The sequence below is a fragment of the Tripterygium wilfordii genome, chromosome 8 (assembly GCF_013401445.1).
Source record: "Tripterygium wilfordii isolate XIE 37 chromosome 8, ASM1340144v1, whole genome shotgun sequence".
In the NCBI taxonomy this organism is placed as follows: Eukaryota; Viridiplantae; Streptophyta; class Magnoliopsida; order Celastrales; family Celastraceae; genus Tripterygium; species Tripterygium wilfordii.
In genome coordinates this window covers 3,741,234-3,807,465 of record NC_052239.1, presented here as the reverse complement: position 1 = coordinate 3,807,465, position 66,232 = coordinate 3,741,234, and the positions used below count along the sequence as shown (strand labels likewise).

The 66,232-nt window shown below is 36.4% G+C and overlaps 6 protein-coding genes and 1 long non-coding RNA gene across 12 annotated transcripts; 2 read left to right on the top strand and 5 right to left on the bottom strand.

Annotated features, from left to right (window-relative positions):
- Positions 1-13,682: 13,682 nt before the first annotated feature.
- On the bottom strand, positions 13,683-16,392 carry LOC120003369 (NAC domain-containing protein 62-like). Of its 2 annotated transcripts, XM_038852330.1 has the most exons (5): positions 16,216-16,390; positions 15,945-16,110; positions 15,555-15,820; positions 14,916-15,050; positions 13,683-14,815 (listed from the first exon to the last, which is right to left on the bottom strand). In XM_038852330.1, exons 2-5 carry the CDS (start codon positions 16,108-16,110, stop codon positions 14,720-14,722), a joined length of 663 nt encoding a protein of 220 aa, XP_038708258.1. In that variant the 5' UTR covers positions 16,216-16,390; the 3' UTR covers positions 13,683-14,719. The 2 variants fall into 2 exon arrangements, with proteins under 2 accessions (XP_038708258.1, XP_038708259.1); XM_038852331.1 differs by having other exon boundaries at positions 15,945-16,392.
- A 2,132-nt stretch (positions 16,393-18,524) lies between these two features.
- Positions 18,525-20,888, bottom strand: LOC120003367 (L-type lectin-domain containing receptor kinase IX.1-like). 2 transcript variants are annotated; one of them, XM_038852328.1, is made up of 2 exons: positions 19,235-20,888; positions 18,525-19,022 (listed from the first exon to the last, which is right to left on the bottom strand). In XM_038852328.1, exon 1 carries the CDS (start codon positions 20,738-20,740, stop codon positions 19,304-19,306), a length of 1,437 nt encoding a protein of 478 aa, XP_038708256.1. In that variant the 5' UTR covers positions 20,741-20,888; the 3' UTR covers positions 18,525-19,022; positions 19,235-19,303. The 2 variants fall into 2 exon arrangements, with proteins under 2 accessions (XP_038708256.1, XP_038708257.1); XM_038852329.1 differs by lacking the exon at positions 18,525-19,022 and having other exon boundaries at positions 19,078-20,627; positions 20,708-20,867.
- Positions 20,889-21,083: 195 nt separating this feature from the next.
- Positions 21,084-22,115, bottom strand: LOC120003370. Of its 2 annotated transcripts, none has more exons than XR_005469335.1 (3): positions 21,860-22,115; positions 21,357-21,782; positions 21,084-21,222 (listed from the first exon to the last, which is right to left on the bottom strand). It is a non-coding gene; the product is annotated as an uncharacterized LOC120003370 (long non-coding RNA). The 2 variants fall into 2 exon arrangements; XR_005469334.1 differs by having other exon boundaries at positions 21,357-21,737.
- A 3,921-nt stretch (positions 22,116-26,036) lies between these two features.
- On the bottom strand, positions 26,037-34,296 carry LOC120003685 (guanosine nucleotide diphosphate dissociation inhibitor At5g09550). The gene is made up of 13 exons (XM_038852706.1): positions 34,015-34,296; positions 33,133-33,195; positions 32,937-33,020; positions 31,678-31,785; positions 31,400-31,572; positions 30,364-30,475; positions 29,897-29,977; positions 29,747-29,809; positions 28,867-28,968; positions 28,565-28,689; positions 27,759-27,969; positions 27,217-27,291; positions 26,037-26,293 (listed from the first exon to the last, which is right to left on the bottom strand). Exons 1-13 carry the CDS (start codon positions 34,099-34,101, stop codon positions 26,240-26,242), a joined length of 1,338 nt encoding a protein of 445 aa, XP_038708634.1. The 5' UTR covers positions 34,102-34,296; the 3' UTR covers positions 26,037-26,239.
- Positions 34,297-36,282: 1,986 nt separating this feature from the next.
- On the bottom strand, positions 36,283-43,737 carry LOC120003805 (MADS-box protein SVP-like). Of its 3 annotated transcripts, none has more exons than XM_038852901.1 (9): positions 43,383-43,737; positions 43,042-43,251; positions 41,680-41,761; positions 38,715-38,776; positions 38,525-38,624; positions 38,345-38,386; positions 37,130-37,171; positions 36,912-37,042; positions 36,283-36,402 (listed from the first exon to the last, which is right to left on the bottom strand). In XM_038852901.1, the coding sequence occupies exons 2-9, from the start codon at positions 43,221-43,223 to the stop codon at positions 36,387-36,389; spliced, it is 657 nt and encodes a 218-aa protein (XP_038708829.1). In that variant the 5' UTR covers positions 43,224-43,251; positions 43,383-43,737; the 3' UTR covers positions 36,283-36,386. The 3 variants fall into 3 exon arrangements, with proteins under 3 accessions (XP_038708829.1, XP_038708827.1, XP_038708828.1); XM_038852899.1 differs by having other exon boundaries at positions 43,387-43,737; XM_038852900.1 differs by having other exon boundaries at positions 43,456-43,737.
- A 13,088-nt stretch (positions 43,738-56,825) lies between these two features.
- On the top strand, positions 56,826-59,154 carry LOC120004364. Its single transcript, XM_038853699.1, has one exon. The coding sequence runs from the start codon at positions 57,067-57,069 to the stop codon at positions 58,492-58,494; it is 1,428 nt and encodes a 475-aa protein (XP_038709627.1). The 5' UTR covers positions 56,826-57,066; the 3' UTR covers positions 58,495-59,154.
- A 3,668-nt stretch (positions 59,155-62,822) lies between these two features.
- On the top strand, positions 62,823-63,466 carry LOC120004475 (protein PELPK2-like). The gene has a single exon (XM_038853833.1). It carries the CDS (start codon positions 62,879-62,881, stop codon positions 63,215-63,217), a length of 339 nt encoding a protein of 112 aa, XP_038709761.1. The 5' UTR covers positions 62,823-62,878; the 3' UTR covers positions 63,218-63,466.
- The last annotated feature ends 2,766 nt before the right edge of the window (positions 63,467-66,232 follow it).

Here is a 66,232-nt window from a genome sequence, read left to right as displayed (position 1 = left end):
GCTTTTTGCGCCTAGGCGCGTTGTTTTCACGCCTAGGCGCACCACGCCTAGGCACACGCCTAGGCGCACGCCTAGGCGCACGCCTAGGCGCACGCCTAGGCGCAATCCTAGGCGTGCACAACTTCAAATTTAAGTCCAACTCTCTGTACTGGGTGTGTAGGAGTGATCCTGGGCGTGCACAAATTGTGCGCCTAGGCGTGCCACGCCTAGGCGCACGCCTAGGCGCGTTACCCCTAGGCACATGATTAAAATGACCATAACTTCTCCATATGACCTCAGATTTGCATGATTTTAGATTCTACGGAAAGCTTGAGATGTCTAGTTTCCAATGCCTTTTGTTGCGCTCTATTCCAATAACGTGACAGAAAGTTATGACTATTTGAACACACAAAGGTCGGTGGACATTTTCTTCAATTCAGCCCTTTTTCCGTCGCTTTTCTTCCAAACCGCAATCAACCTATCAAAATACAAATCAACACATAAATACACTCATTATTTATCAAAAGAAAGCTTAAGAGGGGGATATTTCTACCAAAAACAATAGGTATTATCATACCTATCAACTTACTTTCTAGGTTTACAAATTAAACAAACCCCACTTGGCACTCACATTAGTCAAACTAAGTATACAAATGAGATATTAAAAAGGTTTGGCATGGATATTTCTAAAGGTTCATCCACACCTATGGGAGTGGGAACCAAATTAGAACCCGACCTAGATGGTAATGATGTTGATCAAAAGAGATATAGGTCAATGATTGGTAGTTTACTTTACTTGACCGCATCTAGGCCCGATATTATGTTTAGTGTTTGCATGTGTGCAAGATTTCAATCTAATCCTAAGCAAACACATCTCATGGCCATAAAGAAGATTCTTAGGTACTTAAAGGACACACCTTCCCTAGGGTTGTGGTATGATAAGAAATCTTCATTTGACTTGCATTCATTTGTAGATGCCGACTTTGCGGGTTGCAAAATAAATAGGAAAAGTACTAGTGGTACTTGTCAATACCTAGGAAATATGCTCATATCTTGGTTCTCCAAGAAGCAAACATGTGTTGCTTTGAGCACTACCGAAGCCGAATATATGGCTATTGGTAGTTGTACTTGCCAATTGCTTTGGATTAAACAACAAATGCTTGATTTTAATATGGAATTTTCAAACATTCCAATTCTTTGTGATAACATAAGTGCCATACATTTGTCTAAGAATCCTAGATATCATGGTAAAGCTAAGCATATAGACATTAGACATCATTTCATTAGAGATCATGTTGCTAAAAAGAACATTGTGCTTGAACATGTAGAAGGGGAACATAATATTGCCGATTTGTTCACTAAGCCTTTAGCTAAGGATAGATTCATAAAACTAAGAAATGCATTGGGTTTGTGTGAAGCACCTTGAGTGCATATTACTTGAATGCATATCCTTGTTTGATTGATATCCCAAGTTTGAACTTGAATGCTTATTATATTTTCTTGGTGATATGTGCTTATAAGCTAAATGTATAAATTGGTATGCATGATTGAAGGGGGAGTAACCTAGTGTCATTAGAGGCCATGGGTCACTTAGTGTGATAGGCTCCAAATTGGTTCACTTAGGTTCTATTAGTTCAATTGGTGTGTTGCCATGACTATTTGTTGATGAGAACTAGTTTTGGATATTATTTGAAGCATGTTTATGGTCTTAAATCACTTTTGTGATAAAATCTCAAAAATGCTTTTAAATCTTTTACAAAACTTGCATCAACCCCTTAGTTCTCCACTTTTTGAATTATTACAAAAAGGGGGAGAGACATGATGATAAATTGCATTAAAATCATTTGCCAAAATACATATATAGGCATAACTTAAGGGGGAGTGTATATGCCATGATTGGGAGAGAATAGATGTTAAAGTAAGGGGGAGCTAAGCTTACTTAACTAAAGTTGTATATGAGTTTCAAAATTGTTTTAAATTGATATCATTAAACTTTTTAATGCACTTTGAATTGATATTAAATTCAATTACAATCAAATAGACATTTATATCATGCATGTTTTGTAATCATCAAAAAGGGGGAGATTGTTGGACCTATAGTCCTATATGTCTAATTTTGATGATATTAAATCAATTATAAATGATAATGAAACATTAAAGCAATATTTGATTTATATGAATTGAATTTAAATGACTATATATTTTTGAGATAGTGCTGGAAATTAAGTTTTGAAAACAAACATACATGAACTAAGTTAGAGCATCAATTTTCCAATTATCATATCTTAACGAACTTAGGTCCAAATGACTTGAAACTTGAACCACATGCACAAGAAGGTTTAATATATGTTCTAGGACTATATTCATGAGAAATTAAGTGCATCACATATATATTTGGTCATATGCTTAAATTCCGCCAAAAATAGGTTTTACCTAATTTTGTGCATATGTGTTCTTTGTGAACGTGGTGAACCAAATGAACTCCGATTTAAATGAAATTTCGTGTGCATCTTAGTTTCATCACTATGAACATATTTTATTTAGTAAAGTTCAAGAGAAAAGGTCATTTACACTGAGTTTGCAAAATGACTTTGAATTTACACTTAGAATTTATCGGTTTCACTATTAGTGATCTAATTGCTTGGTTGAGTGACCAAACGATTTCCGATTGTTATGAAATTTTACATGGACATTCTAATACATATAAAATGATTTATCATCCAGTAATATGAATTTTCTGGGTTGTTTTTCTAATGTAATTAACCTATGCGCTCTATATGAAGCTCTTTGAGCTTACATGCAATTGGGGAGTTCTATCTCCTATTTCCTTGTAGGTTAATCATCATTGTGGTCTCATATGGCTCAGAATTTAGTATGTTCAAGAGTGGTCGAAGTCCTGTTTCTAAGAATGAGCTTGGAGCTCTAGGAAACAATGAAAAATCCTATATTTGCCAACTTTCCACTAAGGCATTTAATCAAGTTGAATGAATCAAACATTGAGGCTATTGGTTGTGGTCTTCATGGAGATACAACTCTTTTCAAACATGTGGGACAAACCTTGTCCTCTCTATCATTAGTGATATATTCTTGTTTGACATTTTCACTCAAGACATGTGCTACCAAGAAAGTTAGGATTGGTGCAATCAAACAAGATCCTTGACATTTTCACTCAAGACATGTGCTACCAAGAAAGTTAGGTTGGTGCAATCAAACAAGATCCTTGACTAAGGGATCACTTTTGAAGTCTTTGATTCAAAATGAAGGGACAAGATGGCATAGTACAATTTACATCCATGGTTGAGAATTAAAGAGAGTTTGAATGGTCAAGATTTGAAGACGTACATTGATCAAAGGGTTGTGCTTGTGACAACACTTATGGAAGAAAGGTACAACTTGACTTCTCTCAAGCTTCCAACGTCTATATGCTCTATGGTGGAGATTTGTTTGCTCAAATCATCAATGACCAAGATTAGGAGCTGCAATGGATGGTAGAGATCAACTCTTGAAGTTTGATCCAATGGCTGCAAGCATAGGAGAGAATTGCCTTTAAAAGAGGATCTTCCCTTTCATACAACTTGGAGAAGCAAATTGAAAATTATCCTTGAGAGAAACCTCTTGCTATCAAGTTCATCAATCATCAAGCTTTCTTGCTATTTGCTACAACAATCTTCTCCAATACAAGCCTCTACAATCAAGGACTTCTCAGTACTCTTGCTTTTGCAAAAGGGAAGTTCCTATATCCTTTAGGCTTTGTTTACTTACAATCTAAACCTCTCTTGTTCTTAAAATCCTATCTTTGAGAGTGTTGCTGTAATCTTGAGAGTTCCACACCAAATACCTTTGAGGTAACCTGTGAGAACCTTGGCTGAAAATCCCATTGAGAAATTCCCTTTGTTAGGGGAAATTGTAAACATTGAAGTTTGAGGGAGTTCTTAGAAACCCTTGGTGTAAGGAGTTTTGTGGGTCTCTTAAAACCACACCTTAGTGGAGTTGGGAAAATCCTAGGTTGGTGAATCTAGGTAGTAGACGTAGGAGAAGGGTCTCCGAACTACTATAAATCGCTGTGTTGATTTCTTTGTTTACTTGTTTATATTTACTACTTGTTTCAAACTGCAGGATTTTCAAAACCCTAATCTGTCCGAGATTAGCAGACTGCCTTAAACTTTGAATTTTGATCTGAAATTTTGATATAGTGTTTATTAAGGTGTTGTGACATTGCATATAAAATTTCGTTGCATTTTGACATCATTTGATAGGTAAAATCTGAGTTGAAAAATCTGTGTGCAGTGTGTTGCTTGAAAATCTGTTTTGTGCAATTCTTGATTATTTGATATTTGGTCATTCACTATATTGTATCACATCTTGCATTGGATTGAATATTGATTAGGAAAATCATTAGAGTCCAAATTTGTGTGCTACTTGTTAATTGCCATTAATTTGTTTAAATTGAAAAACGGATTCCAATTGGAATTTGGGGACACAATTCACCCCCCCCTCTTGTGTTAAACTCGATCCGTCACACTCCTCTCATAAACCCTAAAAAAATATTTGTATCTCATATTTACCGTCCCCTCCCTCTCTTCCTCTCCCTTCTCCCCCTCTCTTATCCCCAATTATCACTCTCTGTATACCCCTCTTCCATTCTCAATCCAATCAATAGCTCGAATCTCTGGTAGTCACACGTGGCTTCACATCTTTAGAATAGGAACAAAGACCCGAACCGTCCAAGAGTGTAGCCGCGATAGATAATATTTTAAGTGACATACAACTTGGGCGCTTCTCTACGTACACCTCTCTAAAGATAAGATTGAAACTTTTTTTTGTGTCCTTACTTCTCCAACCATCCCGAACTTTTTTGCTCTTCAATGTCTACAAACACTCTGACTCTTACCAAGTATAATGTTTCGCGAAAATATTGCAAATGCACAGGTTGAACAAGTAATAAAGTGAATGAGTCAAGTATCGTCTAACAAGGATTGTTTGACAAACAATTGATTAGCAATTATGATCGATTCCTATGCTATTTGAAGAAATGAATAATTTGTGGTTTTGGAATTTAAATAACATGAAACAAATGAATTAAACTTAAGAGTATTAATTTCTAAATCGAAGATGTGAATCAAGCAATATAAGACACTAGGGTAACTAATGTCACCGCCACCTATCCAATTCAACTCCTTTGGTTTGCTAACCCTTAATTTCTATTCAATTGTTGACAATCGATTTCTCATTTCTATTCAATCAATTCCTAGTAACATCGAAAGTTTTTTAGCACTAACCTTTGTTATCTATGGTAATAAACAACTCTAGATATATCATTTCAGTCTCAATCTAGGTAACACAATATTTGAATGTTGCTCGAAAGCAGTAAACACAACCATAGATAATCAACAAAGCATAGAAATAATGAGAAAACAAAAATCAAATTTATTGAATCATAGAGGTATGGATTACATTAGGACTCTAGCTAGAGGATTAATTACTCATAGTCATTAAATACAACAAAAGAACTCCTCATAGATACAGAGAGAAACACTGAAACCCAGTAAAATCCTCCTTCTTTCTCCTTATTCAATCTCCTTGGTCTAGCCTCCATGGTCTAAAGTCAAGGATAAACCCCCTCCAAAACCCTAGTAACAATCTCTTATTCCCCCCAAAGAAGCATAGGTCGTTTTCTTTGATGTTACTATCGTTGTGGCTTGGAACTACAATATTTTGGGTAACTTTTCATGAAACGATACTAGGTCCATTAATGTTTTGGGCAAAAACTGTGGAGCCGATCGATTGCCTGAGTAGAAATTTGCATATGTTCAAACATCCTTACCAAAAAAAAACATCGAGAATTAAAAAAAACATTCAACTTTTCAATTGAAGAGGACATGGAATAGAGCTGCCAGAAAAACATCTACGTGAAAATACTAAACAAAAACATCGAGAATTAAATAACATTCAACTTTTCAATTGAAGCGGACATGGAATGAGAAGAGGGTTTCATATATGAAATAGTTATAGAGGACTTTGAAGGTATAGAGGTGTAATCTTATTTGACTTTTGGGTTTGGGCAACTACTCCCTGTCATGAGTGGCATGATGATCATGATCACCAGAAGACAAGAAACGCATTATTTCATACATTTTGATGCAGCCTCAATGGGCAGTGACGGTGACAAATTCTGCAAGGAGGAACAACTGGATTTGCATTACTTGGAGAAGAAGGAACGTGCCAAGCAAGGAAGATGTAGGAGGGAAGGAACATGGGGTTAAGGGACCTGTTAAACACGTCAAGTCTGATGGATCGTACTTAACACAAGAGGGGGGGTGAATTGTGTCCCCAAATTCCGATAGGAATCTCTTTTTATAATTTAAAAGGAAATCAATGTCAATTAACAATTAGTACACAAATTTGAACTCTAATGATTATCCTAATCAATATTCATTTCAATGCAAGATGTGATACAATATGGTGAATGATCAATTATCAAATAATCAAGGAATTGCAAAAACAGATTTTTTTTAAACAACACACTGCACACCGATTTTACAACTCAAATTTCACCTAGCAAATCAAGTCAGAATTCAATGAAATTTGGTATGCAGTATCACAATACCCTAATGAATACTATATAAAAAATTCAGATTAAAATTCAAAGTTTAGCTATGTGAACAGTGCACGGACAGACTAGTGGTTCAGAAAATTCTGCAATCAAAACACTTAATCAATCAACAAGCAAGCAATGCAATCAAGAAAGTCCACACAGCAATTTATAGTAGTTCGGAGACTCTTCTCCTACATCTACTACCTAGGTTCACCAACCTAGGATTTTCCAACCTCCACTAAGGATGTGGTTTTCTCAAGAGCTCCACAAAACTCACAAGGGTTTTTAGGTCACCCTTAAAACTGAAGATTTCAAGATAATCTTCAAACTTTACAACCAAGGGTTTCAAGCACTCCCTTAAACTCAACCTCAACAAGGTTTTTTCCCAATGAAGGGACTTTTACAAGTGTTCGGTATAAATGGTTCACTCAAGGTTTGCACTAAGCAAATGGGGTTGAGGAACACTCAAGAATCACAATATCACCTCACGGGTTGGATAGAAAATGAAGAATAATGAGGATTTTCGAATCTGAAAATAAGAAGCCAAATGAGAAGCACTTCCTCTTTGCAAAAGCAAAATAGTGAGGAAGCCTTTAGAGTGGCTTGGGTAGAAGCTTGGATTCAATGGCACAAACTAGCTTGAAAGCTTTGAGAGCAAGAATTTCTTCAATGTAATTTTGGCTTCTCCAAGTTGGAATGAGGAAGAACCCCTCTTTATAATTTACCAAGCTCTTGTGATTTCCACCGTTGGATCTTTTTCCATCTTCAAATCTCGACCTTCAATTACATGTGCAAATCTTGGCCATTGAATGAATAGATCATTAAATCTTGACCTTACAATATGTAGCCGTTGCACTTGTATTATTTTCCAAGTCTAGCTTTCCAAGATTTGAGTTGTCATGTGCACTTGCAACCATCTTTGACAATTTGATCAAACTTGCACCAAATCTTGACCTTGGTATCTCCAACAATTTTGTCATCTTACACCAAATCTTGGCCTTGGTATCTCTAATGATTTCCTACAAAATGTGTAGCAATTTGCAACCATCTTTGACTCCAAAAATCAAGTAAGATCTTCTTTTAAGTCAAAAATTGCAAGCAAGAATATGGTCTTATGCACAACCATTGGATTCACCTTTTAAATGGTCATCTTAACCCTTCAAGTCTTGTTGTAATCTGATCCATTCATAATTCAAAACAATTCAATCTCAGCCATAGATTAGTGTACCATTGGAGCTTGTAGTCTTCAAGAATATCTTCATAATCTAAGTCTTGTCTAGTTGCAAAATATACTTTCTCATCTCTTACAAATTTCAACCATTGCATTTGTCCTTTAGCTTCATCAATTGTCTTCTCACAAAAATCTGATCATTGACCTCAATAAAGGAAGCATGTGCAAGATCTTGTTTGATGAAGATAAGAGATCCTTCACGTGACCAAACATGTCCCTCCATTCTTGACTTCAAACTCTGAATTTGGCAGCACCAATATATCCATATTATACAGCCCTAAGGCTAGTTCCAATCATCAATCAAAATGCCTTAGTGGAAGGTTGATGAACATAGGTTTTTCTTGGTTTTCTAGAGATCCAAGCTCATACTTGAAAACCGGACTTCAATTCACTTGAGCAAACTGAATTCTGAGTGATATAACATCCTCATGATGATTAACCTACAAAGAAATAGGAGGTAGAACTCCCCAATTGCATGTAAGCTCAAAGAGCTTCATATAGAGTGCATAGGTTAATTACATTAGAAAAACAACCCAGAAAATTTATATTACTGCATGATAAATCATTTTATATATATTAGAATGTCCATATAAAATTTCATAACAATCGGAAATCGTTTGGTCACTCAACCAAGCAAATAAGTCACTAATAGTGAAACCGATGAATTCTAAGTGTAAATTCAATGTCATTTTACAAACTCAGTGTAAATGACCTTTTCTCTTAAACTTTACTAGGTCAAATATGTTCATAGTGATAAAACTAAGATGCACACGAAATTTCATTTAAATCGGAGTTCATTTGGTTCACCACGTTCACAAAGAACACATATGCACAAAATTAGGTAAAACCTAGTTTTGGCGGAATTTAAGCATATGACCAAATATATATGTGATGCACTTAATTTATCATGATTATAGTCCTAGAACATATATTAGACCTTCATGTGCATGTGGTTCAAGTTTCAAGTCATTTGGACCTAAGTAAGATAAATTATGATCATTAGAAGATTAATGCCCTAACTTAGTCCATGTATGTTTGTTTCCAAAACTTAATTTCCAGCACTATCTCAAAAATATATAGATACCAAATTCACATAGAGATATACATAAGCCTTCATTTGTATATGCACATTAAGATATTAAACAATTAACCAAATAACCATTTAAGCATGTTTTCTAGCATTTTAGGATATGTTCAAGTCAAGCATGCTCACACACATTTTAGTATACAATCATACACAATCATCAAAAACACAATGTTGACCTAGACACTAAGTCTTGGTCCAACACTTCCTTCATATTCCATTCGTATAAATATTCAAAAGTAAGAATCAGCATAAACCAATATCTTCCTCAAGAAATCTTCAAGAATGGAGGTTCTACTTCTAAACAAGATGAAGGTGGAAATGATCCCAGATTCAACCTCTCCCCTATAAGGGAAGACGTATACGAGGACGATCCCCAGAAAACCATCGAATCTCTACAAGAAGCTTTGAGGGAAACCAAAAGGAGACTTAAAAAAGCAACTGACAAAGTTCAAGAGTACAAAAAGCAACTTATGGTTTCAAAGTATGTCATACAAGGTGTTCGATATATGTCATGGGGCAGACAAGCAAGTACTCATGACCCAGATAAATTGCACGAAGCAATCACTGAGATCACAGTACAACTTGGATCTATTGCAGATGGAATAGACAGTGTTCTTTATACCCTAGAATAAAATTCCTGTCCAACAAAGTCTGTTAGTTTTATTAGTTTAATTAAATAAGGCAAATATGTCAAAGCATTGCATTGTATTGGAATACCAAGAGCTATTAAGTTTTACTAATTATGGTTGAATTAGGAGTTTCCTTATGTTCTAGCAAATAGCCGACTATATAAGTTGGTATTAGGGTTGTTAAAGATCAGTTTTTTTATCAATAAGAATCATACATCTTTAGTTTTGCTAACAAGAATAGCAAACGCTTCAATAAATCCTTTCGTTGCTCTGCGTTAGTTTGGTATCAGAGGTTAGGATTTGTTTCCTGCATCATGGTACGCGGTAGAGGCGTTGGCTGTGGGGGTCGTGGTGGTAGGTGGTTTCCTGTTGAGAAGGCCTATGATCATGAAGGGGACGCATGAGATGAGGTGATTGAGGATATGCAGAGGCAGATAGAGGAGTTGACTCAGCGTCTAGCACTTCTTCAAACCCATAGCGGCGGAACCGAACGTGATTCTAATTCAGAGATTGACAACCCATTCTACAGGCAACCCCCGTGGTTGGCAAGATCGAAATCAGACTTACGGATTCAAAATTGAGATTCCAGATTTTAGTGGTGGGTTACATGCTGGAGGGTTCTTTGATTGGCTGAATGAAATCGAGCGTATCTTTGAGTTTAAGGAGGTACCAGAAGAGGCTAAGGTTAAGCTTGTAGCCATGAAATTGAAGGGTCGTGCTTCTGCCTAGTGGGAACAATTGAAAATAACTTGTGAGAGACAGCGTAAATCGATAATTGTTGATTGGGAAAAGATGAAGCGTAAACTTAGAGAAAATTTTCTTCCATTTGGGTATGCAAATCGTTGTTTCAGAGACTTCAGAATCTAAAACAAGGAATAAGACTGGTAGATGACTATACAGAGGAATTCTATCAATTAGTGGCAAGGAATGATCTAAACGAATTGGACGAGCAGTTAGTTGCAAGATATATTGGGGGACTACGATTGACAATACAAGATGCCTCTTAAGTCTCCATACCATATGGACAGTTTTCGAGGCCTACCAACGTGCATTAACAGTTGAGAAACAACTAAGTCAGACCATATCTAGGCAGGCGAGCTACGGCGTTCATCAGAATTCATCCAGTTCACAGTCAGGGGCCAGCCACGATACCAAACAGGCAACACCAATTCCATGAGTCCACCCACAGAATGCCACAAGTCTACCTCATGTTGCTGGTACTGGATTTAAATGTCTGTGGTGAACAAGGACATAAGTCTAGTGACTGTCATAAAGCTACCAGTCGTGTCGGAAAGAATTTGTTAGTTGAAGGAGAGCATGAAGAGTCAGGGAATTATGGTCCTGAGGGTGAGCCAATTTTTGATGAAGAAGATCTCGAAACTGAAATCATTGACGGTGATGGTAACGTGAATTTGGTTACTAGAAAAAATCTTCTAATACCAACAGAATCCGATGGAGAGGACTGGTTACACACTAACATCTTTCAAACCACATGTATTGTGGGTGAAAAGGTGTGCAAACTAATAATCGATAGCGGAAGTTGTGAGAATGTAGTGTCGGAGGAAACAACTTCTAAACTCCAATTACAAACGGTTCAACACCCGAAGCCGTGTAAGCTTTCTTGGTTGAAGAAGGGGACAAATATTACGGTGGATCAAAAGTGTTTGGTCTCCTTTTCAATTGGAAAAAACTATTTTGATAAGGCTTGGTGTGATGTGGTGCCTATGGATGCTTGTCACCTACTATTGGGTAGGCCCTGGCAATACGATAGTGGAGCAGTACATGATGGAAAAAAAATACTTATACCTTGAAAAATAAGGGTAAAGTGTTTGTCTTGAAACCAAGAAAAGAGGAAGAACAACTCAATTTGCTGAATATCTATCATTATTTTTGAGAGCTGCCAAAGAGCAAGGCGTGATTTATGCTTTATGGCCTTGTGAGAGGGAGGCCATGAGCAGTTCCAAAATTCCAACTGAAGTACAAGAAATAATTGGTGAATTCTCAGACTTGACGCTCGAAGAGCTTCCTCCCGGATTACCTCCAATGCGTGATATTCAACATCATATTGATTTAATACCTGGGGCAGTATGTGCATACATAGCCGAGCAATTAATCGTATCACAATTAAATATCGATTCCCAATTCCAAGACTTGATGACATGCTTGATTATCTTTTGGGCACTCAGGTATTTTCTAAACTTGATCTTAAAAATGGGTATCATCAAATACGCATTAGACGGGGGATGAATGGAAAACTGGTTTCAAAACTCTAGGACGACTTGTATGAATGGTTAGTCATGCCTTTTGCATAATACTTATTTTGTATGTAAATTGAGCTAATAGTCCATTGAGCATTTTTTTAATGTAAATTTCGATTAAGGCCTCCTTTTTTAAAAAACAATTGGGCTCCACTACAAGAATTAGGAGCCCAGAAAATGAGAATTTCAATCGGAAAGGGCCTAGAGTTTTCCAATTAAGAAGAGCCCAATTTCATTTCTAACGCTCTTTGTGGAAAGCCCAAGTATTCCATAGGCCATGATTCACGACCTTCATAATTATTGATAAACATTATTTGCACCTCATTTTTTTATTAAGTACACCCCGTTAATTATTTGAAAACACATTAAAATGGGATGTACTTAGTAAAAAATGAAGCGCAAATAATGTTCATATAGTTATTTTTACCCACAATTTTTGCTGCATTACCCACCAATGCTATATAGTTATTTTTACCCACAATTTTTGCTGCATTACCCACCAATGCTTTTCTTGTTTGCCCGTCTACTCTTTGCGAACTTGTAATCGGGACGAGTAAAGCAAAGCAATATCATGTATCATTATCTGATTCTGTGGCTGCAGTTGCCAAGGCTCATATTTTTGCATATATCTATCTCGGGAATGACAGTAGAGACTTGGTCATCGTAGTCGAGCAACTTGAGCTTTAGGAAATGTTCAATGAGTTTTTCATTTGTTGGTAGAAATCTGAACCCCGGCATTCGTTTCATATCTATTCTGCTCGACTCGTCATCTTATGCTAGCTCTTGTTCAACTAACGGAAAAGAAGAGTTTGTAAAACAGAGTTGTAGTGGCTGCAAACTACTAGTTTGGTATAGGTTTCAAGGGATTGTTACCTAAGTAGAAGAAGAGTTGCAGATATACAGAGAGGGGGACCCACTCATGGGTCACTGGGGCACGGCCCCCTAATGACCCAACAAAATTTTCATTAACCCTAATATGGGTTGATGTGAAGCCCCAATCAAAAAAAGAGGCCCCAGTTGCACTAACCTAGTCCACTAAACTATTATCCTTACCCACAATTCGACCTAGATCCAACCTATTTTTAATACTCTTGTTTTTTGTCAATATGTCTGATGTCTCTATATCATGTATGTGCATACCTCCAGAGACACCAGATAGTGGTCGCAAACAAGAGAGTGAAGGATGTACTTGTAGAGGTCGTACACAACCTCCACTCTCTTGTTGTGTTTCATGATTTGTGGTCTATATTCGTGAACCGTGAACCCATAACATAAATAACTCAATATTTTTTTGTGTGTTTGCAGTCTATATTTGTGAATCAAAAATGCATCACATAAAATACCCCCCTTTTTTTTTTTATGTTATTGTTTTGAAGTATTATTATTGTGTTTTTACTTTTGCGGTCTTTCTTCATAAATCGTGAACCCGTGACATATAGAATCCTGAATTTTTTTTGTGAATGTGTTATTGTTTTGAAGTATTATTAATATGTTTTAATATTTGTGGTCTATATACATAAATCGTGATTTCATGATATAAAACCTCAAAAAAATTTGTACCCACAATGATCCCAATTTCTAGGAAGCTGGGAATGAGTGAATGATTGAGTGAGAGAGTGCAATACTAAATAATGCAAATTGGCTTCTTGATGTGTTGGTTGGTGTCTCTATTTGCTGATTCCGTCCTTAATACTTTATTAACTACTAAGGTCTATATCTAGGACTAAAATTAGTTCTTTATCAAATAGCACAACTGATTTTAGTTGGGTGCTTTGACAGTAGTTGTGGGTTGCCCCTGCCCCTTTCAATTAATGGAAGCTATGGTCCATACCTCTTTCAATATTTTTAGAAAGCAAAGGATGCCTTGACAAGAGGCAAGCATAAACAAGCAAAGAGAAACTACTGTACAATACAAGAGGAACTTCCTTTATAAATACCAAGAAACATAGCACACAATTGGAGAAGTGAAATTACATAGAACACATCCTGTTCAAGTAGAGTAGTCATTCAACAAGGCTGACCACATCTCTACACCCTAAATAAAACTAATCACACTCAAACGCATTACAACCGATAACTCTCAAACGCATCACACTTTATTGAAGGGAATGCTATGATGCCGCACGATATATGTCATCCATGAGACAAGAAGGCGGGTTCGCATGGAAACAACCATGATGATGATACACCCACATCCTTGTCTCATAAAGGACATAGTATCGTGCCACATGATAGACATTCCATATGTTGTAGGGTGGGCTTTCCATCGGTGATTCCTACGTGTTTCTGCTTATTTTTCTCTATTTTCATGTGTAGGAAAAACATGCAGAAGGACGCTCAAACCACCGAGCCCAATCAGAATCACTACTGCCTCCAGGAGCTGTTGCTAAGCAGTTTGCGATGAATTCGTCAATTGCTTCGGTGTCACTCATATCCTTAGCGGGCAGACTTCCTGAATATTCTGATGCGCTGGAGTCACTAGGGGCAATTTTCATACTTCCAGGGTAAAGGTTTATACCCTGGATGGTAGGCTCACAGCTCACCATCTCTGAGATCATGTCTTGCTGCTCACTAGTGCTAAATTGAGGCAACGGTAGATTATATTCATCAGCAACACAATTGGTTTTTTGAAGATCCCCATAAGAGAGCCCCTGCATCATGTGCGTCCCCCAAAAACATCCATCTACCATTGCTTTGACTGCTTCAGTGTCATTGATATCCCCAATATGCAGACTACCCAATGACTCTGATGGGCTGGAGTCATCAATGGCAGTGTGCATACTTCCACTGCGGTATTGTGCATCCTGGATAACCTGATGCGACTTCACCGCCTCTATGTTGTTGTATTGCTGATAACCGGAGCCAAATTGAGACAATGACATAATATAATCATCAGTAACGCCATTGGTGTGCTGATGATAAACATTAGAAGGGCCCTGGCTATAGTGCAACTCTGGCAGCTGAGCTGTGGGGGAGGTGAGAGGTGACACCCTGCTCGTTAGAGTTCCAGAAATCTTCCTCAAATTGTGGGTCTATCTGAAATAAGATTCATAGAGCACCAAGCATTAGCTTTGAAATTGCAACTCGTGCACTTTGTGATTAAGTTGATAGTAGACAAAACAAGGAGTTTCCATACCTCAGGCAATGTGAAATCTGTAACAGGATTTTCAACTTCAGAAGTCGAGTCATGACTTGGTTCACCTTCATCACCTGATGAATTGAGAGTCCTTTTGGGTGCTTTTCGATGCAAGCGGGAGATGACACAATCCATCTACACAAATTGAAAGACCAATAAGTTGAAAGGCAAGCATGCTTGAACATAAAGACCAGAAACAGAAACTTCCACGACAACTAATGTCATACATCAAAATTACTCTCCACTTGTCATATATTCAATACTATTAGCAATAAAGAATTTTGATTACTCGAAGTCTCAAACAAGTTTCCTACGGTATTAGTACACTCGTAGAGAACACAACACTCACTACAGATGCTAATGAACTGGTTGTCATATGATGCTGTGCATGAGCATTGGTCATGGTAATGAGCAAGTGCCAGGAAATATGTTTTGCTTTAGAACAAGAATCATATTGGAAAATTGCATAACATAAAATTTAGCCTCCTCTCAGTCTCCCTAGATGGACTAGACACAAAATCCAAATAAACAGAAGTAATAAAAAGGAGCCATAGAGATAAGAATCATACACCCACAGCAAATATATCACAAAACACCAAAGAAGTTTGAAAAAAAAAGGAAAGAAATAGCGTATAATACCCCATTGGAAGAAGAGGGATTCAGCTGATATTCGTGTATGGTCCAGTGAGTCCAGAGTGGGTCACGCACACGACCTTCATAGAAAACCAAAATTCTCTTGATACCAAGGACTTGGTTCTTGGCTCTGTTCTTGATCTCCCGTGGCTTGCCGGTCACTTTCCAGTAACCAGCCCTAGTTATCCTGTTATTGTTTCCACTCTTTTTATACTTGCGATCTGGACGAGAAAAGAAATACCATGTATCCTTTGATGGTATCGCCGCCTTCTCTACACAGAGCTCGAAATTAAATTACAATTAAATTTTCAGATGCAGATCCTCTAGAGGAAAAGAAAAGAAAAGAAAAAAACCCTAATAACAAATTAAGCCTGATCGGACATATATGGTACTTACTGGGTAACTCCCACGGCTCGTAATTGCAGATACCACCAATATCTGCAATTGCAGAGACTTTGTCATCATTGCCACAGATCTTATGGCGTAAGTAATAGTTGACTAGCTGTTCCTCCGTCGGATTAAATCCGAAACCTGGTGTTTCCATGTCTTCTGAGCTCGTCATCTTCAATTTAAGTTGATATGAAGCCAAAAAGTAAGAAAAAACAAACACCAAAATTAAAGAATAAAAAGGAGAATACAAAAAGAAGCAGTGAAAGAGAGAACTCACCGGAGAAGAAGTGATACTCGGCTGATCTGCGATCGTAGTAGAGAGAGTGAGAAGAAATAGTTGCAGTTGAAGAAGGATTTACTCTGAGAGTGGAGTGGGAAGAAGAAGAGTGTAGTATGAGTCTATATAGAAGGACAGGAGACATTTTTATTTTCTTTTGTATATTTCTTTTAAGGAAACCTCGTAACACGTTATCTGAGAAACTGAAAGGATAAACAAACGAGTTTCGTTTTGATTGGAAGGGTGAAGTTGACTGTGATAAATGTGAGAGGTATCAGGTTCAACTCGTGTAGCAATTTCTACGTCATTTTTTGGTGAGTTTTACTAACATCTTAGTTTTTACTAATCACACTCCAACTTTGATCAATTTACCTTTAATCATATGTTTTTCTAGGTATAGGATTAACACACCCTCTCCACTTCAAACCAAACCAGACTTGCGATCTATCTATATCTATGATATCTAATTCTTGATCTTCATAATCTTCCCGACGTCCTTCGTCTGTCCTCATCGTTTCCAAATAGCTCATGTGGATTCTCTCATAATTTTAGAGTTACTTTGGTGCAGATTTTGTGCAACAAATTTTGAAGCCATTTATGGGCAAATTTATTGTGGTTTATTTTGATGACATCTTAATTTATAGTCCCACCAGGGAGGCCCATCTCCAGCATTTGAATGAAGTTCTAACCACTTTACGTCAACAACTTCTGTTTGTGAATAAAAAAAAAGTTTCTTTATGACTAACTCAATCACGTTCTTGGGCTTTATTGTATCTAATGAAGGAGTACATGTAGACCCATTCAAGGTGCAAGCTATTCTTGATTGGCCAACCCCAAATAGTCTTCATGATATTCGGAGTTTTCATGGCTTGGCCTCCTTTTACAGGAGATTTGTGCAGAATTTTAGCACTTTGATAGCACCGATAATTGAGTGCCTAAAGGATAAGGTGTTTCAATGGACCGATGAGGCTGATCAGAGCTTGAGGCTGGTGAAGAGACAAAATTGCAACAGCTCCAGTATTAACTCTTCCTAACTTTGAGAAGATTTTTGAAGTTAATTATGATGCCTCTAGAGTAGGAATTGGGGGTGTGCTCAGTCAGGAGGGACATCGGGTTGCTTTTTACAGTGCTAAGCTCTCTAGTGCACAGCAAAATTATTCTACTTATGACCTTGAATTTTATGCAATTGTTCAAGTCTTGAAGCATTGTTGGCATTATTTAATTCAAAAGGAGTTTATATTACTCACGAACCATGAAGCTCTTACGTATGTTAATGGGCAACATAAACTAAACCGACGACATGCTAAATGGGTTGCTTACTTACAAGAATTCACCTTTGCAATTTGTCATCAATCTGGCATTCAAAATAAAGTTGTTGATGCCTTGAGTAGACATGCAACTCTATTGACTACAATGACAGCCCAAGTAGTTGGCTTGGATACTTTCAAAGAATTGTACTCCAGTGATCCTTCCTTTAGCAAAATTTTTTCAGCTGTGACAGCCGATTCTTCTTCTGAATATCAATTGCATGATGGGTTCTTGTTCCGCGGGTTACAACTATGTATACCCGACTGCTCTTTGCGCCTGCAAATCCTGTGTGAAATGCATAATGAGGGTCACTTTGGAAGGGATAAAACTTTGGCTTTGATCTCTAAAGGTTTTTATTGGCCTAAAATGTCTAGTGATGTGAAGAAGTTTGTAGCACGCTGTTTTACTTGTCAAGTTTCGAAAGGGGCCGCTACCAATGTTGGTTTATATACTCCTTTACCGGTGTCGTCCACTCCGTGGCAGGATGTGAGTATGGATTTTGTTTTAGAGCTCCCGCGAACTCAGCGAGGTATGGATTCCATTTTCGTTGTAGTTGATCGTTTTTTGAAAATATCACATTTTATTGCTTGCAGGAAGACTATGGATGCCACCCGTATTGCTCACTTTTATTTTACTGAGGTGGTACGACTTCATGGTTTGCCCAAATCAATTACTTCGGATCACAATACAAAATTTGTAAGCAATTTCTGGAGGTGTTTATGGAGTAAGATGGGCACTACACTCAATTTTAGCAGTTCTTATCATCCTCATACGGATGGTCAAACTAAAGTGGTGAATCGGATTTTGGGAAATTTGTTGCGTAGCATTGCCGGTGCAAAACCTAAGCAATGGGATGGTATGCTTGCTCAAGCGGAGTTTGTCTTTAATCGCTCGACAAATCGCACTACTGGGTTCAGTCCATTTGAAATTGTGTATGGATCTAATCCGGCTGGGGTGCTTGATTTAACTGAGATTGCTCATGGAGGTAAACTACACATTAAAGCTGTAGACATGACTCAATTTCTTCGGGATTTACATGCCTAAGTACGTACAAAAATTGAAGCTAATAATGTTGTTTACAAGGCCAGAGTTGATGAGAAGCGTCGTTGCGTTACTTTTGATGTTGGGGATGATGTGTGGGTCATTCTTACTCGTGATAGATTTCCTCCTGGAGAATATAACAAGCTTAAGGCAAAGAAAGTTGGTCCCTGTGAGGTGCTTCAACGGATTAATGACAATGTTTATTGTGTGCGTCTTCCGAGCCATCTGAAGACCTCAAATGTCTTTAATGTTAAGCATCTGGTACCGTGTTATTTTGCTGCCCCTTTGGCCAACTCGAGGTCGAGTTCTTTTCAATCCGGGGAGACTGATGCAGGCTTGGTAGGCAGTGACGGTGACAGGTTGTGCAAGGAGGAACAGGTGGCTTTGCATTACTTGGAGAAGAAGGAACGTGCCTAGCAAGGAAGATGTAGGAGGGCAGGAACATGGGGTTAAGGGACCTGTTAAACATGTCAAGTCTGTTAGTTTTATTAGTTTAATTAAATAAGACAAATATGTCAAAGCATTGCATCGTATTGGAATACCAAGTGCTATTAAGTTTTACTAATTATAGTTGAATTAGGAGTTTCCTTATGTTCTAGCAAATAGCCGACTATCTAAATTGGCCTTAGGGTTGTTAAACAGTAGTGTTTTTTATCAATAAGAATCATACATCTTTAGTTTTGCTAACAAGAATAGCGAACGCTTCAATAAATCTTTCCGTTGCTCAGCTTGCTCTGCGTCACATTTCTTGTGGAGGAGTAAGATATGCTAGCATTGGCATTTGTGATGGTAGTGTAGGCAATGGAGCCTCAAAATTAAGGACCTTAATCACTTGCCGTATCGAAGGCCGAAATGCGTGGTCTGGATGCACACACCATAGACCGACGAGGATCAATCTCTTGACTTGCTCCTCATCAAACTCTCTGCACAATTTGGGGTCTGCTACATCAAGTACATTCCCAATTCCATGCAACTCCCAAACCCATTCTACTAGTCTTATTTCCTCTGAAATCCTAGCATCCACAGCCTTTCTACCAGAAACTATTTCCAAAGCAACGACTCCAAAACTATATACATCTGTTGCTTTGCTAGCCTTGCCTGACATTAGATATTCAGGGGGCATGTAACCCATGGTCCCTGCCAAAATTGTGGTTTGACACCCTTTTGCATGGTCAACAAGCCTGGCTAACCCGAAATCTCCAAGCTTTGCATTGAAGTCGGAATCCAACATAATGTTGCTTGATTTAATGTCTCTATGAATCACACAGAAATCACCTTCTTCGTGTAGGTAAAGCAATGCCAAGGCCAAGCCTCGAACAATTTTGCATCTCAAAACCCATGTCAACGAGCTTTTGCCTTTAAAAAGATGAGCGTCTAGGCTTCCTTGAGGCATGAACTCATAAACTAGTAAGAGATCCTTTTCATGGCACCAGCCGAGGAGCTTCACCGTATTTTTGTGCCGTAATCGGCTAATGACCTTCACTTCTGATGCGTATTCTTTGACTCCTTGTTTAGATGCACTTGATATCCTCTTTACAGCCACATAAGAGTTTGAGTCTTTTAAAAAGCCTCTATAAACTGCTCCGAACCCTCCCTCTCCAAGCATCTCTTCTTCTGCAAAGTGTTTTGTTGCCTCAGCCAATTCAATACAAGAGAATTTCTTAGGTCCTAATCCATTTTGAAATTCATCACCAAAAGATACTTGGAATACAAAACCCTTGACATTTTCATCTTCTGTCATCTTCTTCTTCCTTGAACGGATACGAAGGAAAATTAGGCAAACGATCAAGGAACACAATCCAATAACAAATCCTGACACCAATCTCGTCCTGGTCTGTGCCCTTTCTTCCTGCTCCGGAATAAAATTGGAAAATGGACTTGGCGCCTTCTTTAATGGATCAGATTCATTCAATCTAGAATCAAAAAAACTTGAACTTGAAGTGAAAGTCCATGAACAAATGGTATTTATTTCAAATGCAAGTCCAGTGCTAGCAGAGAAGCCAAGAGAAACCCATTGAGGCAAGATTTTCCTCAGATCAACCTCATAAGAGATTTCTCCAACCCTGCGTTTCTTACTATTCTTATCAACATAAGCAAACTCAACACTTAGATTTTTCTTGATTGAATCATATGTGATCCATACCTCTGTCTTGGTCCCATCCGGAATACTGCTCATCCAAGGCACAGTTTTGACGGAGGCAATAGAATTAACGTCGATACCTACGTGATCATATGGTGGATCCCAAGGATTTTGATAAGTATCAAACTCAACTGCAACATATGGAAGAGGACCTCCATCGTTTTTATCGTCTCTTGAAAACAAACCAAGACCACCACCAAAAGCTAAATCAGGAGGAAATGGGAAGGAGAAAGCTGCAAGAAAAAATGTTAGACCATCGCCATAAAAAGAATCCCCTAGTGAGTTGATGACAAAGGTGAAGTGGGTAGTGAAGCTTGAGAGATTTCCGGATTTCTTGTCCCAAAGCTGAAATGATTGTTTGTAAGTTACACGACCAGAACTCCCTTCCTTTCCCTTGTCCCGCAAGTTCAAGGTGAGTTGCACCGTATCGACCACCACGCTTGCGTCTCCCTCTGTAATAATTTGCGGATAATTTGGATTAAATCCGTCAATGTTGAAGCTCAAGGAACCTGCTGCTTCTGGTGTGAGTACAAGAAACAAGAAACTACAGGAAGTGAAAAGAGTAATCAAATTATGGTTCATGAAATTGGCAGCAATCATGGTTCATCAAAAGGGGTTGGAGGAGATTACTCAATATTTCTTTCATCCATACCTTGTTCACTGTTGCATTGGTAGGTCTTCTTATGTCCAACACAAATGAGAATTCTTCTTTATCCATTTCCCATAACTACTTTTCGATAAGAGCATATTTTGGTCTGACTACCCAATAGCCGGCATTGTTGACCAAAGTTTATGAAATGAAAAGATCACTTAAGCTTTTGTATTTTTGTAAGAAGAGATTATAAAAAAAAGAATAAGAATAAGAATAAAAACAATAAGAAAGAACAAGCAGATAGAAGAAGAAACAGGGTGATAATAACAAGACCTTGTTTTCTTGTAAAATGCATGAGAATTGAGAAGTCCGTAGACAAGTCACATTGATGTGTCAATAACAATGTGTCAATTTCCATCTCTACAGCTTCTAAACTAAGAGCTAACAAGGCAACAGCAAGTTTATTGCAACCCATTAGTCTCCTACCTACTTTATTGCAACCCATTAGCAGCTTTTGATTCAAATCAACAGGAAATTGTGACAGAACGTACCATTCAACTCACCTTGTGACAGAGTTGAAGATTGAAGCCTGGTTTCTCCCTGGTTTGATCTTCTCGATCCTTCTCAAGGTGCCCTAGTTCGGGTCTTCTACTTGGAGACAAGTCATGGGCTTGGGCGAGGTTTTACTTTTCAAAGTATTTTATTTATTCTTTTTGCTGTCTACATCAACGGCCCAACGGCTAGTTGATTTGTATTTGCATATATTAGCCAAACGGCTATGTATTAAAGATACTTCTGAAAAAATGAGAATAACACTTCTTTCATCTCTGAATTCTTCTTCAATTGTTGTTTGAGACTTTGAATCTTCATAGAGAGCTTTCCTTAGTCTATACACTTTGTCTTCTCCCTTTTTCACTAAGAACCCTTCTGGTTGAGCAACGTAAACTTCCGCCTCTAGTTTTCCATTCAATAAAGTTGATTTGACTCATTCTGAACTGCTACAAACAATAACAGTCTTACAATCTCTAGTCTAGCCACAAAAGTAAAAGTTTCATGAAACTCCACTGTATGTTTCTGTGTAAACCCTCTAGCCACTAGTCAACCCTTGTACCTTTAAACATTACCGTTATGATTTAGCTTGGAGAAACGATAATCTCACCCCCAATCATTAAATTTTATTTTTTTAATATTAATTTACATATGATTTGATATTTGATTTGTGTACGATTTGACATTTGATTCATATATCAGAAATTAATTTTCTCACTCCCTAATTGGTTTTCCCACACCATCAATTAATTAAAAGTAAACTTATTACATTACATCTATGTAGATTGTCGGGTGCATTTAATGTATGCTGCAAGTTATTCTCTATATTGAGTGACCCATTCGTTTCCAAAATCATACATGTATCTAAACCATTGAATCATAATAGGAGGTATCGGATAACCATGTCAATGCCAATTGAACGAACTGATTACCATTCACATATCCTATTGTGATAGTAATACGTTCATGTCGAGGTGGAGGTATAGAATGTAGAGACAAAAATGTCAAGCACTATTAAGAACGTATATCTGGCATTGACATCCAGTTCTTAAGCGTTGCTGGTCTATCTAGGGGTCGGCATCGGGCCGGGCCGGGCTTGCCCTTCAAAATGAGGCTCAGGCCCGACTTTGACTATTTAATATTTATATATGTATTATATATTATATATCAACTGCATTGTCTATATATTATATCCAAAAATGATATGTGTCCATAATTTAATACAAAATGGTCTCCCACACTTCTCCTCATGCCACCTAGATTATTGACAATTATAGACATATAGTGCTTCCAATATTATATATATTGCACTATCTGTATATGTAATAGAGAGACGGTGCACAACTGCATATATATATATATATATACAGGGCTGCTAAAGTGCGCAGACGCGTAAACCTCTAATTTTACGGGCTTTCATTTTTATCCGTTCGATCTTGGGGACGGCTGAGATTGAAATTGAATTTTCTTTAAAAAAAAAAGAATACGGAAGTTCGTTCCTTTTCTTCGTCTGGGTCTTTCTTCAATCTCCTTCGTCATCGCACCAGCAACTTCGTCTCTTTCACGCCAGGGTCTTTCTTCAATCTCCTTCATCATCGCGTGTCTGTGTCCTTCAATCGCCTTCATCCTCGCACCTAGGTCCTTTAATCCCCTTTATCTTCACACCTGCTTCTGAATTCTAGGGTAGAAGATAATCACCTTTGGGCAGAAGAAGGAATGAAATTGAATGGTTCTATCAAAGCTTTCTGTGGTGTTGAAGAATAACTAAGAATACAGCTGCAGATTTGCAGTAATTAAAGTTCTCTAGCTTTTACGGAGTCTCTTTTTCTTCAAAATCAAGATATTAGTGTTTGCCAAATTTTTTGGTCTCATGAAAATATTGTAGTTAGTGAAGAATGTTCAAACTCTGTGAGCAACCAAGAGGAAAATAACTCTGTTTCTTCACAACTGTACAAACTCTGTGCGACGATGTGATTTCAGGACGGAAGAACCTCTGTCGCGGATGTGGGAGACGGAGGTAACATGGATTCTGTGGGTTTTGTGTACATCAGTTGCCATATTAATTTAAGCCCTTAGATTGATCCAAGGGCTTATATGTGAAGCCCGCATGTTTTCAAAATCACGGGTCTGCGCATATGAGCAGCCCTGTATATATATATATATATATATATATATATATATATATATATGCTAAACTTCCATAGATAACTTTGTCCATAAAGCTACATAATCTAGCTGGCAGTACAAATCAGATGCCAACTAGATCAGTTGTCAGAAAAAAAAAAGCTAGGTTTCCAAGTTTATTTTTCCCGCTTCTCTCTCATGTCTCACACATTTCAAGATTTTATCTAAGATTTACTTTTCTCTCTCTCCTGCTTATCTTCATCTCATATCTACTTTTTCTCTCCCATACTTACTTTTTTCTCTCTCCTCCATGTGACCCAAGACAATGCTTAAATCAATATGTAAATATGACAACAATAATGTAATTATCCACTGTTGTTTTGTAATCATCCTCTTTATGAGATATAATTAAGACAATATAATGTGTTAGTTATAAATTTGTCCAGTGTAATTGGACTTGCAAACAATGTAATTACATATATATTGTCAAGGGCATCAAAAGAGGAAACAAATTATTCATATTAATATTTGTATGTTTTGAACTCAGTCTTTTTGGTGATTCTTTAGATTGTTATATAATTTTGAGAACATAATTTTTAATTATGATATATTCCAACTGCATTGGAATAACGTAATTAAAAACTGTTGTTTTATAATGAAAAGTTATCAATGTAATTACACATTGGAATAATGTAATTACAACTATCAATGTGTAATACCCATTGGAATAATATAATTATTCACTTCGAATAGAGTTTTGAACGTCAAAAGAAAGAGGAGAGCACCACAACTAGCTCTGAGGCAAAAACAACACAAGTACCAAAGACATACATACCCACAACATGAAAGACCCTAAACACTAAATCCACAAACTCACAATATGGAAGACCCCAAACAAACAAACCTATAACATGGAAGATCGGCAACTCTTCGTTCAGTGATGAGATCCGCAACAACTGCCGTGAACGGAAGATTGATTTCTCTGAGTAAATGAGTTTCATCATCTAGGGAGGCTGCATAAATGGGTCTGAGTAAAGACTTACGAGAGTGAGAGATCGATATGTGCTAGACAGTCGGAAAAGAAGTGTTACCGCGATGACCGCAATGAATGGAAGACCGATATGTGTTGATGGTGTCTGAGACGACTGCAAAATGGGTTTCGTTGTTTGTTTGAGACAAAGAGAGAGTGAGAGAAAGAGAGAGAGAGAGAGTGAAGAAAAATGGCTGAGATTTGCCTTTTGAGAGAGAGTGTGTGAGAGAAAGAGAAAGATCTTTTATCTCATATTTTTATTTTGAAATTGACACATCACTTGACCCATGTGGCATGACAGGTGTATTATGGACAATTAGGGATGTTTGGCTATGTATAACTAATACTACCGATATTATATATATATATATATATATATAATATGGTGCCATTGGTCGGGCCTTGGGCCTGGCTGGGACCAACCCAACGTTGGCCCGAGGTGTAGGGCTTCGGGTAGGGCCAGGCCCTAGAAATGGAGCCTAGGCCCTCCAGAGGCTAAGGTAGGGCTGCCCAAGCCCGATGTAATTTCGGACCCAGGCCGAGCTTTGGCTCGCGGGACAAATGGTGACCCCTAGGTCTATCTCTTTCAAAAAATGACAGTGCACTGTGGATAGACGATGCACACTCATAACCACCAAATAGGTCAACATACTTACCCCAAAATGTTCTCAGCTCGCCAATCAAATCTTGTTGAACGTTGACTCATGCATTATTATTGAACCCTAATAACCCAGCAATAGCGCTAAAGGGTATATAAATATAACAACACATGCTGTTGAGATTTCCTTTTATTTATTGTCGATCTTGTATTAAATGTAGAAAGGTGGATAGGTTGTAGACAAGTAGTAGTGATAGACATGTATTAATGGTATAGACAGGTGATAGAGCTTGACCTTAGGATATTCGTTCTCTCTCTTTTGCAGTTGAAGCAAATCTGTTATTGTGACAAATACTACTGTGGAAATTATTGGTCCTGCAAATGCTGTTGGTGATGTTTATTAAAAAGAAAATGTACAAGATACGAGGGGCATACTGCAAGAAGTTTACTCAAGTATTTATTTGCATTCCATTAATAAAACCAGTGCACATACTATAATGCAGAGAAAACTTCAACTTCAAGATAAGATCCAAAAAGGAAATCCAACAAGAAATGCAAAGTTGGCATAAAGAAAAATCAGAAGAGAAAAATCTAAGAAGATCATGCTTCCCTTCTGGTAACACTTTGAGAGGTAAATGAGCTTCATTCTTCAGTTGCAGCACTTGCAGCACTCAGATCGACAGAAAGATCAAGACTCTGATACATGAAACAAAGGAAAGGATAAGTAAATATGTCTTATAATATCGGTGTAAGGAGAACCGGTTATTTTCATGTATCGGATCACCAGAACTTTATCATTAAATTCACTCCCTATAAGAATCAATGATTCCTAATGCATCTAACTGGACTACATTTAACCCATCAAGGATCAGATATTGAGAATAATATATTATTAATTATTGATGATAGGGCTTAACTGAAATTATTAGTTGCTGTGATAAACTGAAAAGGGTAGCCAATCTGTTGATGTTATCGTCTTATTAATTATATTAAAGCAACTCCCATCAAGAGAAACAGAGCAAAATCCTAAAAAGGAGTTGGACACAGCATGTACAATTCTCTCTTTTTCATTTTCTACACATCATTTTCACACAACTTATATTCTACTGCTTACACTCATTCAAAGATTGAGAACTTCCTTTTAAATATCATGAAGTGCCCCAAACCTCCAAAATAATTTCTTATAAAAGTCATATTATGCACTCTAACAAGTTCCATGGCATTTAAAAAAGGTTCTATGTTACACTCATTCTAACATATATGCACACTAACAAATTCTACGGTATTCAAGTATTTAGAAAATCTTTTCAAGGATGACATGTCTGGATATCTTCTGCAAATATTGCAGCACCTATATTCTAATAATGGAACAAGTTTTCAATGATTAGTTGATGAACAACTCATGCACAAATTATGCATCATCTTTCACTAAGAAAAATCAGAAAAACTTCTTTATCTTGACTGGCGGAGAAATTTTAGCTGTTTCCAGTAACCTAATCTGCTCTGATCTATCTTTATTTCTTTCTATATATTTTTAGATGTTGTAGAAACCAATTGTAGAAAAGGTCAACTAGATGGAATATGTAAGGCGATTCACAACATTGAGTAACATAGATTACCTTCCCTGTGATTTTGCTATACATTGCTATCACATCTGCTACGGTGGTCTCAAAGTGAGTAGTTGCATCATAACTCTGTCAAGAGTACAAAATCTCATCATTAGTACTGAATTCTCAAAAATAAACAAAAGAAGCCAGTGTGAACTTATTTGTTCATTCAAACAACTACTACAAGTGTAGAAGTTTTGCTTCAAATAATAACGAAATGCTTGGTTTTCTTTCATATCATTCACACAAAAACGTAAAATTTTCATAAAATTATACTAGGTAGAAACTCATGAGAGATGAGAGAACTAAAGGGAAAAGGCAACCTGGAACATTGCACACTGCAATAGTTAAATGGCGAGGGCCAGAGATTTAATCCTATAATGCAAGAATGTTTTCACAATTCCCACTTGCTTCCCAGCAGAAGGGATTCCTCCTCAAGTTGTAGATATAATAAACTACCAATAATACATTTATGGATTTTATAAAACATGAAATTAACCTTTCTTTTTATAATGCTAAATTAGTAACTAAGACACAGAACATCGTGCACTTACAGTAGATATGAAACAATTGTCAGCTTCATGGTTGTTCGTGGGCACATATCTATCATAAGTGTCGAAAAATATCTCATCTACCGGTCCAAGTAGATCAATTCCAGGCTTCAATTCTATCTCAGGTTTGTCAGTCTCTGCTTCAGTGGAAACAAAAGCAATGTATTTTCCTTTTGCAGCGACATTGTGAGCATAAGAGCAACAGAAGAGGTACCTGCAGAAAAGATAGAAGTTCAAGTACATCTTAGAAGGTAAAAAAGATCATCTACTGGTAGTTCAAATTTCTTTCCTTTCATTTCTATTTTCATGTAGTTTTTTGAAACCCCAAACTAAACAATCAAGCCGAACTAAGGCAGGATTCCTTTACTGGCCATCAGACTGACTACTTAATTCAGTTCTTACAAAAAGTGTGATAGGCTCAGCACTTTATTATCGGCTGTCAGGAACAGCTTTTCCTGTGGTTTTTACACTCAAAATACCAAATTTTGCTTAAGAACCGTTGAAGGAATTTTATAAAATAAAAAATGTGCCTTTATGCGACATCGATACGATATCAATCCACTTGCGACCAAGATTTTATTTAGATGCACTCTTAGATATTCAAAGTCGATAAGTAATAAAATGTTATTGACTTTCTTGTTTGGTAACTCTAATAATCAGCAACTATGGAGCTTGAATTATACATAAAGGAACATGCTTCCCCATGAAAATAAAAAATATGCATGTCTTTAAGCATTTCCCTCTCAGTATCAGTATGAAAAACTCAACAAAGAAGAAAAAAACACCAAAGAGCCAAAGAGAAAACATACATATCGGATTTACGACCAAGTTGCTTCTGCGGTAGAATAACCTGAACTGAGTGAGAATCATTGGTCTCTGGAATAGGATGGCTCATCATACATATAGCACGAGCAACTGTTCCAACCTTCCGAACCTGTTATATCAAAGATACATCAGATGAACGCCATGGATGGGATCTGAAGGATCTTATTTATATGTTTATTTATCTTCATTTAAATTTTAGTAGGTTCTAGGGTTGGGAAAAGGATATTAATTTCATCAGTTTACTTATCATGACAGCATTTGGAGCTTGAATTGCTCGTAAAGTTACCTTGTCAGGCAAATATGATGGATCACAAACAATTTTCTTGCATTTAGCAGTTTCTCCTTCCGAGGTCACGCCAATTGCTTTGCCATTTTCATCAAATTGGACCTATTATCCGCAAAAAGTAAAATGTAAAGATACTTGCTACAAGCCTACAAGTAATATCAGAGCAATCATTCTAGTAAAAGTAAACATAAAACAAGTTGACCATAAATTTAAGTGTCAATAAAAGAAATATTAAATAATTTCAATTACATTCCCCCATAATCTTAGTATGGCTCTAGATATCACAAAAAATTATAGGATGAGGAAACAATTGCCACTTGGTTACAAAAAAAAAAAAGGGTAAGCAAATCAATTGCCTTCGAATGTAGTACTCTTCTGGGATGCCCAAACAGGTAACCCATGTGCTACTCGCATGGAAAATGCCACTTTTTTGTTATAATATTTAGAAATGAAATTGATCAAGAGAAATAAAAGATCTATTGTAACCTCATGTAGGCAATTACAAGATAGGCAAAGGAGAGAAAAGTTTGAATAAGTAGTTTTAACATCAACAAAGATTAACTCCTAGGTATGGATCATGGATGTAACCTCAAGAAAGAGTGACAAAATCTTCATTCAACAGCATGAAATAAAGCATTACTTTTCAACTAGGAAGTAAATAAGATAATTAATCTTGCCACTTTATGGGGATGACCACCATTTTTGTATCACAGTTGAAATTAGAAGCTCTTTACTGACATAAGTCAAACATCATGAGCAACACAGACACAGAGAATGTCAGAGATTGAACAAAATGACAAGACAAAAGCCCAGAAGAACCATAAGTTTTACTTGAGAAGTAAAAAACTTTCTGAATATGTAAATATGCTGGCATATTTACCTTACATTCTGGTTTGTTGAGCATATATGTCCCGCCATATACTGCACTTAAACGTGCAAAAGCCTACATAATGTTGCATGGAAATTTAAGAAAAAACCTCTTTTATTGACCTTTAGTTCCTGTAACAAAAAAAATAGGGATGAAAACAACCTGTGGCAGCTCCCCAAGTCCATAGAGTGGATAGATATATGGCGATCCTCCTTGGAAGCGTGCTAAAGACTCTGCATAGAGCTTTATATAACAAAAGAAAATACTTCATGGAACTTTTATCATCAGATGACCACGAGCAAGGTTTACGAAATCTTTATTCATATTAAGTAGCAAGAGTAGGCAACAGACATGAAGAGTAAATCCTGCCAGAGCAAACAATAGACTATCCCAACAGTACAGCACTGCTATGAATTCATAGTATATACTTCTTCAATTCATTTTAGCTTCCAATGATATTGAATGTAACCAAAGGAAGTAAATCCATCAACATATAATAGTTGAATACACAAATCAGAGCATTAAAAATTATAGGTGTATTAAGTGCACCATTCATGTCATGATAATTCACTTGAAAAGATTACATCTATACTATACAGTGAATATGTTAAGAAGTAGTGACTTTGCACCTTCATTCTCTTAACAAAATCCATAGCTGGCTGATCCAAGTAATCGTCGTCGATATGAAGTGCTAGGGCATGACCAATAAAGTCAATTGTATTATCTTCCAGCCCATATTTACTGCAGTAGTAAAATTAGCATTCAGCTACAACGTCAGGTATAGAGAAAGAAATCAAATGTTGTACTTCTGTCCGTTCTTTTTTTACTTTCAGAAGTCCCTCATCATGTATGGGCATTTCTTCTCGATCATATTTCACCCATGTCTAAAAATATATAAGCAAATGCATTTTAATTGTCATCAATAATAGTTCTTCATAAATGAAGATAGTCAAACAGCATTACTAAGATATACACTTACATTAACTTGTCTACCTATTAAAAATAGGAAGAATAAACCAATGTTTGATATAGCGTGAGATTTCTTTTAAAACATTTAAATGAACCAGCCAAATAAATATTACTGTATCAGATTCTTTCTCTCTCTCTCTCTGTTAATCATTCCTATTTCCTAATCTATAACTGTTGAACACTTTTATAAAAAAATCAATTTTGTGCAAAAACATCTACAAAAATTGTGTTCTTGTCGTGCTAAAAGATTCTAAAATTTCCGTTCATCTTGTCATATAGATGAGGGAAGGAAAGGGAGAGGGAGAGAAGCAGTTTTTTGAATTACAACTCTAGTCACGCAAATTATGACAGAATTTTGCCAATATCAATTTGATGTATGATAATACAGGCCAGGATAACAAATGTATAGAGACACACCTTTTCTTTGGTCAATATAGTGGTTTCAAATATGAAAAATGTCGGATCGACTTGACAATTTCCAACATTTTTTTCAATTTATAATAGTCGGCAGATAATGGATCTAGGTCCTTTGATATGCTAACATAGCAGTCTGCATTTTACTGACAGAGCAAGAATAGAGAACTGAAGGCTACCGACACCTTAGAAGATAAAGCCAATGCAAATGCAATTTTAATGTGCTCTTCAGTATACTGTTCATCATAGCATGTTATAGAACAAAAGGTACAAGATACATACGAGATAAGCTCTCTTGCTGTAACTTTGTTCAAGTCCAGTCCTTCGTGAGACTTTGGATCATTATCTTCATAATCTTGGACATAAATGAAGAACTTTCGTGCACGGCGCTTCTCAAACAATCCCATAAGTGGTGATTTCAGTGCTTCGACATCAGTTGCTGGAACTTTGTAAACCTAAAAATAGAACATCGTTCGAAAATGAAACCAGAGAATGAGTATGTGATGAACAACATGAAAGGGGAAGGACAATAAAATACTTGATGTGAAACTGCATCTTACCTTTCCTTTGTTGTACACAAAACTACCATCTACGGCCTTGAAATTAAGATACTTGGTGACATCAGTGTGGATAAGAACGCGGACCAAGGCACCATTCGCCATCATGAACTAAGTACCCAAAAAAAAAAAAAGAAGTTTAGATTTGATATTCAGGAATCATGGATGTAATAGTGATGCTTTGTCAAAAATAGCAATCAAAGAAACCATGTTTTGCCTCTGTGTACTGGTCTCCCAACAATGAAAATTAATATGAGAGATTGTGGAAACAGTGACACAAATGACATATCTCCCAGTTTAACACAAAGAATCTGTAACATTTCAGGTTATTTATGTGACATTTATGTAACCAATGGAACTTGCAATACACATATTGTTCCCTGATAGATTATGAATTTCTTTGTCAGTTAAGAGTGTTATTCTCAACAGAAATGTCTTAATCCTTATAGACTGACCATTTCTCTGGCCAAGTAGCACAGAAAACTCTACCACCAATCCCCATCCCCGTGGTGATAATTACTCATTTATATGCTTGGATGCATACAGATTGTGCAAACCAGCTGGGGTCCAAATTCAAAATGACAAAAGAAAGTATTTAGTTTGAAGAACATTAGTTTTACAGGGCTGATATGCTTGGATCTAGTAGAAGGTTTTCAACAAAATCATAGCAAGCCAATCAATTCCATATGACAAGTGGGTGGGGAAGTAATGTTTTCGATTAGAAAAGGATATAAATATTCATAGACTTTACACCATAAATATACTTCCCAAATGTACGCCTTTCCGCTATGTCCATTATACATTTATACTAAACTTTTTTTTTGGTAAGTCCATTATACTAAACCTAAACCTTTGGGCATGTAGTACAATTCTTTACTACTTATTGAAATCATTCTAGATAGATATTTATCTGGCCCCCCAAAATGAACAGAGCTATTTTAGTTTCATTTGGCTTTCTCAAAACTAAGTTCTCACCATAAGTTTGTATGTACACAAAGAAGTAGAGTGTCTTCCATGATCAGACTTTTCCAGATGACAGATCTATTTGACATAGAAGAACTCGCAGCAAAAAGTAAATCGAAATTTTTCTTTAGTTGCTTTAGAGAAGTGACAAGTCCTGAGACGTGGGTTTCAACAATTTGAATAGAAGCTGGAAGGCAAGCATAATAGTATATAAATTAAGGACCATATAAAGCGTATCTGAAACATACAAGGAACATACAAAGCCAGATTAATGCAGAACAGATTGCATAAAGGAATACCTTGGGTATCATATCAACATTATACTCCCTACTTGTGCCAAGGTTTTCTGGAGGCTTGTCATCTCCTCTGAAGCGCTTCCAAAGCTGTATAGTGGAAAAGTAAGGTTTACAATAAGGGTAAAAATAAGATGAAGATATTATGCGCATGCATTCAAATGTGTTTCTGGTCTAAAGTTTAACCATGGAGAAGAGTTACCTGTGTAAGATTCAGAGAACTTGATTCGCCTCCATAATAGTCATTTCGATCCATATGCAATACCTATGCAGAAGATTAATCAGTTTTTTTTTTTCTGGTTAAAAAACGAGTGAAGTGAAGTAAAAATGAAAGAACAAAAAAGGGGTATTCAAGATAAATTCCATTTAAGATTGCAATCAACTCACACAACAAGTAAAAAGAAGATGAAAAAAAAAACCTCATTCCTCATGGAAAAAAACATATGCTCCAGAAACAAGTTTTGATTCTTCAATTACATTTCTGTACAGATTGGTTTTGTTAAAGGGACATAATGAAGCATAGGAACCCCCAGAAAGCAAGAGGAATAAGGTTCTTGATGCACCTTGAGCAAGAGGGAACCTCAGAAAAGATTTCTTACATCTAGATTTGGGACCACTCCAGCAAATCCAGAACTATTAGCTCTAAGATCATTTATCTTATGCTAATAAGGGGGGGAAGGGGGGGGGGGCCGCTTGGTGTGTGTTAAATCCCAAGATCACCCTTGATTTGATTTAAAACAGGTTCATTTCCCTCAGTTTACTTTTATACAAACAAGATGTGTCAAGTTCCCCAATTCATACATAAATCTCCAAAAATCAATCAAGATCTGCATAAAGGGATAACACATTCCAGGATTAATTACACCAAATCGCGTTACATGAAACAAATGGATTAGATTGCACTTACGGCCAGCCATTCAATAATAGAAAGAAGATTAAAGACATAGAAAACCAGAGGTAGCTGTAGAATGCAGGCACGAGTGGCCTGTGAATCATCTTGATTCCAATGAAATCGAAGTTAAAGAGACTGCAATCAATGGATTGTGAATCGAAATGTAAAACTAGGTTGAAATCGAAATTTTACTTTGAGGCCATCAACAGAGAGAAGACCACTGAGAATGCATTCCTTGAGCCCAGTCCCAAGAACGATAACATCATACTCTTCATCCATGGCCGGCGCTGTTGCTGTTGCGAAGTTGCAGATTCTAATCAAATTAGAGAGAGAGAGATAGAGAGTCAGAGAGAGAGGTTGCTTTCTTTGTATTTGTATCGTGTTTGTGTGATTGGTTTTGGTTTGGAGCAAGTCTTTAGCGGGAACGAACGAGACTGAAGGACTGAAGGTGGCTGAACTTAGCACTACATTCACGCGGCTAAAAGCACGTGGCTCACAGAAAACCAACGAATCATCCCTTGCCTTTTGTGTTATCCGTAGCCAGCGCGTGTAAAAGACTTGATGAAAAGGAGAGAGTGGAGCTTACTAGTAGGATCTTGGGGCGTCTCGAACGTCTGACACCTGGATGGCTGGATTTTCTTCCTTGCTTTTCGTTTTTTGTTCTTTTTTTCTAATTTGTCAAATTATTAGGCTTTTTGATCCATGGGCTTGGGTAGGCCGAGCTTGTAATGAAGGCATTGGGCCTGAATCTCAGTCAAAGCGTGCCAATATATATTATAGAATAGATAAATTTTATTTGCACACCATTAAAGTACTAACTTTACACTACTTTTAAATTTTTTAATTTTACATGAACCTTATTTGCACCTCCATTTTACTAAGTACACACTATTAATCTATAAAAAACCTAATCTATCAATACCTCCACTTAACCTTACCATTTCTGCCATAAATTCCCCAAATCATTTCCCTCCTCCTTCTCTCCTCCTCCTTCTTCTTCTTCCCTTACTTGACGGCGGCGGCGACAAAATCCGATTTCCTTGCTCCTTCTCCTCCCCAAATCCTTTCCCTCCTCCTTCTCCTCACTAAATCCGGTTTACTTGTTGCACGACAGGCGAGAAAGATTGGTCTGGGTTTCTCTTGCTTGAGTGTTTGTGTGTGAATGGAAGGAAAGCTTCTTTTGCCTACAAGATCTGGAAGAAAGGCTGATCTGGGCGTGAAAAAACTGGATTATTCGACAGCGATGGTGGAGGAGGTGGTAGAGCAAAATGGCTAAGGTGTAGTTGAAAAAAACATTAAAAAAAAAACAAAATGACGTGTACTCATAATTGTTATGTTTTTCACTGGAGTTTATTTAGAGTGGGATGTTCGTAGCAAATATTTGGGTGCAAATAAGGTTCATCTTTACATAAATATCATTGTTTAGAATGACATATTAACCCTTAAACTAAAAATAAAAAATAAATTTATATTTACATATAAAATTAGAAAGCACTAACTCTACACCACAATTCTCTAAAAAAAGTATAGTTTACACGCCAAAAAATTTTGCAAAGGAATATCGATTTCATTGAAAAATCGTAGAAGATGGAAGATGATGAGCTACAGAAGGATTATATGAATAAATATCATCTACAATATCTCAAAAACAACATTATCGACAATAAAAAAAATGATCATGGCGAAGAGGTAAGTGTTTTTTAGGTTTTTTTAGTTGTCTATACAATCCACGAACACTTACTGAGAAAAACAACACAAGTTGTCGTTTTCTAACAAAACACGACCCTACCAATTTTTGGAGAGAAAGTCGATCCTGATTTGTCTATTTTCGTTTCAATAGTTTTAAAAACAAAATCAACACATAGAGTACAATTTATACATAACCACTAATGTTATATAACAATTTCTTGATAAGAATTGCAAGTCAACACTGGTGTTTATAAACGGTAGGAGCTGATGTGTTGGTAATGGTGAAATCGATAAGGGAGGGGAAGGGATAATTGTGAGTTATGGTTACAATGTGTGTAAACTTAACAATATTCTTTCTAATAATTTACAAATCAATGGTATTTTGGTCTATTTATTAATATTTTGTGTGTAAACTTACAAATTTTTAGTGTAAACTTATATTGTTTTAAAAGTGGTGTAAAGTTAATATTGTAATGGTGTGTAAATAAAATTTATCTATAGAATATGATTACAACTAGGTAGAAAAAAAAATTTATTTTTCAGAACTCATTGTAGAGCTTCAATTCATATTAATTCCTGTGTCAAGAGTGCAAATATAACAACTTCAATAATACAAGCACTCACCCTTTTTAAACAGCGAGCCTAAAATCCATTTATACATACATACATACATACATACATACATACATACATACATACATACATGCATGCATACGTACATATACATACATGCATGCATACATATTATATGTAATCAAGCAAAACACAAACTTGAAGCGCCAAGGATATTATATTTTATTCTTGAATCAATTATCAGGTATAATATTATTCACTGCCTGCTCTTGAGATCTTCACTAATTAATCTTTAAATTCGGTCAGGGAAAGTTTAGCCTGCAAGACACGGGGAAAACTGTATTATAGTTGCACTAGAACAGTGTAAATTACAGTTTTTATCAAACTAACAAAGCCCTGACTTCAATGACCCTCAGATGAACTCAAAACAAGAGTTGTTAACTACACTTCTATCATATTTGGATCATTTTATGTCAATACGAAAATCTCATTGGTCTGACATAACCCAATCGAGTGATTTATAAGCTAAGAAATCGAGTGTCCGACACATGTCGGTGTCCAACATGGGTACATCACTATTTGGGAAGTATCCATGCTTCCTAGTTTATAAGTAAAGCTTCACACCCTCTCTCACAACCCATGCCTTTTATGGGCTTAAGTACTATAAGTGACGGACGACGATCCAAAAGAACAAAACCGTGCAAGTTCAAATCCAAAGCAGATAATATTGATTTATAGTGTTTTTTTAACTTCTAACAAACAATTGCATGCAAAACGAATTACCTGTAAAGACACTGTGAATTCAAGTGAGTGCAGTAGTAACTAACCCTAATGTGAGAGAGATTGCAGAGCAATCATAATCCTGAGGACGATCTGCTGAGCTGGAAGTATTGGTGATTGATTCTGATGGCTGACCTCGTTCAAGCAACCATCTTTGCTCTGTTGATGAGTTTGACATCTACGAAAAAGATTCACAATTTCATATAAAAAGTTGGCAACGGGGAAGAAATGAAAATCAACAGCCCTAGCTAGCTCATGGTCTCACTTGCTGTTTCAGTTTCTGGTTTTCTTCCATTAGTTGTTCTCCCTGCACGCATATTATTCAAGAAGAGTGATGTTTAGTGCACAAAAAAACAATTGAGAACCCAGGAAGCAAGGATTATAAAGAACTGGAATAATCTTTCGTGCACAAAATGCAACATATATATATATATATATATATGTATGTATATCTATGTGATGTTCAAATTAAAATCATATATGTTCAGGAAAGGTTTGAATAGGTATCCATTGCTGCTGGTTGTCTCTTGCAAGTCTAGAGAAGAACCGAACATGAACTCTAGAAGACAACTACTCAACTATCTAGAGACTCTCTCATTAAGTGTTTCCTTAGTTGTAAAACTTCATTCATATATTCGTTTTGTTAAAATTCACTGAATCCAAACCCTCACTTTGTGTAATGGCTTATACAAAAAAAAAAAAAAATAGCATCTCTTTTAAATGTTTCCTACTTTCCTTAGTCGTAAAACTTCATTCAAATATCCATATTCTATCCATTTGGCAAACCATCTGAGATTTAGCATATTTGATGTCTAAATGATGTGAATGTTTGACTAATTTTACATAATAGCATTTATGATGTTGAAAATGCTGTGACAAATTATACAATCATCATAAAACATGAACAATCAATTATCAAATTGTTTGGCAATTCAAGAGATTTAGGAACATGCTCAATCAAGAGATACGTTTAACACTAAAAAATTAAAAAAATTAAATTGTTACATGCTATTAAACTTGTTAAATATTTAAGAAGTTATATAAACTATACGTTGGTGCTACGTTGCAAAGAGTGAATAAGAGAGTGTATTTGGAATATGATTGAATAATATGGAGTATTCTAAGTATTTGGAGGTCAAAAATATGAAATGATACTCAAACGCTACTTTTAAAATAATTTCAGAATGCCACTTAAAATGCTATTTTTATGTTACTTAAAATGGGTGCTTGCCTTGATAACTAAAAAATAGCATATATGTTACTTGAATGGTTTGCCAAACTGATATATATACAAACACATGCACATGCAAATAAAAGTTCATGTTCTTATATAGCGAATAACAAATATATAGCATTAACATTCCCAAATCATCACAAAAGTTGCAACAATATGGAATCCCAATAAAAGTTTGAAGCAATTTTCTCTTTGAATTCCCTTGCACATATTTGCTTGCAATCATTCAAAGTTGAGCTTTGTTACCTTTCTCGTGAGAGCACAAATCTCATTCTTAAATTTCTCGTCCTGAAACACACAAACAGAAACATATAGATATCAAATTAAGGCACAAACATATTCATGTTACACTCCAAAATGACCTCTCCATATCAAAACAGCAGATGAGAGAGAGAGAGAGAGAGAGAGAAGGGAGAGAGAGTTCACCTTTGTTTCCACGACATGGTTCAAGCTTCCTTCAACTACTTTCTCCAGTTGCTTTAATTCTTCCAAGCTCAACACTTGGAGCTCTTCTCCTCTGATCTGACTATTATATGTATGATTGTGTTTAAACAGTACACAACTAATGATATATACTTAGTGAAGTAATAGATCCTTAACATTGTAGTTTCTTTACCTCAATTCACGTGTTTTCTCTGCTATTTCCTTTCTCAATGAGGCCAGCTTGCTAGTCTCAAGCTAAAATGACACCAAAGAGTTTCAATAAATGCACTTACTGTCACTACTTTCTTTTTATATAAGACAACTCCAATTCATTAAAGTATTTGCATCTTCCTCATCATGCCATCTCTTTGGCTTTAAAAAGGATTTTCACAAAATCTCTCCAGATTATACGTTTTTTCTTCAAATACTGGATACTATGAAGAATAGACAAAAGAAGATTAAAGGGGTGCCAGAGTGATTGACATATATATATAAAAACTAGAAAAGAAAACTCAAGCACATTTATATGGATATCTGTACTTCTTAAGTTCTGTTTCTAGGAACGGTTTAGAACTCTCCTAAAAGCACCTGAGACTGTTGAGATGGTGAAGCACTGCCAGCCAGCCCTTTGAATATTTAACATTTTTCTTATAAAATACAAATCATGCATCTCATCTTAGAGTAACTGTAGGATTTTTAATCCTAATAGTTATGACGGTTACATGGACATTCAGTATTTTATTTAACACTCTTGTGTAGAGAAGTAACCCTCAGGTCAGATATGATTGAACATATATTATATGTTACATAGACGAACATTTAGATGCATGGATTAGATTTTATTCATTTCTTATACGCTTTCTAAATTATCTTATATGGATAACAGATAGAGCTTATCTTAAACGATTGGATAATCATGAAACACCTGTTTGTTGAGATTGGTTGTTATTAAAATCTCTCCAAGTAATAATGGATTTATCAAAGGTTTAGTAATTCTCTTATCAGTTGGTAACAGAAATTTGATTATCATTTAAGAGATTTAACAAGTCACTTGATAAGTTGGATATAATTATGATCATAATGTTTTAATCAACTTATCTCTTAGTCACAAGTTTTATAAATTCAGCATTGCACTCTAAGAAATCGATTAAAGATTCTTCTAAGATTATTACAGCTTCACATCTTTGTCTGTTTTTTGTTTAATTCTTTCTTGTATTTGAGTGAAAATAAATCAATGTATAGGTAATCAAGAGAGGGTTTCATTGTGAGTGAAAAACACGAACAAAGCAGTTAGAGAATTGTTGGTGGATTCCAGAGTTGAAGACGTTCACCTTGAAAACCCTTGGTGGTTTTCAAGGATGGTTTGAGTTTGGTGGACTCTGGGCAGGATCATCTCAATGTAAATCCTAGGAGGATTCCAAGGTATACTACAGCCAAGGTGGACTTCTTCTATGTTAAAACATACATTAGATCAAAGTGGTTCATTGATTCAAATGATTAGAGTGAGTTTAATTTCTATCCTTAGTGGATTGTTTCAAAGGTTGATCGCTATATAAAATCGTAACTTTCTCCCATTTGGGTTTCCTCATAAAATTGTGGTGTTCTTTCGTTGTTACTTATTCCGCACTAATAATACATATTTATGCACATTTTACATCCCTTATTCCTATACTTTGCACTAGTTTCCTTTGTGAAATTGGTTGTTTTGATGTATTTTGTGTAAGTTTTGAAGGAATATGTCCCTAACGGTGATTGAGAGCTAAAGAGGCAAAAATATGATGAAATGAGAAAAGATGAATACGTTCACAATTTTGAAGTCAAATCAGGTTCCTAAACAGATTCGTCAAATTCACGAAATAAACTGGATTTCCTACGGAAGAATCAGATAACGAGGTATATACCATTGGAAAGATCTAGAAGTCTAGTTTTCATAGAATTTTACGGTTCATGATTTGGAGTTTCCTAGAGGAAGTTGCATCAATTTTAGCATCAGTGATTCAATGCAAAAATTATATGCGAATTTAGAATATTTGATACCTCGAGTTACTATTCTTGATACTCAAGAAACAAAAAAAATCTTGGGAGATTATGTGGCACTCAAACCTTGTGCTAGAAGTCAATGACAACTCTCTAAGTCAGTTTAAGTTCAATTTCCATAAGGAGAAGTGTATTGGAAGTCAAGTTCTGCATCAATTAGGAGAAACACTTCCTTGTTGAACTTAATTCCTATAATGTTTCAAAAGTCTCACTCAGTGGTGCCCTATTGCTGAACTATAAAACCGATATAGAGGTCATCAAAGAAGACACGAACGAACTAATAGAAGAGAGCACGGAGAGAAGGTGAAACTAGAAGCAAGTAAGTCGAGATCTACTATTTGGTTTTCTCTTTCTTTTATGTATTTTAGTCTTCAAAACAGATGATATGTGGCTAGTTTTCCTTCGATTAAGGGGCTAGTTGAATCTCAAACATGATTGTACTGATGTTTCGATGATCTTTTATCTTATTTCTTGAGATCGAATGAAATCTTTTCACTATATTACTTGCTTGTTGATGAAATCTTAGATATGTTTCTTTGAGTGCACGCTTAGATGCATGTTTTAGGATTTTATTGCTAGGACAATATGATTGATCAGCCTTATTTTCATAAAGTCTCAAGTAGCCAATAAATAAGATAACTCATATTCATGTGAAATGATTTCTAGGTGATGTAAGATGCATGCCACGTCTTATGAAGTTAGTGATGTTTGCTTTCTTTGTGCTTAATAATTCTTAAGTGTTGAATCTATGAACATGTCATTCTAAATTGTATCTTAAGAACTAAGTTAAGGAGTACATGCCATGCACTTGGCATACCACTCACGTTTCCATATTATTGATTAATGATTTTGTGCACACAAACTTTCAGTAACCTTGACATTATCATATAAGCATAGTGATGAAACATTATAAGCATGGCGTGATTCAGGGACGTGTGGTGAAACATAGGAAGTATTTCTTAGAAGGAAATTAATTTTTCAGACAAGAAGGCAGATTGAGAATGACTTTAAGTTGTTAGTGAAAGGTATGTACACCCTCTCATTGCTCAACTTGACCAGACACAACACTCAAGAAATATGATACTTATATGTTAAAAAAAAAGACAAGACATGTCAATTACCTGCAGCTCAAGAGATGGTGGTGCCTCCAATCTGTCATATTTTTGCAAATGCAGATCGTGTCTTTCAATCACCTGCTTAACACTAGAACAATGGAAGAAAAACATAGTCAATGGTTTAACCTAACCTGAAGCAAAAGCAAAAAGTAATGCCCTATAACAAAAACAACCTGAAATGTTACTCTTCTAAGAACTTACTCATCACATATAAGGTTTACCCCCACTTTTTCTATTGGCTTCAAGTTCCTTTCTTACTAAAGATTCATCCTTTCTAAGAGTATAGAACTTTTGAGATCACTAATGTTTCACATGATATTTACATTGTAAAACCCTCAATTAATAAGAAGTTAAGAACTCATGCATGCATTTGGATTTCTCATTCTTAATCACTACATTTTGAAACCAAAAAGCATGGAATCAACTCTCTTTGTTATAAATGGATGCTAATCAAATAGATAGAGCATCAAATGTTGGACCTCAAGACCAAGAAAACAACAAGAAAGTGCTCATGGTATATAGATTATATCATTGAGAAGATCCAGACAATAGCTCACAAGAAATTATTTAACTAGAAGCTATTTGACCTCCATATGCACACATGTATGATATATATCAAAAATCAATTAATTGAGTTGTATAGAATAGAACACATTAAACTATCCTTCTACATTTCTTGTTGGTCTATTTTTCATGGATCTTCTTCCCCCTTCTTTCAGTCCACAACTTAAAAACCTAATTTTTCTTCACACATTGATTAATTTCAAACTACTTTCTGTAACCATCTGTTTAACAATGCCACTGCATCAACATCCTTTTGGACAAATATACCTTATATTTTATCATTAATTAATGTTGTGTTAAAAAAGGGAAAATAAAATAAAACTTTGGCCACAAACACAGATGCATGTGATTTGTACACAGAATGCAAGATCAAAGCACAGTAGACCATCAAACATGCACCAAAAATGGTAATAACTAGCTTATGACTTGTAAAATAGAAAGAGTTCACACAAGTGATCACCTCTCTTTTCTAGCCAGACAAGAAGAGAGAGGATTTTAAGTGATTTTCATAAGTATCTACTTGAGGGTTACAATTAAGCATGGACCAGATGGTTTTCAATGGTTTTGTCTCCTTCACAAGGAGAGTTAGAAAACGATATTTGTTGACAGAAACCAAAAGATTATATTGAACATTTATTTCCCTCTCTAAGTAAATCAATTCAATGAGTCAGTACGATTGTAATGTAAACCCCCCAACACAGTTAATTGCATATTGCCTAATGGTAAAAAGACAGACAAAGAGATCATGGAACCATTGTGAAAATCAAAGGCGGTCCAAAAAGGAAAGAGGCCGGAGGGAAAAACCTTGTGCTGGAGTACTCAAAGAGCTTTCCTGTTGTAGAGAAGACAATGAGAGCAATCTCTGCATCACAAAGAGTTGAGAGCTCTTGAGCTTTCTTGAAAAGCCCTCTTCTTCTCTTTGAGAAAGTGACTTGCCTTGCCGTGATGTTGTCGATTTTCTTGATCTGGATTTTCTGTCTCGTCATCCCCAGATCAAGAAAAGTTCAACTTACCCTTTCACAGGAAAAAAAAAATTCCATATATACAAGTATCAGATTTGAGAGATTGAAAAGAGAAGAAGTCAAAACAAAACACTATTAGAAGTTCTAAAAGAAATGAGGGTTTTCAAAAGCTTATCTCTTTACATACAAATTCGCGAGTAATCCGTACAATGGAAAATGCACAGTACTGAATGCAGAGATGATGATAAGAACATACACTAACTGGTTCTGGGTACTTCTCTAAATCAAGCCAAGAATCCAACACCAAAACCCAACCCTAGCTAACTAAGAAACAGTGCTCATACTAATCCATCCAAAGAGAAGAAGAGTAACCAACAACTGGGGAAAAGGGAAATAGATTTCTCAGATTTCACAAACTACAAGGACTCAATGAGGGTTTCAAGGATTGGACAGATATTAATGGGTTTGCAAACTTTGGCACAAAACAAGCCTTAAGCCACCAATGGGTTTTAGAGAGAGAAACGATGAGAGTGAGAGAAGTGACCCTTGTGTTGAAGTTTTCCGGAGATACCCTTTTATGGCCAAACAAAAGTAAACTGATTTTGTTTTATTTAAATAATAAAAAAGGTTGAGACTTTTCTAGTTTTATACATACAACAAGGTTATTGTTTTTGGTTTGGGTGTCCGTACAAGATACCCATCTTGCCAGACTGCCATTTTCAACAGGAAATTATGACAAAAAGTGTACCCTCGTACCCTCCTCTACACTCAGTCACAGTTTATGAGACGGGAACTCGAATTTAATCACCAAAATAATACACAACATCGACACCATTGCCATTCCAATTATTAGCTTGGTAATGTCACAATTTTCTGCTGGTACAATAATGAATTTTAGTTAGAGTAATTCATGGTAGTTTTGTTTTTTAATCCAAAGGAGGAAAAACTTTATTCAGAAATTATTCTAGAATAAGCTACACCAACATTGTCCCCCCTCATGTAGACTACACAATCACAAGAGGTAGGAGGAGAAACAAAATGGTATAGAGAAGCTAGATCATCAACACATTGGTTAGCTTCACGATAAATATGTCCGATAACTACCCTCCAATCAGTCATTCATGGTAGTTTTAATTACTCTCAAATCTTAACCAACACCATAAAAACAGTAAATTAATTGTCATGCTTTTTTATCTTTCCTTTTTATGGCTTAACTTTTGAATTTCCAAACCAAGGAATTGTTTGGTCCATCATGACTTTCTTTTTGGGAAATTTTTTTATAGAGATATCTATTTTTGATGAGTTTGTAGATAAGATAAGATTAGCCATTTTGAGACGTAACTTTTTTAGGACATTCCTTGTCATTACATGCCTCAACTACTACTGATGTAACTGTTTTTCAACTATTTCTTTATCTGAAATTTGAAATCATCACACACGCACATATATATATATATATATATATGAATTCTCCTATGTGGATCAAAAAGTGTGGACCAAGTTTGTGGATCAAAATCCAATGGTTGTAATCAATCACAACATAAGTGGGGGCCACACATTTATTATGAGACCCATCACATCTATGGTTGAAAAACAAGTCCATAAATTTGGTCCACACTTTTGGTCAACATAGGAGAATTTCTGTATATATATATATATATATATATACACACATAAAGTCAACGAGAAGGTATCAAACAATGGATATTGAGTGCATCAGTTCTTCTTAATAAATTCTTTAAAATACGTAGATAAAATAATATTGTTGTATATTTTATAGATTCACTATACAATTAACGATGCATAAGATTATTTACCATGTTCTCTATTTCATCAAATAATAATGATAAACATTATTTCCACCACATTTTTTACTACGTACACCTCATTGATCTTTTAAAAACACATTTGAGTGGGGTGTACTTAGTAAAAAATGAGAATGAGGTACAAATAATGTTCATCAATAATAATTCATTATCTCTTTTTTATTATTTTATTAATACAAAATAAATTTATTTCTCTTGAGATAATTGCATTCACATGTTAATGACCTAATGTAGAGATGTTGTTTCGGAGAATTGAATCTGTACCTCTAAGTTGTACTCCTGTTGTAACTTTACCACTTGATCACATGCTCGCCTATATATAATTATTTTGAATTGAAAATATTCAAAAATAAAATATTTTTCTTAACGTTATGTCTGTGGTAATTTTCAAGTACTAGCAAAATGTGACAAAATTTGACTTTATATTATAATCTTTATACCATTCGTAACCTAATGAATTGTTTGGAATCGATCAATTTATGAAGAAATAGTCAATCATGTTCTTATATGTGCTTTTCCATCTCTATTTTCAACAAAAGTAAACTGTTTTTGTTTTATTTAAATATTAAAAAAGGTTGAGACTTTTCTAGTTTTATACATACAACAAGGTCATTGGTTTTGGTTTGGGTGTCCGTCCAATATACCCATCTTGCCAGACTGCCAGATTCAACAGGAAATTATGAAAGAAAATGTACCCTCCACCCGCCTCCACAATCAGTCCACAATTTCTCTGTTGTTTTTTTTTTTTCTTTTTTTTTTATGGAACGTAAATCCGAAATTGATCTTCATAATAATACACAATATCAACATCATTGCCGCTCCAATTATTGGCTCGGTTATGTCACAGTTTTCTGTTGATACAATAATGAATTTTAGTTGGAGCAATTCATGATAGTTTTAATTACTCTTAAGTCTCAACCAACACCATAAAAAGAGTAAATCAATTGTCATGTTTTTTTTTATCTTCTCTCTTTTTTATGTCTTAACTTTTGAATTTCCAAAGGAAGGAATTGTTTGGTCCTTCATGACTTTCTTTTTAGGAAATTTTGTTATAGAGAGATCTGTAATTTTTGATGAGTTTGTAGATAAGATTAGCCATTTTGAGTTGTCACTTTTTTAGGACATTGCCTTGTCATTACATGCCTCAACTACTACTGCTGTAACTGTTTTTCAAGTATTTCATTATCTGAAATTTGAAATCATCACACATACATATATACACACTCAATGAGAAGGTACCAGACTATGGATATTAAGAGTATCTGCGCCAATTTCTCTTAACAAATTCTTTAAAATACAGACAAAATGACGATGTTATATATTTTATAGATTCACTATATAACCGACACTGCATTAGATTGTCAAAATCCCTATCTAAATCGTAAAATTGTATCTTTTAAAATCCTTGATAAGCAAAACAATTCGGATCTTTTAAAAATTGTTTTTTGATAAGATCGTACAATCTTATTGTCCGATCTTATGATTCGATTTCACGGTCTTACAATTTACAAGATACCATATTCTCTATTTCATAAAATAATGATTCATCCTCTTTCTTTTATTATTTTATTAATACAAAATAAATTTTATCTCTCTTGAGATAATTGCATTCACATGTTAATGTAGAAATGTTGTTTCGAGAAATTGAATATATGATCTTTAAATTGCACTTATGTAACTTTACCACTTAATCACATGTTTCCTTATAATTCTTTTGAATTGAAAATATTCAAAAATAAAATATTTTTCTCAACCTTATGTTTATGTGGTATTCTGTGGTAATTTTCAAGTACTAGGAAAATGTGACAAAATTTGACTTGATAGTATAATTTTTATACCATCCGTGACCTAATGAATTGTTTGGTATCAATTTATAGTAAAAAATTTATGAAAAAAATAGTCTATGGATGTTCTTATATATGTGCTTTGCAATCTCTACTTTCAACAAATATGCTATTCATTTTCTATTATTCTGATATCCAAACAGTGTGTTAGAGCATCCACAGGGGGAGTGATTTTAGTTGCTCGTTGTCAGATGTTATGTTAGTTTGAAAAGTTAGAGTGCTACAACGGTAGAAATACTTCTCTCCAAATGGTGAACCCTATTTATTGGTCATTGTGCCCTCTTTATTGGGCTCTCTAAATATAGAGAGTTTGATAAAGACTACGGATCAAGTTTAATAACAAGTGTTTTTCGAAGGACATTCCAAAATGGTATATCATACAATGGAACAATATACAAAAATAAAAGGTCGCTCAAAGAAAGAGGGTCGAAATCAATTTGGAGGATGATGAAATTGGAGATTCATCTAAACCCCTAGTCCCTCAACCCATCTGCCTTACCCCAGCCATGACTCCTAGCTCGGAAAGCCTTGAGAATGAAGATCCAATGACATTCGATGAATAGTCCGATGGTCTACGACGCCCTCTCGGTCGCGAAGCAATTAAAAAAAGTTTTTAAATAAAGAATCTCAATCCTCGAAATTTTTTGTGGAGGAGTTCTCTAGTTTTAGAAAGGAACAATCAAGTCATTTTAAAGGTGAGTTGAGAGCAAAAGAAGTAATGGAAAATTTGAGGATATACGCTAAACTTGAAGCTGAGAGTATGAGAATTGCTGCAAAGCAAGAAATGGATCAAATGAGAATTATTGCAATGAAGAAAGAAAAAAAAAACGTAAAAGAGAGAGAAATCATGATGTCAAATCTAGGCTCGGCCTCCACTACTGAGGGTAAAGTTTGGCTCATTGCAGAACAACATGAATTTACATATGAAACAAAACATGTTTAGGGATGGTTATAGTTGTAATGGGAGTGAAATGTAGTTTTTGGATTATTGGCCTTTAATTACTAGCATGTGTTTCCTTTTTTCTATTGTTTGATGAGTTTGATGCCTATGATTGGAGGGATGTTCCAACTATTTGTTTTCAATTGCAGTGTAATTTAATTATGTATTCTTAATTTGAATAATAAATTTACTTGTATTAATATTGTTGTGAGAAATTACATAAGTAATTTTAAATATAAATTGAGAAATATGTATTTTATTATATTAAATTATAGTGGGATTCTTGCAGTGTAATTTAATTATGTATTCTTAATTTGAATAATAAATTTACTTGTATTAATATTGTTGTGAGAAATTACATAAGTAATTTTAAATATAAATTGAGAAATATGTATTTTATTATATTAAATTATAGTGGGATTCATTTTTGTAGAGGGCTATAGAGTACCATCGTAGCATTTTTTAATTTGGAGAGTGATTGCGGTGGCTAGGGGTGCACATGGATCGAGTTGAGTCTGGTTTAGGGAGATACCTCAACCGACCCGCATAGGGTTGGGTGAGGTTTCTTCAACCCTCAACCAACCTCATTTGAAGATAGGTTGGGTTGGGTTCGGATTAACGTGGTTGGGTTGGGTTGGGTTGGGTTTGAGGTTGAGTCAAGTTGGAGGTTTTTGGTTAAATGTACATTTAAATGTAAGAGTTAAATGCCTACAAATATAAATACAATGACACAGGTGTGCACTCGAATGTCTCACTACAACCACCCGAGTGCATATAAAGTCGCCACCAACTAATATTTATAGACGCAATTGGATGTTTGACAATCAAGGCATCGTCTGCATATACAATGAAGATTCATGTGGGCTCGAGGGTCTGATTATGTGTAGGGAAGATATTAAGTACCCCGCAATATCTGTCCTAATCGGACAGTTGCCATCTAAGATTTGGAGAGTTCCAAGTACTACCATAGCTATAAAAAAACATATATAAATGGATATTTATAGCATAAACACATTAAAGAAAGAGATTGGGTTGGTCGAATAGAATGTACCACTCACAGTCTGTGCAACCTTATGGAGAAAGTGCACACGACCTATAAGTGGCGACTTTAAGCCTTACTATCAGGGGAATAATGCAATAAAAAATGGAAATGTATGCATGAGTCGATGACAACATGTGGATGATAGAGGAGTCATTAAAGAATACCAGACACATGAAACACTACATATTTTTGATTGATAATAGGGGACAAAGGTGCATGCAATGCTTGTGAAGTACCATTTATCGTGATGAAAATATGTGCGAGACGTGGACGGATGATAAATACCTAAAATACGCAATTCCAGAAGAGGGTTCTAATGAAGATCTTCAAATGTCTAGACATTCATTTTCATGATATGAACTTATAAGTGCATGATTTTAAGATATCGTTCGATTCTTACTTTCATGATTGGGTCCATTCGCTATCGGAATATTCTCCTTTTATGCATGTTAACAACTACACCTTTATGTTCAGGGTATATCTGCCCGGGAGATGGATGGATATGAATCCAAGTCCATACTTTGTGCTTCTTGTTTCCTTTGTTTTCTCCCTTCTCCTCCTAGTCTCTCATTCATTCTCCCTATTCACTGAATCCTTCCCTTCCCCTTTCAGCCTCTCTTCTTCTTCTTCTTTATTATCCTCCGAAAGCCCCCTTGAAGAACTGCTATGTTCCATTCTTATCTTTCTCTTTTTTTCATCTTTTTGTTTGTTCGTTTTCACTTGCTCCCTTTTCCCAACTAAAACCTGACATCTTTTCAAGGATGGATGTTCTTTCTTTCTTTTCCATATCTTTGTTTAGCTGTTGCCTTATTGGACCTCTATTTTGAGGTTCCAATTTCCTTTAATTAAGATGTTCTAACACTTAACTAATTTATTTTATTGCATTTTAGCTTAGTTTTACACTTACAAATGTTTCCCTTTGGTTTTGTAGGAATCCGACTTTGTTTGGGCAAGTTGGAGCACTTTTTTGGCACTTTTTGCTGTGAGGTGTTGGGACACCTCCCAAGGTGTCCGGACACTTACTGTCCGGACACCCACATTAGGTGTCCGGACACTTCCTTTGAAAAATGAGACAGAGCCAATAACGAAGACTTGATGAAGCAAAGATGTTCGGACACCTTCAGAAGCCGTCCGGACACCTACCGCTGATGTGCAATTTTCTGCATCAAAATTTTAAGGGCATTTGGGGTAAATCATGTATGTAACCAATCGGGAACGATTTTATAAGGGTAGCTAGGTATTTTCTATTGCAAAAAAAAGGGAAAAACCCTAAGATTTGGTTTTCTTTTTCATTCATTCACTATACAACATCTAGCCTCCATAGTTTTTTTTTTTCTCTCTCTCTCTAGGGTTTTGCTTAGTTCTTGTGATTTTGTTTGTAAACATTGGTTTTCTTCTATAAAATTGATGTTTATTCTCATTATAATGAGTGGCTAAGTTCCATTTCTAGTTTCTAGTCCCGAACTGTGTGTACAAGGTTTCGATTATTCAAGGTATGTTCAAAGGCTCGTAGCTTCGATCCATCTCTTTTAATTTCATGATAGTTTTGTGATTGGGTATATGAGAATGACATATTTGATTATATTATTGGATTGTCTAGTCTTAGGATTACATCTAATATGTTCGATTGAGTATTGTTAAACTCATTGCATGATTTCCTTAATTAATTGAGTTTTTCATTGCATAGCTATTAATTATGTGTATTGATGATGGGGTTTTGGGTTAACTTATGAATGTGCATGCGAGAGTTATGGTTAATTGATCTTTGAGTGTGAAACTAGGGTGTTAGCCAAGCCGAGCCTCAATCCATAATATTAGGTGATTATCCCTTTGCGTTCATCGTAGATTAAGAGACCCGATGGCCTACATGTATGAATTGAAGTCTTATATCCCAATTCTCTTTGCATATGCATGATTGATAGTATCACACAATGCATTGTGTATGGTTGTGTGTGTTTGCAATGATAGCTTGAGTATGAGAACCAAGTAGCCACCGAGACGGATTAGAGACTAGGTTTTTAATTAATTGTTTTGAATCCAATTCGTGCTTACTTTGATTACAAAATAGCTCATGCTACCGAGTCATTCGGCTCATTTCATTTACTTGCTTTTATTAGATATTCATTGCGTTTATTAGTATTAGCTAGTTAGTTGCATATCATTCACCTTTAAATTTACATTGCTTCCTCGTGGATCGATACCGGACTCACTGGTTTATTACTTGACGATACCCTACACTTGAGGTAAGTACACACACTTTGGTGTCGGTCATTGCCTACCTTCCATCACTCTGTTTGATAACGTGTCTTTTCAACCTAGCTAGCCACATGACTGGGTTGTTTTTGTATTTTTTTGGGAGACTTTACTTAGTTCTGAAGGAAAGGATAACCACTGGGCTTGATTCTTGTTAGATATCAATTGGGTTTGGTGAATGGTAGACCGAATACAACTTTTGGGCATTAAACCCATCCCTGTAAGTTAAGGCCAACAAGAGGACAAACTCATTTAAGAGGACACTTTGGTGGAGCATGCAACCAAGGAACCCAACCAACCCTTTTATTTGAGAAGGAAGGATAACAGTCAACCGAGTGCTTCCCTGTAATCAATTTTGCAGAAGATTCTTGTAGTCGTAACTTTATTTAATAAAATTAAGATTCCAATTTTATTTCTCTTTTTTTGCGCTGCATTACTAATTTGAGTATAACTATTGATTTTCTGATTATTAGGTGTAGAGTTTTACTCATATAAAATTACACTCGTAGGACCCTAGTATGACTCGAGCTTGTATGGTAGTCACTTGAGTCGGACAAAAATAGAGTACTACATAATTGCTCTTCTCAACCCTAGTCTTTACTGTTTTTATTAGTTGTGCAAATCTGTCTTGCGGGCCATATTGGCTCACTTGTATAAACATTGAAACATAAATTGTATGAAACAAGTAGGAAAACAGACTTAGTAGCCCAACTTGTGTGCAATTTATTTTGATTGTGTTGTAAAATCATTTTTAAGGGGATTCAAGAATCTAGATTTGGGGACAGAATTCACCTCTCCCTCTCTTTCAGTAACCTAAACCCTACGGTTATGACTCAAATCCATAAAAATGCTACTCTTTTTCTTTTCTTTTTTTTTTTTTTTGTTTATAAGCAGCATAGAAATGCTGCTTTAAGTAGCATTGGGCCACAAGAGTTCTTGACTTCCTTCTCTTTGATTTCAACCTATTTTCCCACTATTTGATCTTTTCTACGAAAACTTTTCCACCATTAGATCGCAAAAATTTAATGTGGGTCTCACCCCACCAATCACTATGTAACTTAAGCCAATCGAACTTGTTATAAAAAATGAAAATACAAATATGGATCATCTTTTCATGGAATTTAATTTTGATTAAGTGGTCGTCCTTGGTTGTCAGTATACCAGCCACAACCTAAGAACAAAAGGCAAAATCATAGAATAATTACTAAGACCAATTTTTTAACAAATCATATTGTATTTTTTGTTAATATCAAATGAATTTTGATTTTTCATGTTAATGGTGATCATAAGTTAACGAACGAATCAAGAAAGATGATTGTTTTTTTTTGAAATACCATAGAAAATTACGTTTGTGGTTGCAATCTAATTTTGAGTACACATATGCCTAACCCAATCCATTGCCAACCAAACCAACTCTCGTTGGTAAGAAAGATGAATTTAATTTAATCAGTTCACATAAAATGTACATCAGAAATCAAAATGGTGCAAAATTCAACAAAGCATAACTTGATAGGACTGCTCTATGGAGATTTTTTTTTTTGAAACCAGGAAAATCCCTGGAGAATCTTCAATAAGAGCTGCAAGCCACTATACAATGGCCGCCATTAAGTCCCCAGCATAGTCCCGAATAACCACCCCCAACCCTGTCTTCTTGTTATGTCCATTAATACCAGCATCCCAATTAACTTTTGTACAGCCCCTCTGGAGGCGCTTGCCATACCACTGCTGGAATCCGCTCTAGATCCTCATTATTACCGAGATGTGAAATGACTGAACCTTCCACATTTTCTGGGAAAGCGTTATGAGCAGCATAAAGACCAAGTTGCTTTGAGGACATAAATTCTTGTTCATGGACAAAAGAGTTTCTCCGGCTCCAAATCAGACGAAAAGTAGTAGCTAATATTGGCATGTTCTTGCTTGAAAGCCTATTCACTGCCAACAACCACAGCTGCTCAAAATCATGGAACTCAGAGCTCATTTTCTGGACCCGATGGGTACTATAACCAAAAACCTGCATTGAAAAATCTCATATCCACAAAACATGCATTGTCGACTCCTTCTCACCCTTACACACAGAACAGTGAGCATCCACAGACACATGACGTCTCCGCAGGTTTCAGTTCCCATAACATGGTAGAGCATTTTGTTGGACAAGCTAAATAAAAACCTTAGTAGAGGCATGCGTGTTTAGGGACCAGGCCGACCTCTATAAATTCTTCCTAACACCCCTTTGAGAAGAAGACGCCTCTGAACTTGTGGCCAAAGATCTAGCCCTATGGTAGCCACTCCTCTTACTGTGTACATCCCCTTTTTTATGCCATCCCAATACAGTTGATTACATCCACTCCTTGGAAAGATTGGAGTCTTAAGAATTTTATTCGCAATCTCTTCATATTCCACCACCCAGACTCCGGATCCACTAAGTTCAAAACCTTGTCGTCTTTGTATAGACCATGACTAGTATAGGTATCAGACCATGGAATTTACCACCTATCCAGTTGTCCCTCCATATTCTCACCTGGAAACCATTTCCAACATGCGAAGCCCGATTGAAGGAGTTCCCTAGCCGAAAGAATATTTTTCCAAGCATAAGAAGATGAAGCCCTTCGAGGATGGAGATGATCCTTTGTAGAATATCACATCACATGGTGGTGAATTTTATACACTCTCTTTTGGTATGTATTAATTGCTTACACAGTCAATGGTAAATTGAAGAGATGACTATACTAACGTCTAAGAACAGAGGCCCCGGCCAAAGCCTAATTTCTATTGGCGTGGGGCCTACACATAGGCATAGGACTCCAAACAAATGTTGCCAAGACCATTTGGTAAATAATTTGAGTAAATATATTCAGGGGAGGACCTTTTGTTGGGCAAGGGTGGGCAATTGTCTATCCTCAAAAAAAAAAATTGAACATTGGTTATTTATTTCGGCTTGTAGTTCATTTTTACCCACACTAATATGTTTGGCCCGGTCCAACTGTCCAACCCACTAACCCAGCCCAACCTTACCTTTTCCCTCTTCTCTTCCCCTCTCGTAACGTAGAGAGAGCCTTTCTTATTACAGAAGATTGTCAAGAATCGACTTCGAAATCAAATGGACGATCAATGATTAAAGGGAGATGTTTTTGTTTTCAATTATTACTTTTAACTTTTTTATTATTTTAATGTTATTTTTCGTACTTTTGAATGCATAATTATTTTCCTCTTCTTTTCTTCTTCGTTGTCTCTTCCTCCTCTTGAAGTTGTCCGCTTTCTGTAGTTCTCCTCTTGGGTTTGTCGGCTTCAAAGACCTACTGTCTTTGATTGGTGAGTGTACATTTTTCTTTCTTTATTTGTGTGTGCGGGTGGCTTTTTCTTTTCTTCCTCAAAGGGATGTAAAATTTTTGTCCTTGTATCCATGGTGTGAGTGTCTCTTTCATTTGCATTTCTTTTTTATCTTTGTTTGGGGGTTGTATGTGGCCCCTCTCATCATTAAGGAATCCCCGTTTGATCTTTAAACTTTTCAGTCCTATTGTATTCACTAGTGTGAGTTCCACTAACTCTTAGTTAGCTAGTGGTATTTTCTATTCATTTTCAAACCTTAGGGTGAGCCTACGAAAAACTGGGAGATATGTTTAACCTTTTACGCTTGTGCAGTATTATTGCTTTATATTAGAAATGGGGGGGGGGGGGGGGGGGGGGGTGGGATGCACTTATTCTTTGGCTGTCTGTCATCTACATGATTTTCTGGGGATATCTTATGTGACCTGGAGGATGATTCATATGGGGTAACTTAGAGTAGGGATGCTTTGAGGGATGAAATGCTACATTCTTTTGTGGTTTACATTTAAGGATCTATGGACATTCAAGATACATATCTGTTGGTTTTTGACTATCTCTACTCAACAGCAGCAACCACATACGTGCAAGGATCAAAATCACCACATCTCACTTTACTCATCAAGAATCCTTACTCCGTTTGGCTTTTGGTTTTTCTCACTAATATCATCTAGCTTGTCATATGATAATTCTAGGTATACTGTAGCTAAGTGATCATGCTTTGGAATATCCTATCACTTTTTCTTTTTTTTCCCTTGTTTGCTTTCTGCGTTTTGGGGTATGTCCCCAATCTTACTATTGTTTCAGGTCATCTCCTAAGATGCTCTCTTGTTTTGTTTTTGTTTTGGTTGAATATATTGTGGTTTATCAAAAAAAATGTTTGTGTTTGTTTTTTCAGAGTCATATTATATTTTACACCTCATTTTATTTTTTTCAAATCAAATTCATATCAAATATTAGATTCCACATCAATTAAATTTAACAATGAGAACAATTTGGAATGCCTCAAATGGTGCTTTTTTGATATATCAAGCGCTAAATGCCCAAAGTGAACATCTTTTAACAATTCAAATTTTCATAAATTTAGCTTATACTCCATATTTGGAGTAGTTTTGAGCATCCACAGTGAGACTTGTTTCAAGTGCTTCAAAACTCACTTTCTCCACATATCTAGTGTTACATATCCACAATGATAAATTTTGGACATTCCAAAAAATTTAGTAAAATTTAGAGTCACTCCACATTTGAAGTAGCTGTTAATTGATGAATAGTTGGCTTTTTTGGGACCCACTCAACACGTAACACCATGACACGTGCCTCAATATATCCCTGTTCTTTAGCCCTTTCTCACTCTTCTTCTTCTTCCGCTTCTCTGCCTCAACGTTTTTCTCTCTCTCCTCTCCTTCTTCTTTGCTTCTTCCTTTCTTGCTCACGGATGCCCCTACCCAAGTGCTTTACACGTCCTGGGTTATTTTTTTGTTGTCATCTTTCACAGCAAAAAAAGAGTGGGCAGAGGATATGGGTTGATTTGTTCAAGGTCTTGTGATTCTACTTGGTCATTGAAAGGGGGACGATTGATTTCCACGATTTTGTAAATCAAACAGTTGAGATGGGTTTTGGGGCTCCAAGTTATCAAATGAAGGTATCCACTGTGAGAGGATGAGAGAGAAGATGGATGAAAGGAGTATTGGCTCAAGAGTCACTACTGTGAGTGTGTTGAAATTTAGCACTTGATAAATTCATAAGTGCACAAAGATTGATGTGTATGGAGTGTGGGCACACGAGTGCCCAATGTGGATGCTTAGGTAGAGAAAAATATATGTTGCGAGACACACAAGTAATAGGGAAAGAGAGATGATGGAAAGGAATAGTGACAAGATAGAGGAAAAAAATATGGAGTGTGGGTACAAGTGTTCCCATTATGAATGTATTAGAATGCAACACTCGTTAAATGGATGATTGCACAAGAATTAATGTTTTTGTGCCCACTGTGGATGCTCGTAAACATAGATTAAATTTCAAAGTACATGAACTTGTTTAGCCTTTGATCATAAGTATGTCCACTATGGATGTTCGTACACAGACACTAAACTTCAAAGGACATGAATTTGTTTAACATGTGATCACAAGTATGTTCACTATTATGCTTGTACATAGATACTAAACTTCAAAGTACATGAATTTGTTTAGTCTGAAATAAAATAGATAAGTTTAATCAATTTTTTTTTTTCAAAAGTAAGGGCAATTTCAGGAGTTATTCCTTTATAGAAATTACAATTACATGCCCCCCTCTATTTGTCTCGTTTTCTAATCTACAAATTTTACACGTGCTTTGAACCAAAATACACAAGTACTCCTCACTCCTCAGTCTCCCCATGTGACCCAAACCCAAAAGCATCTGCAATAATTTTTGTAACTCCATATATAGTCTGCGGTGGCCACGCAAACGAGGATACCAGATATGGAAATAACTGAACTACCCCTGCATCATCAACATGGCGTTATGTTATTTCGTCAACAGCCGGTGTCCTCTTTCGTCCACCTCAAAAGCCAGTAGCCTCTTCTCTGCTCTCCTTTTCCTATCTCGATAAAGAAAATCTTTCCTAGGGAGAGAGACAGCGAGCTACCGACAGAGATAGACATGCAGCCCTATAGAAGCGGCGGAAACGACAGCAGCGGAGAGGCCGCGCGATGGCTCGCCGCAGCTGAGAAGGTTCTTGCTTCCGGCGATCTACATAGCGCTAAGTCCTTTGCGATCCGGGCCCGCGAATTCGATCCCAGACTCGAACTCTGCGACCGGATCATTGCCGTCGCCGACACAATCCTCTGCGCTACTACTCGAATCAGCGCTGGTCGCTACCCTGACTGGTACGCTATTCTTCAACTCGACTCACTGACTCAGAATATGGAGCTCATCGCGAATCAGTACCGGAAACTCGCCCTCCTTCTTGACCCTCAGAGGTCTCGCCTTCCTCTCGTTGATCAGGCTTTCAGGCTCGTCTCAGATGCGTGGTCGGTGCTATCCAACCCTAATGGGAAGTCACTCTATGATACGGAGTTACAATTGGGTGAGTTAGGTCAAAATCTGCAGAAGCAAACGCCACCGAAACCAGTACGAACAAGCCCGAGAAATAAGGACGGTAGGGTTGTTACAGAACCGGAACCGGAACCGGTACCGGTACCAGAACCAGAACCAGAACCAGAACCGAGTTTAACCATGGCTACGCCCGCTACCACCCCGGCGACGACCAGCATTGAGACTGCATCGACTCGTCCTAGTCAATCAACTCGGCGGACGACTCAGCCGGATGAATACGTGGGAGATAGGTTCTGGACAGCTTGCCCATACTGTTATATATTCTACGAGTACCCAAAAATATATGAGGAGTGTACACTTAGGTGTCAAAATTGCCGCAGAGCGTTCCACGCGGTGACGGTACCTTCACCGCCGGTGACAGAGAACCAAACGCATTTCTGTTGTTGGGCGTTTTTCCCCTTAGGTTTCTCGGGGAATGCTAAAGACGCCAATGGGTTCGCTAATTGGTCGCCCTTTTCGCCAATGTCTGCTTTTCCAGCACCGAAGGGATACCGAAAGGCTGGAAAGGCGAAGAAAACCGCTCCTAGGTTCACCTATGACGATCAGGATGTGTATGTAGAGCTTTCGGAGGTTAGTGAAGATGAAGAGTATGACGATGACGATGACTGGGAGGATGAGAGACGGAAAAAGAAATCCAAAAAAGCGACTGGCAAAAGTCCTGCCAGTAATAGAACCTCAAAGAGAGTACAGAATCAGAGGGCAAAGAGAGGAATCGTAGATGAGGCGTCAAAGGGAGAGTCGAGTCGCAAGAAGCAGCCTGCCAAGGGGGCAAAGGAGCTGGGGAAGTTGGATTTAAATGTGGAGTTCAGTAATGAGGTGGAGGAGCCTGCGCCTGTGGTGAGGGAAGGAAATGTGGCAGGTAATGTCGAAGAGGATAATATTGGTAGTGGGTTTTTTGAGGGTCTTGACGAGTTCCTGAGTAGTTTGCCTATACTCAATGTTGTGGCCGATGACAAGGTTAGAGCTGTTTAGTGAAGTAAGACTGCTTCATCGTCTTCTTGTTGTATTTTGAATTTGCTGTAGTTCATTGTATGCTTCCCGTGTTGACCATGTAGAGCTTCTGTATGTGCAAAGCTGCCTTCATCTGCCATGAAATCTTGTGTATGGCTCCAATGACTTCTTTCTTAGATGGTTTTTAGTAGCCGTTAAGTTCTCCATCTAGATTATCTCAGTTCGAATAACCACAAAATTTCCTTTTAATTTCTGTTGAACTCTTTTGGCTTGGACGAGAGTGAAATGGTCATGGTTGTAGTTTGTGCCAATTGCCAAAAGATCGAATGTGCTTGTGCCCTTAACGCATACATTTGAGGATGAAGTTATGGTTTTTAGAACTCATTCTCTCAGAATTCTTGTTATTGGTTCTGATTCTGTCATGAGACAAACAGTAAAGGAAACTTTTTCATCTTCATAATCTCACCATTTCAAGAGCCTAACAGGGGCATTTCTCAGAGAAGAATTCCTTCCTAACACTCACTAGTTGAGAGAATGTAAGTAAGGGAGGAAAGAAAAGCAGGTTAGAATATCATATATTCTTCTTTCCTTATTGTGGGACATTTTTTTTTTCTATGGTGCAGGGGATTATTGTTGCCTTGTTGCCTTGTTAAATAAAAAAATTCATAAAGCTTTTGACGACATAGACACCTTCCGCACCTTCCTTTTTGATTATTTGTGATTTGCATATTATTTCATAATGGAAACTGGAAAGTACTGGTGGACAAATTTGGATATGATGTCGGGTTGCACCACCATACGTGAAAAGCCTTCTACGAAGTGCGAGCTAATAACTGTAAGAAAATGAGCTATTAGGTTGAGTTATGTCCCCCTGAGTTAGCATTTAGGCCTGGTCTTATTTATGAACCTGAGTACTACTGAGAAAATCTATCTCCACTATTTGTGCTTGTCATTTGCTGGATTGTTTGAAAAAAGAGACTTGAGGGCCTTTGAAGGGAAAGAAAGCTGTTTCACAGTGAAGGATAGATGGTTCTATATTCATATCTACCTGGCTTAGTATTATTGTGCTTATGATGAATCTTTTTTATTTGACGCAATATTGTAATAGACTTGTTATCCGGTATCGTTTAGTTTTCCTGCTCTGTACTTGGGTGTCACACCCTCGGTGCCCTTAATACAACTTTATGTGTTCAAAAGAAAAGAACTTTTAGGTTGAATTTTTCACTACATGATATAGAATGAGGTTTACATAGGATATTCTGGTTTCCATTGCTGAAAATTGTTTTGTAGCTTCTGTTGAAGCCTAATCCTTCTGTATTCAAGTTGAATGTTTAGTTGACTATATTTCTCATGTCTCTAACACTAGAGTCTAGGGAAAGAGTCAGCTAACATGATCTCAAGCACCTTTTGGCATGCTTCCTTTGACTGGCTGTTGCTCAACCCCTATTGAAAACTTACGAAATGTATCTCGGTTTGTATTCAAGTCTGGGTGCTATATTGTCCCTTAAGTTGTGAAGAGTACGAATTCAGCAGAATTTTGATATTTGAGATTTTAAAAGTTTAAGAAGTCACTCTTGGTACTTGGAAAAGTTATTTTTGTAGGTTGCTTTGAGGTACTAATCTTCACTAGTCAAGCTAGTGGGATCGATCATCGATCTCTTCGACTATTGTCTTTCTTCTGAATCTTGAGAACCTTACCAAGAACAATGCCATTAAGCTTCGCTTGTCCAGTTTTGCAGCAGATGAAATCCTGCTTAATCTTCATGCATCCAGCATTTCAGCTCAAGGGCTTGAGGTCCTATGGCTCAAAGTCATTCTGGATCATTGCTGCTGCTGCTGATATGATTGAGATTTTTCAATCTTATTTTTCTTTCCCTCCCTGAATGTGTTTTCTATATTGTAGATAGGATATGATAGTATTCATTGAACTATTAGTTTTACAGCTCAAGGGCTTGAGGTCCTATGGCTCAAAGTCTTTCTGGATCGTTGCTACTGCTGATATGATTGAGATTTTCCAATCTTATTTTTCTTTCCCTCCCTGAATGTGTTTTCTATGTTGTAGACAGGATATGATAGTATTCATTTTTCTATTTATATATTTCTTCTGTGCCACTATTTTGAACCATACTGAATATCTGATCTGATCTGTATGGAACTAGTGACTGATAGAGTGATAGTTATCCATTATACACTGCATATAGTCATTTATCCAACTGTTGGAATATCTGATCTGATCTGGGACAATTTGTATTTGTTATTGACCTTTTGTTGGTATAGGCTCTCTCTTTTTGGTGAATTTTTTGCGAGCAATTGCTTGTGTTCTTGATCGTTTCTTTTGTTGATCACTTGTATATTTGAATCCCCTGCTTTTCCTAATGAAAATACAAAGGAAAAGAGAATTCAAACACCAGCTTATATCTATATGTATGTAATGTGTGCATGCATTGATGTGTTTCATTCCATTCATGCAAAGAAAAAAGAGAAGGAAAATGCTAGCATCTTGTTCTTCATGTATCAGTTGGTCCAACCGAGGGTTCCTCAGTGAACTGTGAATTGATTTGGACAGTATTCCAATCATATGCTCTATAATCCTCTGTAGGTGTAATGGAAGTGAAATTTTTATTTTTATTTTTCTTTCCAAATCATATGCTCTTAACAACCACCAATTGAAGTGAAACACAACTACTAGGAATACAGACCATTTACTTTAGAATCTCTAAATTCATGTCGGTAGCTAAAGTAGAGACTGAAAAGGATTAAAAGAATACAGATTTGAACAACAAATCATACCAACAAATCTTTATAAGTAGAGACTTTGGTAGAGGCTAAAAAAGATGGAATGTAGACCTCATGCATAGTATCTTTTCACAAGTATATTTTAAATAAATAGAGACAAGTCTCTACTTATAGATATTCAAAAATGGGTATCTACTCAAATAAAAATAATAAAATATGATATACGATTTATTATTGATTAATATATTTTATTAATTTATTAAAAGTTTATATTAATTTATTATTTATAATTACTTCGTAAATAACAAACCGAAATTTTTCAGTTTTGCCGGTTTTGGTTTAAATTAGTGTCCTCTTTCACCTCTATTATTATTCTTGCTCCCGTTTTTTAAATTCTTATGTTTATTTTGAATGCTTTATTAATATTCTAGCTTTTGAATTGTTTTGCTATTTGTATTTTTGTTGTCATTTGGGCTACTTGTTAGTTGATTGGGATCTTTGATTTTCTGATCCATTTATATTCCCTTGGAGAAGTGATCGTTGTTGTCTTATATTTGCTCTTGAAGATTGATGAGGACTTCAAATTCTGATCATCAGCTTGATAACCCAATGGATCTCTGTTCCAGACTTTGTGTTTGGGTTTTAGATCCTATAGAGGGGACACAGAGTTTTATTGCTTGTAGATATGAGTTCGGTTGCTCTATTATACGAGGGTAAACCAGTGCTTGGCATATCATTAATTAACCTTGTTGTGGAGCATCACTTTGATCTTTTTTTTTTTAAGGAAGTAACAACACCTAGTGGGTTTCTTATTTTCGTTCATAAGTTGTATGCATCATACATTTGTTCTTGCCGTTGTTTCTTTTCCTCCTCTCTGTAGTTCAAGCACTAACACATACGGGTGACAAAAAATGGGTTCCGAGTCGGACAACAACACATGTTTACGAAATATTTACATGTCTTGATCCTAACTCGGATTGGATTTTGGACGTACTTAATTTACCAAATCCGGATTGGTTTAAATATGGACAAGTAAATCGGACAACAATCTAATCTGGGGTAGAGTTTGGACAAGTAAAACAAACAAGATTTATGTACTTGGACCCACACCCAGTTTTAAAACGGATAAAAGTTTTGTATTTGAACTGGATTTCAGACATATCACTTATGTTCAAATTTGGTTTAATATGGATTGGACAAATTCGGTCATTCAGACCGGACAAAGTTTTGCTACCTCTACTAACATATACCATAAAGATGCTGTTGTTTGATAATTTCATATTAGATAGAGTTTCACCAACTTACTTTGTTGGTAGATGATGGTGTTGTTGAAGGGATTACCACTAAAAAAATCTTATAATCAAGATATAATCTTTTTACATGTATCGGTACAAACAGATGGCATGTACAACCAATTGGGAGAAACTAAGAGTTGGACAACCAGAAAAAAAGAAGATGAACTGAGTAGGTGTTGTTAGCTTTGATCAACTTATCTAATGAACTTTCTCCAAATCATCCATCTGTAGTTATTGGTGAGAAGTTCAACTACCAACTCATCCTTCTAACTTCTGTTCTCCACTTCCCACATCTATAAAAGGCCATTGCTCATGACAACCAGCACCCCAACTCACAAGTCCTTTTGCAACTTTCCTGAACATCTGCTTCAATTATGGCCTATCCTCACTTCTCATCCTTTATCTTCCCACTTCTTTTTGTCACTCTGTCATTGATGAGCAGCGGCGGAGTCGTGGTTGGAGCGAGACAGCTCGTGGAGAACACAATGCCTGAGATACCTGAGCTCCCTAAACCTGAAATCCCTGAGCTTCCACCATTGCCTAAAGTTGAACTTCCACCATTACCCCAGATTCCAACTCTGCCACAACCTCATCTGCCTGAAGTGCCAAAAGTGCCTGAGTTGCCTTCTTTCCCCCATCTGCCTGACTTGCCTAAACTTACACTGCCTGAAATTCCGCCTCTTCCCAAGATACCTTCTGTTGACCATCCTTGAATCATTCTTCAATGGGAGCTCTTTGAATATTGCAGCAGCATCGTCGTGTCGATCTTCTTCTTGTGTCTATATATAGTCTTGAGGGAGTACCTAATGTGTGATTTATGTTGTTCAGATTGATTTTGTGTCAGTGTTTCTGTTGGAGTGTGTACTTATTGTTATTGATGTTGTTGGTATATTATTATAGATATGAATATGGTTTACTTGAGTTTGTTCTTATTGTTATTGATGTAATGGTGCTTCTGTATCGCGCCAGAGTGGGTGTTAGAACCAGCGACCTTCGACACACATGCGATAAGAAATTCAAACAACTAACTTAAAGACCTCTGAACCAATGATTTTTTGTTGAATAAACTAGACTGCTAAATGATAATCTGATGAAATATCAGATGGAAGAGAGTGATCCACTCAAGCTGCTTGAAGTCAACAATATTATAAAACATTGGCCAACGAATTCTCAGATGTGTCATTCTTGTCAAGCTCTCTCGTTGAATAAAAAAAAAAACTCAAGCTCAGAGTTAGGCAAGCACCAATTCACTGCTAGGTCAATGATGGAGAATTATCTCATTTCTCTAAATCATCCATCTTGTTACAAAATATACCCCAAACACTACTAATCAATATTGTTCGCTTAGGGTCTGAGTCCACACAACTTTATTCTTCTGGGGCGTAAGCTATAGTACTTAAGGGAAATTAAGGATAAGTCCTTCATTGATAAGTTTTATTTCGATAAGAATACTCTTAAAAGTTTTATTCCATAAAATCCATATAGTTTGAAGTAATATTCCAAAAAGGACAAAAAAGTGAGAATATATGATTTTATTGTCTAAAATACCCTCATCTCCATCCTCAAACATGACACATGCCTCTTGTACATGATTTATCTCTATTCTCCGCCGGAAGCTTTGTCTCTGCCCCTCATAGCTTATTCGAGAATTCTATGACATTTTTTAGTGATTTTTTATCCCGATTTTTGTTGTATTCGAACTAGATCTACTCATACTCACCACGAGACTTTTAGATCTTGTTGTTTTCCTTTGATCTGTCATCACATCATTATTTTCAGCAATTTCTGTGGTGATTTTCGTGGTTTTTTGATTTTGTTTTGGGATCTGCAGATTGTAGGTGATTTGTTATCTATTTCGATTAATTTGATTTATGTCATAATGTTATTTGTCTTATTAACATGTTATCTGTCTTTAATGAAATGTTATTTGTTTGAAGTTCCGAAACAAATAACATATTAGAACAGATCCGAAACAAATATAATATCTACAGATTCATATTCGATTTTAGATGAAAAAAAGAGTTTGAAAAAGCCATAAAACCTCATAGGCGATGCGTCTTGATCCGTGGAGTTGATTGAGGGTGTTGATGGTTGCCGATGTTGGCTGGATCTAACTCTTTTTCAAACAGTGACCGTGATTTCACGAAGCTTTTCCGACCACTCTAGTGATTTTCTACTATTGGTGATGACTGGGCTTTGATTGAGCTGACCTAGAGCTTCATTTCGATAGTTTGTTTGTCGAAAATGATAGTCAGACGACCAACTGTCGATATGATGACACAAGGAAGAAGGAGGAAGAAGGAGGAAGGGTATTTTGGTAAGTTGGTAGGCTTTGTCCTTTTTTCTAAAGTTTTTTTTGAGGTTGTACTTGTTGGAATACAACTTTTAATTTTTATCCTTATGGGTAAAAACCCCTAATACCTAATCCCAGAAAACGCCTTGGTTGTGTGAGATAGAGTAGATATTTTCTTATAAACCACTCGGTTGAGTTAAGCCAATCCGATGTAAGATTTTTAGTCTTGACACATATTGGTGGGAAGTTAAACTAATAGAGTTAGGCAAGCACCATTACACATAATTCTTTCTTGCTAGTCCAATAATGGAGTTTTATCAGTGAGGCTGTGACTTCTTCAAAGGCTCTCACCAACTCAATCTTGAAACTTCTCTGTTCTCTACTTACTATAGAAGGCAACTTAAACAGGAACAACTCATACAAAAGCCTTAGTCATTTGCAAATTCTAAGAGCTTCAACCATGGCCTATCATCCCTTCCAATCCTTTATCTTTCCTCTTCTGTTTGCCACTTTGTTGCTGATCAGCAGTGACAATGTTTGTAATGGAGCGCGCCAGCTCTTGCAGACAACGTTGCCTAAGTCACCTGAGCTCCCTAAGCTGCCACCATTGCCTAAGGTTGAAGTGCCAAAGCCTGAAATTCCTGAACTGCCACCATTGCCTAAGGTTGAAGTGCCAAAACTGCCGAAATTGCCGAAGAGTACTGATGTGCCAAAACTGCCTGAATTGCCTAAGCCTACATTGCCTTAAATTCCATCTCCACCCAAGGTTCCTTCTACTAAACCTTGAATCGTTGAATGGAGCTCTTGGATTGCATCGACCCTGCGAGACTATATGTATAATATATGCTATGCAATTTGTGTAGTTTAGACTGATATGATATTGCTTGGAGTGTTACTTTATTTTCACATTATGTATTCGCGATGTATCATTTATATACATGAATGTAATGTCATTTGAGTTTGCTTGATCTATATATATCTGTATTGTTGATGCACTTCAGTCAGGCCATTCGTCGAACACCTGGAGTGCGTTGCAAATACTCCACAGTAACGACCGAATCTAGAAACATGAACTACAACTACACATCCTTGGCACCAGTCACAGATAGAAGCAGCACCCACACCCAACTAATCACCAGCAAACACTTGCATTAGATAACAATACCAGTAATCCCACAAAAGTCTGATCACACCACTAAGATATAAGAAGATTACAAGACCTACGGGGAGAACCCCGAGTATCGATTAATAATTCTTACAAGAGGTAGAGATACTAGAAATTGAAAAAAACTATGAACAACTAAATTTCTATTCCATCCAAAGCTACTCCTCAAACTTCATTATGCCCTTTTTATCTTGCGAGCAAATGCCCTCCCTTGCTAAAGTTCATGGACCTGGGCCCTAATTACTAATCAAATGGATGCTAGCTATTTTC

What these genes read in the sequence shown, in the direction of transcription:
- LOC120003369 (XM_038852331.1), bottom strand. Translation starts at nt 16,110, where the DNA reads ATGACGAGCTCAGAAGACATGGAAACACCAGGTTTCGGATTTAATCCG. An exon ending in CGAGCCGTGGGAGTTACCCA is followed by an intron (nt 15,821 to 15,944) that starts GTAAGTACCATA and finishes AGCTCTGTGTAG; the next exon opens with AGAAGGCGGCGATACCATCA. An exon ending in ATCCCTCTTCTTCCAATGGG is followed by an intron (nt 15,051 to 15,554) that starts GTATTATACGCT and finishes CAATTTGTGTAG; the next exon opens with ATGGATTGTGTCATCTCCCG.
- LOC120003367 (XM_038852328.1), bottom strand. Translation starts at nt 20,740, where the DNA reads ATGAGCAGTATTCCGGATGGGACCAAGACAGAGGTATGGATCACATAT.
- LOC120003685 (XM_038852706.1), bottom strand. Translation starts at nt 34,101, where the DNA reads ATGGATGAAGAGTATGATGTTATCGTTCTTGGGACTGGGCTCAAGGAA. An exon ending in TCTCTGTTGATGGCCTCAAA is followed by an intron (nt 33,196 to 34,014) that starts GTAAAATTTCGA and finishes TCTTCTGCATAG; the next exon opens with GTATTGCATATGGATCGAAA. An exon ending in ATAGCAAAATCACAGGGAAG is followed by an intron (nt 26,294 to 27,216) that starts GTAATCTATGTT and finishes TTCATGTATCAG; the next exon opens with AGTCTTGATCTTTCTGTCGA.
- LOC120003805 (XM_038852901.1), bottom strand. Translation starts at nt 43,223, where the DNA reads ATGACGAGACAGAAAATCCAGATCAAGAAAATCGACAACATCACGGCA. An exon ending in TTTGAGTACTCCAGCACAAG is followed by an intron (nt 41,762 to 43,041) that starts GTTTTTCCCTCC and finishes CCATTGTTCTAG; the next exon opens with TGTTAAGCAGGTGATTGAAA. An exon ending in TTTGTGCTCTCACGAGAAAG is followed by an intron (nt 37,172 to 38,344) that starts GTAACAAAGCTC and finishes ATATGCGTGCAG; the next exon opens with GGAGAACAACTAATGGAAGA.
- LOC120004364 (XM_038853699.1), top strand. Translation starts at nt 57,067, where the DNA reads ATGCAGCCCTATAGAAGCGGCGGAAACGACAGCAGCGGAGAGGCCGCG.
- LOC120004475 (XM_038853833.1), top strand. Translation starts at nt 62,879, where the DNA reads ATGGCCTATCCTCACTTCTCATCCTTTATCTTCCCACTTCTTTTTGTC.